The following is a 72,089-nucleotide window of genomic DNA, read 5'->3' as shown; positions in this document are numbered from 1 at the left end:
CCCAAAAATTATGTCCTCACTTGCAAAGGAAAACAAATTATATTGACTTTAGACTTACATCTATTTTCCACCACGAAACATTTCACACACACCGATGTTGTCCTTTCTTGACCTGAAGTTGAAGCAAAAACCACCAGCTCAAGCTCCAACTCCCTCATAGGCAACCTCGACTAATCCACTCGTCCATGTGACATAAAGGATTGTGTTGCTCCAAACTAAGCCAAAACACTTAACACAACTACCATTTATGTGACATACACTTTATATGAGACTACCTATGCTAACCGCTTTGGCACCGGTCATTACGAACACCCTTCAACTGCTTAAAGTATTCCATGTCTTTCCCTCATTGGTTGTTCTCTAGCAACACTAGCTGTCCTTTCCTCTTGCAGACAATTCTGAGTAATGTGTCTCTCCTTCTTGCATCTGAAACACTTGACCTCAACCCAAGGACAACCATTTCTCTTGTGTAAACCTCCACACCTGAAGCACCCTTTCTGCTTTTGACATTGTTGCTACTAAGAGGATTCATCCACCTTCTTTTGATCTTGGGCTTGACACAAGACTCCTATGATACCTTACCCCTACTAGAAGACAATTCTCTCTCTTGAGAAAACACCATCCTACAATAAACATTTCCTGAAGTTTGCATATTAAATTGGGGAGTTTAATGCAGATTTAATTGGGATGCAGACTTACAAAATTTAAAAGTCATATAATTACAAAATGAAATATTAGGGGTCATATAATTACAATATCAAATATTATGGGTGTTGGGAAATTTAGAGATATGAGATATATAGGAACTTATTATTTTATTTTGTTCATATACTCTCTCTTTATATATATACATATATATATATATATATATATATATATATATATATATATAATAAAATGTACCAAAATATAAAATATAAAATATTTACAATATCTTAATATTGATTTCCTAATTCTAAAATAATAATTAACTTTTAGAATTGAAAGATATTTTTAAAAGCAGAAATATTTCTTAAAAACTTGATGTCAATATGACCGAGTTGAAAGATTCCCCTTATTTATCATCAGATCGGTTAAATCAAGCTCAAGTGCGCTCTTCACCCTTCGTCGCATTTTACAAAAGTGGTCAATCGATAATCACACGTGAACCAATTGAAAATAGTCGTCAAATGATTTGACATGTTTTTTTTTTGAATAAAGTCACAAAATCATTTATCCGAGAATTTTCACTTTCCAAATGCGAATTTAGATGGGATGCAGACTTAAATGAGTGCAGACTTAAGCGAATGTTTATTGTACTTAACTAATCCTCAAAGCTCTCCATCATCATAGTCTTTTTCAGCAAGAGTTGAACATCCCCTATACACTTCGAGGCCATTGCCTCTTTAGCTCTAATCACAAGACTTCCACAAACGTTTTACACCTTCACACCTCAAACATTGATGGAGTATAAAACCTCATCATCTACACAAACCTCACTACTTACGCATGCATTAACATCGAGCCTTACAATATTCCCAAAACTCCACTTCTCTTGCAACTTTGTGTTATTTGGAAAAACACCTTTCCAAGAACCTTCTCTAGAAGGCTAACCCACTTTGAGACCTTGCTTTTAAACTTTAGCATCTTCCTTAGCTCAAGGAACCCATCGATAGCAACACACAACAACGTCTTATTTTTGAATAAAAGATTGCCTCACAAACCTTTTCCAAGTCCCATAAAGGTAAGAAACGAGTTGACCTTGAATCTACATTCCTCTACCATTAGTGAACCCTAGACACAAACCACAAAGTTGAATAACTTGTGTAGAACTCGTATTGAAACAAAAACTCTAACTACAACTCTTCTTTTAAAAACACAATGTTTCTATACATACACTTTGAACATCTATTGTCTATATAAAAGGCTTTCTACCAACTATCTACTGTCCAACACTATTTTCGCTAAACTTTCATAATTAAGAAAGGAAAAACATTTTTGATATAGTCATGGGTGTGCACACTCATCACCTCATCAAGATTCTTTCTTTTCTTAATATTTTTAGTTTTATAACCATATCTACAAGTGAAACTTTAAACACTTACACACAAAACATGACATACACACTACCCTTAGGTCATTCTAAGAACGAAATGCTCTGATACAAAAAACATAACATCTCAAATTAACATATTTACCCTCAGCACATACACATAACATCTTAAACTCAATTTAAAGACTTAATTAGTCATTTGGTTCCAATTTTGGTCGAAAAATTTCAAATAGGTTCCCTTTTTTGTTTTTGTTTCAATGAAGTCCCAATTTTTGAAAAATTTATTCAATTAGATAATTTTCGTTAGTATCGTGCAAACGATGTTAAAGACATGTCACATGTCAGTTTATAGTTTTTTTGTTTTTTATTTAATTGTTTATTCTTTTTTAGTCTTTTTTAGTCTTTACGTGTCATTGTGAGTGTCACATATCAATGTAAGTGCTAAACGACATTGTTTATATTCAATTCAGTCGTATATATGCTTTTTTCTATTTAATTCATTTTTTTTAAATTAGAGTAATGTTATTCCCTCTCTAAATTATGACCAAATTTATTATTTATATTAATCTTATATTGATATTTATATTAAAATTGACTTTTTTATTAAATGTTTCTAGAATTATTTTTAGACTAACTATAACGATATTATTGGATTCCATTAAATAAATTATTTTCAATCTTATAAAACAATATGGATGAATAATATAATAGTTCTAAATACTTACTTTTTTTTAAATGAAGCTTAAAATATATTTTATAAATATAATAATATTTATTTCATAAATAAAAAAGTATTTTTTGACTTCAAATAAATAAAATATAGAATAAATATTTGTGACTTAAAAATATTAAAATTTAAAATGAATATAATTTAAAAAAATCATTTTTATTATATAATTAGAAAAAAATAAAAATATACAATAATTTAAATTAATAAAATCTATAAATTAGATTATTATTTTAATATGTAATTATTTTAATCATTTTAATTTAATATTTTAAAAAGTCAAATTTAATAAAAATATTTGTATAACATTTATTCAAATAATAAATTTGGTCCCAATTTGGAGAGGGACAACATTGTTTCAACTAAAAAAATGGGACAAAATTGAATAAAAAACATGTATAAGACTTATTGAATACAAGATCATGACAGTTGACACTATTATTGACAAGTGACATTACCAATGATATTAAATCAAGTGATATTGCTAAAGCATTTGGGATTCGCTAACTTGAGAGCACTTGGTGGTCCAAAAGTGGAGTTTGATGCCTAAGGGTGAGAAAAAAAATTGTTTTACCCAATCTGGTTCAATTTTAAACTGAATCGGTCCACTATAAAACTACTTTATAAATTGAGTTTTCTACTTTATATCCATTTTTTATATATTTTTTAGATCATATTTTTATTTTATTTTTATAGATTTTAAAATATGGGAAATCTAAATTTTAACGTTGGATCAGACTTTTATCTAAACTTATCTGAACCGTATCCTCTATTCCAAGATTTCAATTCTCTGAACCCTAAATTTCTTTTCTCTTCTTTTGTTGTGGTTGATTGATTCAAGGTATCTGAATCTCTTCTCTCTTCTGCATTCCAACAATGTTTCTCGTTTCTCTTTTGTTCATTTTATCTAGTTTTAAGTTTGATGCATTCATTTGTTTGATTTTGTTTTAGAGAACGAACGAAACTGCTGCGTTTTGATTGACACTGCTGCGTTTTGATCGAGATCGACACCAACACTGACGACAACATTTCTAACCCCACATCTGTTTTCTTTTTCCTTCTCTCCTTTATTTTTTGAACGTGTATTTACTTCTGGTGAATCTGTAGTTTTCCAATGAAGTTGTTTGATAAATTGTTTATATGTTTCGTATGTTTTACTTTCTTGTACAAATTCTTCTACCACTTGTTTTCTCTTCCTTTCTTTCTGCACTTTCACGGCTCAAGTTTGGTAGGACGAACTTGATCTAAATAAAGCTCACTGAAAATAGGCAGAGCAATACTCTTTGCTTTATAATAAAAAAAATGAACATTTTTTAAATTGTTAAGCTGTGAGTTTGCAAGTATAATGTACTTTCACCCCGTTGAAGAATAGTAATGAGGCTATGCTAATTATGGTGTTGTTAGGTAATCTCTATGAGAACAGTATAGACAAGTTTGTAGGGGATTTTGAAGAATGTTATAGGAAATGTTAGGTTATCCTTCTTTGGTCAAAAAGTTATAGCTCGGAATTCATAAACGGTATCCATCATAGTTTTGAGTTTTCTTTTTTTTTTTAATTCACTAAAAGATTACAAGTCTATAAATTGGGTAAAGGTTAAATATGGGAATTCCTAAATAAATTGAGGTATATAAGTTAATTTCAATTCATTTGATAAACTTAAATTATTTACCCTTATAATTATTTTATTTTATATAATTGTTTGTTGATATGTTCAATATTAGGATTAATCACATGAGAACTTTCACCATAAGCCTCAATTAAGAGATTATGAAATAATTGTTTTTTTTTATTATCACTTTTTATAAAATATCTAGTATAATAACAAGAAAAAAAAGTATAAGTAGGAAGATCATAAACTGTTTCCACTAGCTTAATTAAACTATTACCTTAAGATTTGCTTGATATCGTCATTATGCAACTTCTATATTGTATATGTATTACAACACTTTATATTGTATATGTATTACAACACTTTAAATAGTCAGTAAATATGTATATAGATAGTATAACTCCTCGTTAAACACCTGAAATTTTCAAGGCAAGTGTTTTCATATAAACACCTGAGATGCCTAGTACATATGATCATTCTCAAAACTCATGAAAACAACAAAATGAGACATAAGGGATAGAAGAGGCTCATCTTGAAGCACAATTATCATAATTTCTGATAAATTTTGAAACCTGTCCTTTATTTTCCTTTTCAGATAGCCATTTTATAAGCAAAGATTTTAATATACACTCCTAAATGTGTTACAATTACAACTTTAGACCCTTCTAATGATACGTTATGTTTCCTATTTTCTATTTCCTTCTCAATTATTCTCTCCCTATGTGTTAAAATTACAACTTTTATATCAGTTGTTATAGTTAGTATTGCCATGTGTGTGAAGCTAATTGTCCATTGAGCAATGTTGTTACACACTAGATGAACTGAACAATGTAGAATGGTGGTGAGAATGGCACGTCTTATTCTTCTTGAAAAGAGAAGAAAAAATTCATATGAAACAATTTTCTTTTTTCCATGTAGAAGAGGCTCAGTTGGGTTTGGTAGAACACCAAGTTGGCACACTTGGCGAGCACATCAGAGTTATTTATCACAACAAAAGGTGGAGGCACTTATTTGTACACAGGATTGGTTGAAAGACACACATTCACCATCATTGTTAGACTATGATTTTGAAGATCTTCAATCTGTTGACCAAGGTATGTTGATGTTTAAATTATGTAATAATATTATAATTAAACATGTATTAACTAATGATAAAATTTTTTTTCATTTCTTAAAGAGTTGGTTTCTCAACAAGATGATGACCACAATATAATTTCTTTAAGTTAAAGATCACGCCCCATGCCTCTTGCAATTAGTAAGTAATGAATGAACTTCCCTTTTCATGTGAATAACTTCTCTTTCTTTATATTCTATTGTTTAGTGATTTTCTTAAAACCTTAAGTTGTATTCTGACATGACACTTTGATGGGAACAACATTTATAAGTCACAAAAAATGTGTTAGTTTTATTAGAATTGGTGGGTAGAGATAAAATGATTGAGTGATGCATTAACTTTTGTTGTTATTGCCTTGACATTCAGGAAAATACAAAAGAGGCTGAATTGATTATAGTAGCAGAAAGACCTAGTGAGGGAGGGTTGCAAATTTATGAATTTGAATACAAGGTGGATAATACTCGTTGAGGGATAACGAGGATATTTTCTACAACATTTGTGGTCTCAAAGAAGCTCTATTTTCTGAATATTTCTCACTCTGATATACCAAAGAATCCTCTTGACATAAAGAATAATTTTAGAGCAATTTTCTGTTTCTGATTTTTTTTCTTTCTTGAGTTTTGATTTGATTCCCAAATTATTATTAATGAATTATGTTCAAGTCCTTACATACTACTTTGACATGATATTTAGTTCAAGGGAAAAAACAGAAGAATGTTTATGTATTACAGTATATTTAGATGAATTGTCATTTTTTTATGTTAAGAATTTAAATTATATATTAACTTAATCCTTAATACTATTAAATTTATAATATTATTATATTTTATTATTTTATATATTATTTTAATTTTTTTAAAAAAATATTTATGTATTGGATGAAATAATTATTTCATTTTAAAAATATAAATATAAATTTAAAATTAAATTTATAAAAAGTTAAGTTTCATTAAAAATTGATTTAGAATGGATCCAGCTTTTCAGTTGATCCAAATATTTGGATCTGGATATCTAATTTGATCCTAATATTTGGATTTGGATTTTAAAATATAAAATTGTTATTTTACAAAAAAATGGATCTTGATTCAAAATCTGATCCACATATATGGATTCATAGTAAATCTGGATCGGATATCTAAAGATCCGGTCTATGCCCACCCTTTGTGATGCCCTTAACCTCTAGAGATATCTAACTTGTGTTTTTCAATTGCTTCTTGACAATCATGTGTTACGGTCCAATCCCATATTAGTAAACCACTCTGATTCAATTGAATTAGGTCACCCAATCTACCCATCAAGGACAATTTAGCTCCTCTTTAGTGAAAATTTCATTGTTTAATTTAGAAATAGATCTTAAGTAGATCAGATTGGATAATTCTAACACAATCAAACCAACTGCACAAGCATAAACCACAATCAAAAAAATCAATCCATCCAAATTGACATCAAGCACATTAATAATGTAAGACCATAACAAGACAACTCAATTTCATCATTTTAGAACAAAACAGTCATTATAAATAAACCAACTTCTTTTACCTTGTTAAACGCTCCTAAACTCCAAAAGGTGCTCTCTTCATGCTCAACTCTCATAAACTTCACAAAGTTTATCTCACATAAGTTGCTCTACCTGAACATAGAAAACTTTGATCAATGATCAAAACATACTCTAACAATGCTAGTCGAATAAAGATTCATCTTGAACCCTTAAACACCACATGCAAGCCTAGAACACTCCACATGTAACAGATTTCTAAAAAGACCAAAAAGAAAGGCAAAAGATGAATTTATTGTGTTCAAAATTATGATCAAATAGGATTGTAGTCGGTAGTCCTATGGCATATTTCGATTCAAACAAATGAAGGATGAAGTCAGAAATCTAGAGAGAATGTATAAGAGATGTTTAGAGAGAAATTTAAATAGAATGTGATTTTTATAAAATGAATTCTGTTAATAGAAAACTTATTTATAGTTTAACTTTTTATTATTTTAGTGTCATCTTTTAAAATGATTACTCTTAGAACATTTTTTAAGTTCTCACACACACACACACATTTTTCTTCATTAAGCTTGTGTTTGTTTTGGGGCATGTACTGTATATGAAGAAGGAAGAGCGCGGGTTGTGGTTGTTTGTTTATGGGTATGTGCATTGATTTGCAACGATAGAAATGCAGGAGAATGATATCCTTTTGTTTTGAAGAGATTTGCGATGAATGTCAGATTTTAAATATGCTTTTACGTTTTCACCCTTCATTTATTTTTTTCTATATGAAAGTTCAAATTGTGTTGAAACATGTTGGTGGAAAGATATCTGAAAAAAATTTGGTTTCATGCTTGTATGCATAATATATTCAAATCATTATAATCCATATTGGAGGCACAATGAAGACACATAATCCCAATGAGTTAAAATCGGCTATGGACAAAAAAAATCAATTTTGTTGTATTATATATGAAGAATTTTTTTAAATTATAAATAACAACCTTAATTTCATTTTACTATAATTTTTATTATTTATATTTAAAGTTATATCACTTTTATTTTCAAGAGTAAAATGGTAATCATTTAATTTTATTTATTAAAACATTTTTTTAATTTATCATATTCATCACATCATACAAAAAAATTTCATCTTAAATTCATTCAAATTATATTATTTTTTCTTTAATCTAAACAACACTACAATCTCCTCAAATCTCTTAAAATTTATTTACTCACTCTCCTTCAAATCTTCTCCGCAATCCATTCAAGTATACCATAAGAGTTGAAATATATTACTTATGATTATTCAATTATCGTTGTTGTCTGATTTTTCTAGACGAACATACGGTAGTAAATACAAATCATATTATAAGACATTTATGTAATGTTTAGTTTCTAATTTATTACGAAACTATTTTAAGTGACTGTAATTCCAAACTCCAAATTTATACTTAGTAAAAGGATCTGAACTATAAATGTGAATCAATTTGGCACTTCATCCAATTATAATTAAACTTCATTATTTTATATTTCATTTGAAATTAAAATTAATTATTTACATTTCTTTGGAATATAACTATCAAAGGTATTCCCGTGTTTGATATTTGTAAGCAAATGTAATGGAAATGATATTGTTAAACATATAAATTATTATTTCTTTTTAAATTTATTACTTAAGTTATTTTAAGTTTCTCTAAATAATTTGTTTTGATGCAGGAAATCAAATTCACAATTAGCTATTTTGTGCAGATGTTATGAAATTATTAATTTTTTTTTGTTTGAAACAAATTTAGGATGAGGTGCATTTTATTTAGAGAATATCTCAATAAAATTAATAATTCCTACTCGAAAGGTGGAAAATTTTGTTGTTTTTAATTTTTTGTTTAAATATACATTTAGTCCTTATTTTTGTTATTTTTATTTATTTGGTCCCTATTTTTGTTTTGTATTCAATTAAGTCCTCATTTTCGTCAAATTATGATCATTTGGTTTTTTTCACTAACGGTGTTTAAATAGTTAACGTTTTTGAATAGTACATTCCACGTGTTAGTCCTTGGTTTTTTTTAATTTTTTTTAATTTTTTTAATTTTAAAATAATTGTCCAGGTGTTAAGTCACAATTTTGTCACGTGTCAATGCTAGTACTACGTGTCAGTTTGTGGCACATGTCAATAAAAATATAGTTATTAAATTATTTTTTAATATTTATATTCTAAAATACTTTTAAAATTGATATATAAACATATTTTAAATATTCAAAATATTTTAGAAAAGTAAACTAATATTTGTAAAATTAACATTTAGATATAAAATATTTTAGATTTTAATATCTAAAATACAATAAAATATTAAATATTTCAAATTTAAATGTGAATTTTACAAATGTTAATATATATTTTTAAAATTTTAATAATTATGTTTTAATAATATTTAAATAATTATATTCTATTCAACACTTGAATCTAAGAATTATATTCAATTTATAATTAAATATTATAATTTATAATTGAATTTTAAAAAAAACTAATAATAATGTCAATTTTAAAAATTAAATGGTTCTATTTTAACAAAATTTGGGACTAAATTAAAGAAAAATAATGAATATAAGGACTGAATTAAACAAAAATATCGGGACTAAATTGAACAAAAAGAAAAATACAACCACAAACTGACACGTGGTGTAAGACCCATTTATTTTCTGTCTTTTTGTAAGGGCTGCCCCAATCTTGTTGGGCCTCAGGACTGGCCCAAAGGAGAAAGATCAGACCTAATATGCCCTAAACCTAAACTTTGTGCTCACTTTCGAAAAACAGAACCCTCCAACCCTTTGAGCGGCTGTCGTTTTCCTCTGCTAGGGTTTTGAATCCCGGTCGTTCCCAAGTGCAAACAAGCTCTCTTCCGTCCATGTAAGTTGATCTCAGCCATGCTATTCTTCCTTCAACGTACTCTTTGTAAGTTCAGCTAGGGTTCGTACTGATAAACCCGTTTAACTTTGTCCGCTTCACTTTTACAGTGTTGTGATCTCTTTCTAGAGCTGTGGTGTTCAGTTGTTCGGTGTCGTGATCTTATTCTAGCCCATTCAAGGTAAGGGAAGCTAGGGATCTTTGTTAAAGTATGTTTCTTGCACATTTTGCCACTGTTTTTATGCTTTGTACGAGTGTGGTGCCATTGTGAAATATTAGATGGATGTATGCTGCTGTTTGGAGTGTGTTTGGATAGTTGTGCAGGGCGAACAGTGGCGAGACCCGACGTTCTCGCCCAAGCGACCAGGCCTCGCCCAGGCGAGACTTGCAGAAACAGGCCCAAACTTGCGCTCGAGCTCTCGCTCAGGCGGAGAGCTTTCGTTTGAGCGAGACACCATCTCGCTCAGGCGAGAGAGGCTCGCCTAAGCGAGGACGCGTGGGAGTTTGAGGTATGTTGTTGTAGGTGTAGCTCGGGAGAGGAAGCTCTTTTTTGGCGAGGGATATGCTCGCCCAGGCGAGTAGCGGCTCGCTTAAGCGAGAATCCGCGAGTCTCGCAGGGTTTCCCTGATGACAATCTCGCCTAAGCAAGACCTTGTGGCTTGAGCGAGATTGGCACATAACTTCTCTATATAACTGTACCTTTCATGTTTTTGGGCCCTTAGTTGTATTTTTGGCTTGGTATGCTTTACCTTGAGTATGAACTGTAAGAATTGAGTGACCTTGTATGAATAAGATGGAATTATGATTCATGATTTTTAACATGAGGGTGAACATGATGTTTGTATGGGGTGATTCATGGAATTAAAATGATGGGTTTGGTATGGATTTGACATGAGACATGCATGAAGGTGGATTAAAGAATGTGGCATGGTGCTGGTAGGAAATACACTTCTACATTTGTGATTTGTGAAGGATGAGTGAAAGGGATTCAATATGAAATACAAGTGAGGATGGATTGTAAAGGTTGACATGACATGATATATATATATATATATATATATATATATATATATATATATATATATATATATATATATATATATATATATATATATATATATATATATATATATATATATATATATATATATATATATATATATATATATACATGTGCATGTTAAATAGTATTGGTTTAATTATGATTGGTCTGTGTCAGTGTGTAATTTCTTGGAGCCTCTAAGTGAGACTTTCATGGTCGCGCTTCAGTGGTCGGAACGTAATTCCATGGCCCATGTTAGTGGGTGTCCATGGTGGTGCCCCATCTATATGGTCTAGTAAGGATTCAAGGTAAGGTTGCATCCTGACACTCTAAGGAATCAGTTAGTCTCACTTAGAGCGGACTGACTCTTGTGATAAGAGTAGCAGGAGGCCTGAAACTCATTAAGGGCTAACCTTGTGCATGAGGGAATTGATTCATTGTAACACTTGTAACACATAGCTCGGGGGTGAGAAGCTCGAGGGTGAGCAGAGGTATCCACCACAAGTGCAAGCATCCACTAAATTCGACCAGATTATATGTATTCGGATGAGTCGAGTCTTAGTGTATTGATTGAAAGATCATAACATGATTAGATGATATGTGTAATCGATTGTGAAGGTATATTTGATTGCATGATAAAAATATTTTTTGGCTCTAGCTTACCCTTCTGTTTTGTTGTGTATTCTGCTGTGTGGTTCTCTCTTTTGTGATGATCATCAACTTGTTGATGTGAGCATATGCGGGGAGGTAATGGTTCCGCTGCTTAGTCGACTGGACTTAGGTTTCTCTTTTTATGTCGTTTTGCTAGGACTATGGTCCATGTATTATTTGATTTGTATTGTGTTTCTGGTTATTTTAGACCTCATACTTTGTCTTGTATGGCATCGTGGTGTGCTCTAAGACTTCCTTTTCATAACTTTTGGATATCTTTAAGGAGTGAGTTCCTACTCCACATCTCTGCTCTTATTATTATATTGTGTGACGTGTCATTAAAATAAATTTATTTATTTAAATGAGACGTTACACGTGACACTAACATTGACACATAAAACAATTGTGATTTGACACGTGAATTTTTTTTTAAAATTAAAAAAAATTAAAAAAAATTAAAAAACCAAAAACTGACACATGTCATGTACTGTTCAAAAATGTTAACTATTTAAACACCACTAGTGAAAAGGACCAATTTAACCACAATTTAAAAAAAATAAAGACCTAATTGAATACAAAATGAAAATAAGAACCAAATTTAATAAAAATAACAAAAATAAAAACCAAATGTATATTTAAGCCTTAATTTTTTAAAGTACAACGCTTCAAAAAATGTTCTCTTAATGTTTAATTTAATATTAGGGTCAGGGTTCGTTGAATTGTCCTCTTACAAAGTATAATTTACTTGGGATTCTTGCTCTTACAAAAGGTTGTGAAATTTCCTAATATTAAAATTTTTAAATGTTACACAACTTTAATGGTACATTTTTAATCCATTTTATATTTTCTCGTGAACATGTAAATGTAAATGTAAATATATATATATATATATATATATATATATTTCTTTTATGTTTATATTTATATTTTATTTTACTAACTAGAAATCAATCAAATTTTCTTCAACTAAAATTTACACAGCAAATATATTTTTTCTTTTTATCAAAGTCAAATTTATATAATAAATATACTTTACTTTTATCAAAGTCTCAATTGTTGCACGGCACAGAAACTACTATATCTATGAAGATTCATCAATGGAGGTTCTCTTCTAGTTCCATTTAAGAAAGATGAATGCAGGGTACAATTTTTAGGAATGAACACATATTTGAATCATCAAAGTGATCAATTTGAACTCATCCAGGATTGATTTAGATAACCTATTAGACAATATCGAATCCAAACAAAATGTGATTGAGTTGCCAGAATGTTTTGAAAAAATCATGACGTTTTGACGTTTCAATTTAAACGTCGGAAATTCTATACTAACTAGAAATATAACAAATTTTCAATATATAAATGAGTTCAAACGATTATTGTAAGTCGAGTTCTTGAGTTTAAGTTAGGTTTAACATTCCGTTCTTTAAGACTAAATATCTTCTAAATCTTAACATCATAGTTTGTTTAGAAACCATCTCCAACTAAAGTGACCCTACCTAACCCTAAACAATAACATTGAATTTTGCTGACATAATGCTCTAAAACCAAGGAATAAAACAGAAAGTACAATCATTCACCAAAACACCGTAACTTTAGAATGTTTATATGGGGAGAGGTCACAAGCAAACAACGGCTAAAGGAGAAAAAAACCCAACAATTAGTATAGAAAAAAGGGGAGAAGGAAACACACAACATAAGTCACAGAAGAGAGACAAGCATTCAGTACCAAACATAGCATCCTAGGAAATAAAACATGGCATATCAAATTGGTTTCCAAGGGTTCCCTGTTCAGTATATGTTCAAATTTTATTCCATAAATGAGGTATGGGATTAGTCACTAATCGGATCCATATCTGTGAACTTGGATTCACAATTTTCAAACAAGTTTGAAATTTAAAATTTGTGGATAAAATATATCCCAATAAAAACTATTAGTTTAATTCTTTGGTAGATATCAATTATAATAAAACATATGAATATTTTGTATCAACTGTATAGAACTTAATGAAGTCTTAATTGCCTATAAAAGTCTTCATTTGGTTTACTCATTTTTATGATACAACACCATCTATTATCAATCCTCTTGTCTTGGTATTTAGATCCTGTACTCTCGTGGGGCTCCAAGCTCAGGCTCATGGTGAACAAAAACATAGTTAGGCCCATATAGACATGTAATACAAATTTCTATTTCGGAATGTTCAATCTCGAATACAAATTTTTGTATTCCGAATTGTACATTCCAGAACATCTCCGGATTAAACAATCTGGAGCAAAAAGTAAAAATCCTAAATTTGAGAGTAAATTTGAAATTTTGAAGTTTATGTGGGTGCAGGTTGAAACAATGGACGAGGTGCGGGAAGAAGTTTCCCATATCTCAATAAGGATTAATAATAGTCAAAACCATCAGTAAGGGTTAGACAAGAAAGAGTCAAGGAGTAAAAGATGAAAACATTACTCCTTTGTATAGTATCCTCTTCATTAAGGAGACCTCCATTGCAAAACAGGTACACTTCCTAAGATCAAATGACACAGACCTAGCAGAACAAGGCTTTGAACTTCAAACCTGATAGTGTTTGACTAAAGTACTCCCCAAAACATGCCTAATTATTTTTTTGTTTCTCCTTCTGTTGAGAAAGATTTGATGTGTTATATACAAAGTATATGTTTGGTTTCAGTTTAGCATAACATGTCTGGTTTCAATTTTGTTCAGTTCATGTCTTTTACAAAGTATTACAAGATTGTTTGCAGTACGGAGATTAATTAAGTAATCATTTTTAAATCTACTGGCTTAAGAAGGAAATGATTATCAGCAGAACACTTCTAACCCAATTAGTTTCTTAATCATTAACTTTTTGTCTTTATCGCAAGAGTTCCGAAAAGTATTTGAAGAACATAATACCATCTATATCATAACAATCATGCAATCTACCTAGAATTCTGGATTAGAAGAAAACAATGATAGGTGTGAGCTGAAACAAGCATATGAATATATATGAAACGATAATAAAGAGGAAATTCGTCTAATCTTTGGTTAAATCTCTCACCCCCTCCTGTGAGCTAATACTAATATTCACTCTTCCTGTTCGTTAACCCAACAAACTCATAACACATTTAGCAGAAAGCTAAAACCAAGATTTGTCTTCATTACCATAGTCCTACAGAAATGATCAACACTCATTCAAATTCTAGTTCTTTCAAACCAGACTTGGTTGACTATTAAGTATTGATTAGATAATAAACCACCACCACTTAGTGGTAAAATAAGACATGCAAATAAGCAACAATTTTACATCATACTACATACATTCAAGTAAACAGAAAACCATACCTGACTAATCCCACAACAGTAGCAACCAAAGAAAGACATTATCTATAAACCACAAATCAAAGATCAACATACTGTTTATGAAAATGGAGGATTAAGATTTAAAGAGTAGCAAATACTCGAAATTAAAAAATCTTCGCAATTTATCAAGAAAAACTAAAAACATTGTCAAAAGTAAAGAGAAAATACAAAAACAAAGAACCAGCTGTTTTATCTGAACCCCAACATCTTCCCCTCTCTCTCTTCCCTCCCAATAGAGTTTACCTTTCAAAAGTCAAGATAGGGCACCCAATTCAAGATTTGCTTTAAAGGCAAACTCTGTACACTGCTTCTGGGCCTCTTCCCCATTAAAGGGGTCCGTGAACTAATTTGCTCAGAAAGCATCACACAGATCGAAATTTTGATTATAAATGTATTGTCTTCTAGTAAGTAGTAAGCAGTCCCACCGCAAGAAATTTATCCTGGTGCTACATTACAACATCATATACAGCCAATATAACACGGTAGTTAATTCTTTTAAGCCATAGATTCAATCTGAAGCACTATGTGAAAGAAGAGAGCTAAGAAACACAAACAACCCTTTTGCTCTCAATTCAATTGAAAAATCCTGTACGTATGTACCAACAACAATACAACCGGTGAATGTGAACTGAACTGAGCTGAGCTGAGCTACTCTTAAACCAGGATTTGATCAAATTCCTTATTTAAAGCAACAAATGAAACAGATCAACCACTACACACACAAACAAACAAACAAACAGACACCGAAAATCAGCACACAAGATATCATTGATTAGTCATCCACTGTTTTACACTATTCCGTTACATCATAACAAAGAAAGAAACCAAACTTACAAATAATCCGCACATGCGCGTGTAGGGGTTGGTTACAGTCATACATCCAAATTCTCCATCTGAATGCTGCTCTTGAGAGGCACGTATTCGCCAAGGTACCCTCCGAGGTGATCGTGCAGCGCGCTCTTATCAATCCCCTGGTGATGGAAACTCTTGCAGACGTAGTAAAACACGCTCTGCACCAACAACCCAACCAAATTGACAATGACCAACAGCCCCACGAGGAAGCCTCCAACGACGATCCTAGTGAAGACGCCGTAGACGTCCCCACCGTGGACGACGACGACGCTGAAGATCCCAGAGATGATGCTGCAGACGACGAGGTAGGCGGCGACGAGAACGGCGGCGTACTTGGTCCGACCCTTGAGAAGGTGGTAGCTTTTCTTCATGGCGGCGAGGCCGTAGACGGGCTCGAGGACGGAGACGACGGAGGCGAGGTGCCAGAGGGCGGTGATGTAGACATGGGCGACGAGGAAGAGGGAAAGGATGATGAGGAGGGAGAAGAGGAGGAGGAGGGAGTTGTCGGTGTCGATGGCGACGATGATGAGGACGAGGGAGAGGATGATGAGGGAGTTGTAGAGGATCATGAGGAGGGTGACCCAGAGGAAGGTGATGAAGAGGCGTTTGAAGACGCGTGGGATGGCGGCGATGGTGGAGGAGAAAGAGACGGCCTTGGCGGTGTAGAGGGATGCGACGGTGAAGACGACGGCGGCGGTGGAGAGGAGGGAGAATGCGAATAGGAAGAGGAGGTAGGAGAACTGGATGATGAGGAGGAGGGTCCACTGGTGAGAGGCCTGAGAAGGGTCGTTGAAGGGGTTCTGGAGCTGCACGATGAGAGGGTGCGTGAAGAGCGAGTGGGCGAGGATCGCGAAGGATAGGGGGAAGATGAGGGTGAGCGTGATGAGGTAGAAGGTCTTCGGAGAACGCTTTGGGATTGAGGTCGATTCTCGCAGGATGTCGGGGATGTTCAGAAATTGAAGCTCTTCCGGTGCCAGATCCATCTTCTTCTCCTCAGTATCACCAACAACAACAACAACTGCGTCTTCTTTCTTTCGTTCTTTCTCTCTTTCTTTCCTTCTCTCTTTCTTTCTATGGAGAAAAGAGACGGTGGGTGTTGTCTCGTGTGGGGGCTATCTTTTATTGTTTTCAGTAGACACGTTTTATGTTTCAGCCACCAAAATCCAGATTTCGCTTCCCAAATTACAAATAACAACACCAGTTTCTTCGCCACTCACTGCTACTATTCTTTTTTCAATTATTACTTTTTCTTAACATTTTCTTAATTTCTTATAAACTTTATATTATGCTAAAGTATTTTATTTCTTCACCAAAGTAAACCAATAACATATAGAGCCTGTATCATAATTTATTCTAAAATTTAGTTTATTATATATAAAGTACTTCACATAATTAGAAAAAAATATTTTACGTAAAATTTATAAATTAATGTTACATTTTTTTATAATAATTTAAAAATAAAAGTATATTTAAATTTTTTTGTCATTATTGTCCTTCCCGCTAATAGTTTTGGTTGTAAATAAGTCAAATTGAATTTAATGGAACTTGGAAGGCGTGTTTTTTTTTTTAACATAAAAAATGTCATTGGAAAGCGTGTTCAAAAGGATACTAATACTATATATACATTATTCTCTTTTTCGTAAACATTTTATTATATCTGGTTGGAAGTAGAGGAGGCAGTTCAAAATTTAAAAAACTAGTGTATAATTAAAAATAGAAAAACTAATTGAAATATTTGGCAAAAATATATATTAAAGTAATTAAAAATTAAAATAATAATATATACATATATGAATTTTCTTTTTATTTATAATTAAATGTTTGTAATCCTTAAATTTGTATATAAATTGAAATTTTTTTCTGTTTCAAATTTTAATATAATTTCAAATTCTAATATAGTTTCTGAACTGACTGATTTAACTTTTTTTTTACATATGAGAACTGAAATTCCCTTTAACATGTAAATTTTGTTTAATAATGATAATAAATTAAAAAGACTAATTTTATTCATTTTAAAATTTGAGAAAAAAGTTTAAATTCAAAATAGTTCAATTTAATGTTTTGAGGTGTTTATAATGGTTGTTTCTTAAATTATCTTTTAACTCTGAAATTATAAACACACGAAAATTATATAATTTTAGTTTTTCTACCTTTTACCATTTAAAGTTGATGAAAGGACAACAAAATTAAAAATAATAAATAAATAAATAATTTTAACATTTAATATGGGTCTATAATAATAAAAAGAACACCAATATCAATCATAACAACAAAAATATGCCTTTGTACGCGGCCTCATGATACTCACATATTTTATTTATGGCTACTTTTTGTTTAGAAATTTAATTGACATATTTTAATGAAATTTCTTATTGACTTACATTTTTTCACAATTTGAAATAAAAGAAATTTACTTGAAGTTCAAATTTTTGTACCCACTATTTATTAAAACATCTATTTTAGTTTAAATATTTGTTAGATAATGTCTTATGAATAAATTTATAGATTTAAAGAAAAGTTTACTTATATAGAGAATACATATTTTATTATTGAAAAATCATGAAGACTGAATATAAAATTATTTGTTTTTTATTTGTTTAAAATATTTTTTCTCTTTGCAATATAAAACACTTTATTTTTAGCTAGATTTGTGAGGTTACTTGTAAGATTTGAGTTGCGTAGATAAATTTATAGTAATTTAACTTTGTAGTGATATGTTTGACATATGAATTAAGTTTGTAGAGTACATAAGTATTTTTTTTTTAACTTTTTATGTTTTTAGGTGTAATTTTTTATATGGGTTTATTTTGATTTTTTTATGTTTTAGTATATCTTTTCTTAGTTTTGTTCTTTCTTTTTATGGTATGTTTTATGTGATGACACGTGATTATTGAATTCTTGCTGTTAGTTTAACAACGATATCAAAATTCACAGAGATGTTTAGTTTAAGTATCTTACAAAATAAATATATAAAATTAATTCATTTTTCATTATCTAAAACCTTTCATCTCAAATACAAGACCTTTTACTCTTATCAAAATTTATAATGCCACACCTCACATCTTTTCTTTAATCAAAGTGTACAAAATAAAAAAGGCTCTAGAGTGTACAAAACAAAAGTTTCTAAAGTATAAAGTAATTTGACTTGATCAAAATTTGTTTTCATGTAAGTTTCTATTCTTCCATATATCTCAAGTTCCTTTATTGATTCAATTGTATATGCAAGTTTTGTTATCACATGTGAGATTTGAGCCAAACAGATAAATACTTAATAATACATGTCTATAAAATACTTAATAGTACTTCCGAGGAACAAGTTAGGACTTCTTTAACTTTTTAATCTTTTAGAGAAATTATTAAAAGTGGATTGAGTGCTTTAGAAAATATTAAAAGTTGTGAGAATTAAATGTCGAAGAGTTTAAACCCTATAATAAACACTTGTTAATTTGATTGTGTTGTTATTGAATTGGAATATGAATTATAGGGTTTTAATGATGATATAAGAAGTATATTATTGGCAAAGATTGTTTAATTATGATATTGAATTGTATATAGGTGTATGAAACCAGTGATGTTTGTAGGACTATTCTTAGATTGTATCAGTTTGTATTAGTGTGATGTATAAATTGGTTATTAGATGTTATGTTTTAATAAGTTATTTGCTTTGAATATAATTTAATTAAAATAAATATGTGTTGAGCAGTAAAGGGAGGAAAAATTTGTTTTAGGTTGTAAAAATATTTTATTTAGTTACATTATAACAAAAAAAAACTTTGTTTGTAAGGGTTTTTCATCTCATTCAAGTGACAATGTGTCGCTCAATTGTGAATCTCCGTCGCTTAAGCCATAGATGGTAGCTCAAGTAAGAGAAATGTTATAACAATTATTTATGTTAGATCAAAATGTAAGAGACCATTTATTTTGGCTTTGTTTTTGTGATTAAACAACAAAGTATTAAAACATATTTTTATTAGCATAAGGTCTCATCAAACACAAATGTCTTGTCTAGTTTAATAGATGCAAGTGTTTTAGATGCAGTTCTATTTGTTATTTGTTTCACATGTGACAGAAAAAATGAAAGCATATTGCTTAGTGATCTTCCTATGATAAAGTTTTATTAGACAAACGATGAGTATGTCTCATTTGACAAAAAATAAGTATTTAGCATTATGTAGTACATATTGAAGGCTCTAAATGCTTATTCTCTATGTGCATGAAATATTTGTCTCTTTGTTTCTCTCCAAGGGTCTCACAACCAAATGTATACACCAAGATCTCTTGAAGAGTGTGCCTAAAGTTATTCCACAAAAATAACTTTTATGAAAAGATGGAATGTCTGTGTTGTAGAGTCAATCATATTAGGTTTCATACTTTCACTGAAAAGGAAAGAAGTTACTTGCTTAGGCTTGATGAGTCATGTGGTGCATGAGAGAAGTTGTGTAAATAATTCACACACATTTAATGTTGTAGGACATTTAATGTGTGTACGCATTCGAATGTGGGAAAACAATATATAAAGAAGATGAAAGGTTTCTAAACCTCACAACAACTTCAAATGAATTTGCAACAACTCTTTTCTTCTCATATATATATATATATATATATATATATATATATATAAAGAAATTATCTTTGAAGAATAATGGTTGATGGCGCTTAAAAAAGTTTGTTCTATATGATAGACAACCTTTAGAAAAATATTCTAAAACTTAGATCGTAAAACTCTCCTTTTTTGTTAGTGTAAGACAATAATATGCAATGAGCAATATATCAAGGGAAAGAAAGATTTATGCTTATATAATTTTATAATAGTTTGTTTCATAGCACAGACTAGTCCATTTCTTAAACAATTGATTGAGTTTTGCTATGTTGACATCGCAACAAGTTACAACACAAGTATTTTTTGAAACTCAGTCACTCATGACTAATACCTCGGGAGTTTTATTTGGAGCATAATCACTCTTGGATAAATAACCTTGAGTATTATTTGCAACTTAGTCACTCCTGGATAGAAAATAGTATTCTTTGGACAACAACGCCCCTTGGCTAAACAATCAAGGTTTGTGAAAAGGTATGATCTAAACGATCATAGGTTTGCTCACTAGAAAGGGGATCAATATCTTTCAGTGTATTAGGTATGAACACTCCTTTAGGTTTCTAATGAACACAACAATGTTCTTATAAAGTTTTTATAAGCACAAGGTTTTGATCTTAGATTTCAGTAGCATTTCAACACTTCAAGTTTGTTATATTTATTTTCTTCTTTGTAAAGGGTAGCTCATATAAAGCTTAAAAGAAATAGTTGTTGCAAATTCATTTATGGTCGTTTTGAGCTTCAAACTTGAATGACCATCTTTATGCGTTTCATCAAGCTAGAACACAGATAATGATGGACCTACGTGTACACGAGGGTGTGCAAGTGCATCTCCTGATTTTGTTAAAATTATTACTTAGTATCTATAAAAAAATATTTAATATTATATATTTGTACCCCCGGTGGCCGCTACTCCATGATAGACCTGTATGTAGTTGAGAGGGTACAAATACACCACTTGACTTTCCCCCACTAAGTTAGGGTCTTAAATTCGCCACTGGACATAGAGGTGCATTAAAGAGAGTCCATACAACATTAAATGCTAATATGCAACATTCTGATAGTTAAAAAAATTTATGAACCATAATTTAAATAAATATTCATTCAAACCAAAGTAAGGGTGGAGATTGTAGGACATATCAGGATAGTTATTAGTGCAAAATAGCTTTAGCCCATATCTCAAGTGATCATGATGTTATCATATGCTTTAGCAAATCCTCTTGGTACATTAAACTCAAACATTCCTTACAACACAATATATAAGCTTGAAGAATATTCTGTAAGTACAATGCTAAACCTAAGAATGTGTCGCTTCACCTATCATATGAAACAAATACTACAAGATGTTGTATCGTTTGTTAGACAAATCACATGTATCTTACATACCTTGTTATTTATATAAAACACATTGTCTCACATATGAAGCATATTCAGGTTTTATACTTTGTTGTAAAATACACTTAATCAAAATTTGTGATTGTTGGACTTTACTCTTACATGGTTTAATCTTAAAGTATTTAGTAACGACCACAGGCCTCACAGAAGTGCAAATAACACAAAAAAAAAAACTTAAAATAAAAATAAGAATAAAGATAGAGATGTAAATGTATAAAAATTGTTGGAGATTAATTTTATCAACCTTTCTCATGCATTTCACTATTCTCTAATAAAATAATTTTTGATTTAAGCATGATTGTTTGATGAGAAAATATCTAGATTACTTAAGAACGATTTTAGTTCTTTGAAGAAATTTATTAAGTGACCAAAATTAAGGTTAGAGACTGAAAATTGATTTATAGTTCCTATTGTCTTTCCTATTAGTAGATTGTATCATCATTTCTTTTTCTTCTTTTTTACCTAGATTCTAATTTATAAAAGGGTTTATTAACCATGGGTATAAAATTGTAATTTGGTTAACTCGACTAAATTAACATTAAGAGCAAAGTATAAATAATGAACTAAATAACCAATCTTGTTGAAAAAGTGAAGATAATGAGTTAAACAAATGCATCAATCACTAGCAACAAGGTGCTTATCCACTTATGACTTCACACTATATAAAAACTAAAAGAAAACTTAAAAGCTAAAAATGAATTGTGTTTGTCTAGTAAGGTGTCAGATTATGTGTTCAAGATTGTGTTTTCTACATTGTCTAGTCTTGAATTTAAAATAGTTTGGAGTTTGATTTTTTCTTCATGATTTGCTCACTAAGTGTCTCCTAGGTCAACCAACAATGACGACAATAATGTCAGACTTATAATTCTTATGAATGTTGATTATAAATGTTTATGTTATGTGTTTCTTATTTAAGCACCCTAAAGACCGTGTGATCCATGAACTCTTTAAGGAAATAAGAAAAAGTAAAGAAAAAATTTAAAATCATAAAAATAATTAAAATTTAAACAAAAATAACTAAAAGATCAAGAATCATGATAACTATTAAATGTAAATCAAAATTAGAGTTAAAATATACCAATATTTGACATTTATCAACGACTTTATTATTTTGATTGTAACAAATAACACAAACCTTATAATAATAAATGTTTTGTTTTAAGTATAATAAACAAATCATTCAATAATGACATAGTTATCAAAATATCTAACTTTAAATATTTAACCTCAACTTAACTTCAAACAAAACTGCATATATTTTTTTTTACAGAAGACACAATGCTCAAGAAACACCTTTTGTTACCATATTCACTATTTGGACTAACTACGTCGTAATAGAATTGACTCATGAGTCTTAAAGGAAATTCTAAGACAACAAACCAACCTTTGTGAGAATGCATGCTAAATTTGATGTAGTTAGCATAAGAAAAATATGTCTAGAAGAAAATGTAATTTATACATAAAAAGTTGAGTGCTACATAGTATGTTGTAAGCTAAATGTTACCGACCTTGTTAAGAAGTGAATTTTAAGCTTAACTCAACCTAAAAAGTAAACTTATAAGGTGATGTTTGGATTCATTTATATATATTATAAATTGTCCTTATCTCTAGTCGAGGTAAGACTTCCAACACAATCCTCTCATGCCAAGACATATACATCTCGAGCGTAGAACTAAACATTTATAAAAAGTTGAGTGCTACATAGTATCTTGTAAGCTAAATGCTACCGACCTTGTTAAGAAGTGGATTTTAAGCTTAACTCAACCTAAAAAATATATTTATAAGGTGAGATTTGCATTCATTTATATTATATAAATTGTCCTTATCTCTAACCAACGTGAGGCTTCCAACACAACCCTCTCATGCCAAAACATATATATCTTGAGCAGTAGAACTAAACATTAATGATAATGGGTTGAACGATAAACTTAATAAACAACAAATTTGTTCGGATAAGGTATAACTATGACAATTATTGTATAGGGATCCCACTAGTAAAAGAGATATTCATTTCTTAAAATATTCTATATATGTAGGCATGAATTGGGGAAGAATACACTCTAACCTATGACTCTAATATCATGTTAAGAAGTAAATTTTAAACCTAACTTAATCTTACAAAACTGATTTATGAAAACAAAAATTGCACCTAACTCTAACAATCTTATTCATGATGTCTATAAATAGAAGTCTCATCATTCATAAACAACTAATAGTCTTCCTATAATCATACAATGTGTTATGCAAGTTGAATTGCTTCCTTACATTATTACATCTTTAGACCATTTGTTAAACAAATTTTAAAGATTGTGTTTTCTTCGTACTTCCTTCATTTTCTTTAAATTTCTTTTAAGAAATAATTGTTTATTTTTCATATTCTATCTAAAAGAGTTATTACTGTAATCTTAAATAACATATTTATATGTTGTAGTTAAGTGTGATAACTATAATTTTTTGTGTGAAAATTATAATTCTATTATTATAAAATGATATTTGTATTTTTTTTATAAGATAGATAGATAATTATGAATCACTTTATATATTAAAGTAAAAGTGGTAATGAAACAATACATATATAATCTTCTAATTACCGGTGGCGGATGTTTTGAGGGGCAGGGAGGGCCATGCTCCCCCTAATTTTTTAAAATTGTTTTATATATTATATGTAATTTAAAAAATTTTAATGTTTTTAAAAAGTTTAAATTATATGTAGTTTATATTAAAAAAATTATGATTATTAAATTAGGTATTTTTTTAATTTTTTATAAAGTATAACATTTAATAATAATAAATGATAAAACATAAAATCAAATATAATAAAAATTAAAAATATTTATTAAGATACATCTTTTTTATTATCTTTTTGAGCTTTTTTACATATTAGATTTATTTCTTATTCTCACATGTTTTCTTTTTGTTTTTGAAAAAAAAAGTTGGATACAAACTTATTATTTTTTTTCTTTTCATTTCATTTGTTCTCTTTCACTATTGAAGAAAAAAAAGGAAATTCTCATGTCTTACTTGATCCTGAAATATTTGTTTAATAGTTAGGATTATCTTTTATCTCATGAATCTTATGTTTATTTTTTATGAATATAGAAGTAAAAGTAATGTATGATGCGTTTTTTCATAACCGATTTTGAATTGTGACTTTATTATCATAGTTTTTTTTAGGAACTCTCATTTTTTCATTAGATTGTAATAACTTTTTTTTGATTTTAATCATTTTTAGGAACTCTCAATCTTTTATTAGGTTGTGATAAATATTAATAAAGAATAAGATAATAGATTCATTGTTTTAAAGTGATAAAAGGAAAGCTACATGTTGTGAAGATGAAAACAAGACTAATTCAATTTTTTACATATTTTGAAACATAATACTAATGATCATATTGTTCAATTAGAAGATCCTTTTCTTAAAGTTCAACAAGTTACATGAGAAATATCCTATTAATTATTTAGAAAGGTTTTCATATTTATATTAAAAGAAATAGCTGAAAATTTTAGTTTTTATTTAATTATTGATGAGTTCAAGAATCTGAAAAAACAATACTTTAAATATGTGTAATTTATTTTGTAATTACAGTTATATTAAATTATGTATTAATTTTTATTGTATAGTAACAATAATTAAAAATATAAATTTTAAATACATTTTTTTCTTCCCAATATTATTGGGTAAAAATTTCATAAAAGAAAATGAAATGTTACGGTGGACCCACCGTAAAACAAGTTTGTATGCCTGTTATTACGTGCAAAAATATTTTCAAATATTTTGTTTTATCTATAGACATATTTCCTGAAACATATTTTATATTTCCTTTTAAAATATCTTTCAAATGTATTTTAAATTCTATTCTTCTCCTCGTAAACCTAACACATTGTTTCCAGATTTAAGCTCAACTAACAAAATAAACAATTTAACTTAAAATTACTTAAGTTAGACTCTATTATAGTTTTCGAAGTTTTTAATAACTGCTATAATAATTTTATTATCAAACTTTCTCTATCACTACCTTAAGCAATTTAATTTACAACTTTTACGTAAAATTTTAAATTTAAAATTGAAAATTGAAAATCTTAATAAATCGTACATAATTTTCTTATTTTTACACGTTAGAGTAAAACTATATGCACTATAAAAAAATTGTCTATAGCTTTTTAAATGAGTATTTCAGCGAGTTTTTCATTTCATCTATAGCTCTTTTTTTTTTTATTTCCCATTTCAAAAATAACATATTATATATATATATATATATATATATATATATATATATATGCTTAAATATATTTTTGGTCCTCATTTTCATAGTGTTTGTTGCGAATGGTCCTCATTTTCACAGAATGTTTAAAATGGTCATCATTTTTACCGAATGTTTAGAATGGTCCTCATTTTCGCAATTCGTGTTTTATTTGGTCCTTTTCTGTAACGCCGTTTAAATCATTAACGGAGCATTGTACATGTTGCACGATTTGTATTAGGATGTATTACTCTTGTATTGTACAAGTGACTTAATTAGATATTTGGGGATAAATAAGTGAGCTAGGATTTTGGTAGGGAATGTTTGGGCAGTTGGTGAGTTTTGGCAATCTTGTTCCTCCATTCCCAATTGGTATTGCTGCAATCTTCTTCTTCCTGCAATCCCATTATATAGGTATGTTACGGTCCCAATCTTCTTCCTTTACCTCTGGTTGTAATCGTTGGAGGCAATCGTGTTGTATCACTTCGTGCACTATTGGTGGTTCAACGAGAAACAAATTAACCCCGATTTGTAGTTGCAGAGAGATGACTGCTTTGAGGATGACAAGAACTCCAAAGAATATTGGTAGAAAATTTTGGGTACAATCTATTTTTATTTTTGTGTTAATAATAAATTGGTTTTAATTTTTGGTTTATTGATTTACAGGGTGGGGGTTCCAATAATGTGGGCTGCAACTTTTTCAAATGTCTAGAATGGACCACATCCTGTCCTTTCATTATTGTTTTCTTCATCCCCAGTTGTTTCACTCTCGTTATCTGGCCCGTTATCTGGCCCACTAAGTAATTCTTCTAAATGCCATTCATAATCAGATAACTCGATTAAATGACGTGCTTTATTTTCAAATTTACCTCTGCCAGAATCATCACTTTCAGGCATAGTTTCCACTTCAATTTCACCTTCCACTTCAACATCACTATTCAGACCACTGGCATCCCCAATCTCTACTTCAGTAGCCTCTTCATGGGCCTCTACTTCACCACCGTGGTGGAGAATAACATTGAACCTATCATCACTCATTGCCTTAAAGTAAATTAAACAGATCAAAAAGATGTATTATTAAGCTTACTTTAACGCAATGTGGGACCATTGCTATAATCAATTACAAATAAAATAATGGGAACCATTACACCAACATCGACAACCGACAAACAAACCAACTAAAATAATACCCCACTGAACCCCACCTACAGACACAAACTACACAAAATCATGGAAGTAATTTAGAAACCATGCAGAACATCACAACAATCGAAAGACAAACAAACCCAAAAATAGAATTACGAAAACTCTAACCCAAGAGCAAACACAACCCAGAAAACCTGAACCCACTTACCTCGTTGATGATGATTAACTAGAAAATTGAAATGAAGAGTGCAACTGCAATCCAATGATGAAATGGCAAGTATTAGCTGCTTCCTCTGCAAATCTGAACAGATAAAGAAATTTCCCTAATTGCAAAGTTTCTCCTAAATTGAAAAATTAACATTAATTAGCCACCTGTACAGTACACGTAACACACCGTAATACAAATTGTGCTACCTGTACAATGTTCCGTTAATGATTTAAACGGCATTACAGAAAAGGACTAAATAAAACACGAATTGCGAAAATGAGGACCATTCTAAACATTCGGTAAAAATGAGGACCATTTTAAACATCATGTGAAAATGAGGACCATCCACAACAAACACTACGAAAATGAGGAGCAAAAAGGTATTTAAGCCATATATATATATATATATTATTAAAATAATGCATTTATAATGTTTCAAATGCCCATATTAATTAATGCATATATTAAGTATTAATGTTAATTTAATATTTGTCAGGTAAAATTACCTTGCATGAGATGTATAGAATTTAACGTTACTATTTCATCATCAATGAACTCCATGCTTTCAATTTTTTTTTGGGCTTGATTGTAATTTTGATTCCAATACTAGAAAATTTGATTATTTCTTTCCCCTTAAATTTAGTCCATCAATTTTTAATTATTCATAATTTTGATTACTCAATTTTTTTTACACAATTTTAATCTTTCGTAACTTTGTAATTTTTCAATATTTTGTGTTTCTTTGAACATCAAGGTAAAAAGAAATTAAACTCATTCTTATTCATACGATTGAAAATGACAACAGTTGTAGGAATTATTGTCAAATGTAATTCGAGAATGATTCAAAATATTTGAAAACAAAAAACTGAACAACATTACACACAATTAAAAATTAAAGAATTTAAGTTACGTCATTTTTTAAAGAACAAATACTATGAAAAATTAAAAAAAGTAAAATAATAAAATTGAAAAAAAAAATACTAAAACTGTCAATTTTATAAAATATAGACGCTAAAACTGCAATTAAATATATTTCTCACATTAGAGTTTGGACCGAGACAAAATTTTCATTATTATCACCAACATCACCCATTATTAACCTTTCGACTTTTGAAAGCCAGACACTTCTTTCTGAAAAGGATTTTTATCATATTCTTATTGGACTTTTATTTTATGGAAAGTAATACTAAAATAACATAAATAAATTTTTGGATCCCCATTTAAGCTTCAATGTTTTTTTTTTTCTTTAGAATATTTCCAAACATTTCCAAATTAAAGATGAAGTTTAAACTTTTGGTTTTCACAAGATTTGTTTTTTTAAATTTTAAATCAAATAGTTGTAACTAAAAAAATTGTCTATTTTTAGTGGTTTGTAGAGATGTTTTTTCTTTACCAAATCAATCAGTGGGCCGAAGAATTTGACACGGCCCAAGTAAAATAAATTTTATTATTACAATATATATAATATTAATATATCCTAACCGGTTCAGTAGAAATTGAGTAAGAGGCAAGCGCGGGCACAACAACAGTGCTACTTCTTTCATTACATCTTAAAATCTTAGGGTTCTTATTCTCAGCACAATCTTCATTTTTCCCTTCCCTCCTTTATTTCTTACTTTCCACTGTGAGTCTCTCTTCTACTCTTTATTCAATTTTCTCTTCTCCATTCTGCTTTAATCTCAGCGTGTTTTTGTTTTTCTGGTTTTCCTTGGCATTTCATTTTCAGCTTTCAATTGCAAAAGACTGTGATTGTGATTGTATTTGTTGGGACTGCATAGAGAAGGGTTAGGGTTGAAAGAAAGAGAGTGTGGATGGGGAAAGAGGAGGAAGAGATGAGGGGTGAGATTGAGGAGCGGCTGATAAACGAGGAGTACAAGATATGGAAGAAGAATAGTCCTTTTCTGTATGATCTGGTGATTACGCATGCCCTTGAGTGGCCTTCCCTCACCGTGGAGTGGCTTCCCGACCGCCATGAACCACCCGGCAAAGACTATTCGCTGCAGAAGGTTATATTGGGCACCCACACCTCTGAGAATGAGCCCAATTACCTAATGTTGGCCCAGGTCCAACTTCCCCTTGACGATGCTGAGAACGATGCCCGCCACTACGACGACGACCGCCCTGACATCGGTGGCTTTGGCTGTGCCAATGGCAAGGTTCAGATCATCCAGCAGATCAACCATGAGGGTGAGGTTAACAGGGCTCGCTACATGCCCCAGAACCCCTTCATCATTGCCACCAAGACTGTTAGTGCTGAAGTTTATGTCTTTGACTACAGCAAGCACCCCTCCAAGCCCCCTCTTGATGGGGCATGCAACCCTGATTTGAGGCTCAGGGGTCACAACACTGAGGGTTATGGCTTGTCCTGGAGTAAGTTCAAGCAGGGGCACTTGCTTAGTGGTTCTGATGATGCTCAGATTTGTTTGTGGGATATTAATGCCACTCCCAAGAATAAGACCCTCGAGGCAATGCAGATATTTAAGGTTGGAACTGCATCTCTTGCTGCGTTTTGGTTGGGTGTTGTTAGGTTATGTTAGGTTAATCAGTGATTTGATAAACTGTGGATATGTTTATGTTGTTGTCACCAGGTACATGAAGGTGTTGTGGAAGATGTGGCTTGGCATTTGAGGCATGAGTACTTATTCGGTTCTGTGGGTGATGATCAATACTTGCTTATATGGGACCTTCGAACGCCGGCTGTCAGCAAGCCTGTCCAATCTGTGGTTGCCCATCAAAGTGAGGTGTGTTGTACTGAAAAAATAGATAATTCTGTCAAAATGAGCATAACCTGTGGGGGAGTAACTTGTCTGTTTTATGATTTGCTTGTGTTTAATACCAAGAAACTTTGGTGAAGGAATTGGATTTTCCAGTATTTATCTGGTGGTATTTTGTAAAAGTATCACCATTCACTTCTTTTGTTTGAAATGTACAAATTCATGAGAAGAATTTGGCCTGACTCATTAATCACAGACATTAAATCTAGATGGTATTGCCGATGGAACATTGATGGGAATATTGAAATGAAAGACTTAACATGCTAAACACAGATTTTTAACTGGAAGATAAGATTATATAACTGGCATATTACTCCTCGCTCAAGTTTGATGTTGATGCTATTTCTATTCTATGGCTTCTCTTTGCTTGCATCGAGGCTTTTTTAGCTCTTCTTTTTGTTCTGTCTGCTCTTGTAATGCTCTCTGATATGCGGTAGTTTCTTGCATCCTTTTACCTCTGCTATGTTCCCTATGCTATTGTGGGTTTTCAATGTTTCAAAAATGCTAATGTTCTTCTACTCTATATCACTCGCAAGTTACTTATGTTTTATCGTGGGTGTCTTGTCAGGTTAACTGCTTGGCCTTCAATCCCTTTAACGAATGGGTTGTTGCTACTGGTTCTACGGATAAAACTGTGAAGTTGTTTGATCTGCGGAAGATCAGCGCTCCTCTGCACATCTTCGATTCTCACAAGTAATTCTCGCCTGATGTTTTTATAATTGCTCTATTCGTACTTATATTTGGCATTTAGTGATCTGGATTGTTGTTTGTGGATCCAACAGGGAGGAGGTTTTCCAGGTTGGATGGAATCCAAAGAATGAAACTATCTTGGCTTCTTGTTGTCTGGGTAGGAGGCTCATGGTGTGGGATCTTAGCAGGTATTGCTCAATAATAACATTATCATCTCTGGACTTCTAAATGAATTTATTACTATTTGCTGTATCGATATGTCTCTTGAGAAAACATATCACTGACACTTCTCATACAGTTTAAGTGTTTCGTATACTCTTTTCTGTGGTGTTTTTCATCCACTTTGACCAACTTGTCAGCGTACTCCTCCCCAACTCTGAAGACTAAAATTTCGAAAACTTTCGGATCTGAGGTTTTGATAGGAATATTGAAATCATTTCGTTTGTATTACTGTTTAAGCCCTTGGGATGGTGGAATCCTTGTCATGCAGTCTAACAGATTCACGTTACATTCGGGGAAAAATGCTTCCTAAGAATTCAGGATGCTTACGTGTTTGTCAGTATTGAAAATTCATTTGTTAATCCTTTTATCCATACGGATGATTTGGGGGTCTGCATGTCGCTTGGATGATAGCGCCTCTTTTTCAAACAAATATAACAAGAACTTAGTTTTAGTACGGTTTTATTAGTATACAAGGATTCGACCATTCGTACCTTTGTAAGTGGTAATGGTTCTTGTAGCTCAAATGTTTGAGCTGCTGAATGTTGAATGATTACTGAAGTATTGTTTTTCTGGTGAAAATGATTTATTAAAAATATCAAAAGTTGATATCATATCATTATAAATCACAAAGATTTAAAATACTTGGTTAACAAGGTTCAACTAATTTGATGTGCAGGATTGACGAAGAGCAGTCACCAGAAGACGCGGAAGATGGTCCACCAGAATTGCTCTTTATTCATGGTGGTCATACAAGTAAAATATCTGATTTTTCCTGGAATCCATGTGAAGATTGGGTTGTTGCTAGTGTCGCTGAAGACAACATACTTCAAATATGGCAGATGGCAGAGAACATATACCACGACGAAGATGATCTGCCAGAAGAGTCAACGAAAGCTGCAGCTTCGTAATGTAATTGATGAACATGACATTTAGCATTTAGTGTAGTGTTGAATACAGGCTGAGTGTTGTGCTGTTACTTCGTTCTTCACCTTAGTTGTAGCTGTGTTTTTTGTAAGGTGTGAACTATATATGATTTCCTTCACCAGTAGCATGGTGAACAACCAAGACCTAGGTGTAATTTTCGATGGTAAAGGTTTCCCATTTATGTTTACGAAATATCATGTCTCATCATAATCCATCTCAGCTTAGTTAACATCTATCTGTGCATTGTCCCAAAAAATCTCAAGTCTGAATATGTTTTTTTTGACTCTAATGTAAATTAAGTTTTTTGGAAAGTCAGATTAAAATGATTAGAAATTACAATTGCTGGTATTAAAGTTAGTTTTCCTCGCCTGTTTTAACTGCATTTTGCAAATACTCTGTTACAATCCCTGTAGCAAATAGTTTCCATTTTGAAACATTTGGATCTATCAAATATATATATATATATATATATATATATATATACACTGTGATGCCAAATATCTCTATCAACAATTACTACATTTATATTTACTAATTCCTGCACCTCAAGTCATCAAGTCATTATATATTGTATGTATCAGATATCAAAATTCAATTAAGAAATTTATGGACTTTTAAAATTCAGTTAAGAAACTTACCTCACCGCATTCTGAAATCTGGTCATAGAACTTACCAAATTTTAAAATCTGATTTAAAAATTTATTTAAAAAATCGTTAAATAGCTTTTAAAATTTGATTAAAATATATTAAATAATATTAAAATTTTAAAATTATATTAGTTAAAATATATAATAAAATTTGGTTTAAAATTTTATTAAATTAAAATTTCAAAAAATAAAATATATTTTATTTTATGTTAATCTAATAAATATTTGAATGATAATTATATTAATTAAAGTATTTATTAAACTTTAATTAAAAAAAGTTAACCCCCATTTTAAAATCGGATTAATATATACTAAAATATACTAATTAAAATATTTAATAACTTTTACTTAAATCTTTGTTAAATTAAAATTAAAACAAATAAAATATATTTTAATTTATATTAATTTAAATCAATATTAGAAAAATAATTATATTAATTAAAATATTTATGAAATTTTAATTCAAAAGAAACATTTTAAAAAATCATGTTAACATGTTAAATCCGGTAAATAAATAATAAATTACATTTTTTCAAATGTTTAATATATTTTTTCTAATTTTTATTAAAATAAAATTAAAAAAATATATTTATTTTATGTTTAATTTAAATAAATACTTCAAAATAATTATAATGATTAAAATATTTATTAAATTTGAATTTAAAAATATATTTAAAAAGATTAAGTTAACTGATTTTTGAGATTTGATCAATATATATTAAATTATAATAAAATTTTAAATTATATTAATTAAAATATTTAATAAATATATTTTCAAATTTTAATAAATTTATAATTTAAAAAATAAAAAATATTTTATTTGATACTTATTTAAATAAAAAATTAAATATAATTATATTAATTAAAATATTTATTAAATTATAATTTAAAAAATATTTACAAAACTATGTTAATCGAACTTTTTGAAATTCCAATTAATATATATTAAATTATAATAAAATTTTAACTTATATTAATTAAAATATTTATTAAATTTTATTTTAAAATAGTTATTATGTTAACCTGAATTTGAAATCTAATTAACATATATTAACTTATATTAAAATTTTAAATTATATTAATTAAAATATTTAATAAATTTCCTTTAACTACCATATATTATGTTTAAGTATTTTCAAATTAAAATTCAAAGAAATAAAAATATTTATTTTATATTAATTTAAATAAATATTAAAAAGGTAGTTATATTAATTAGAATATTCATCATATTATAATTTAGGGTTAAGTATGTTTTTAGTCCCTGAAATTTGACTCAAAATTGGAATTGGAATTCGTCCCTGGTCGAAACTTTGATAAATTTTGGTCCCTAAACTTTAAAAACGAATGAATATAGTCCTTTTAACCCAATTTTGTTAACTTTTTTTTAGGTTTCGAACGCATTTCAGAGTGAATATTAAGCCGAGAATGTGTCAAACGGCATAAACAACTCCAATATTTACTGAGAAATGCGTTTGAAACCTAAAAAAAAGTTAACAAAATTGGGTTAAAAGGACTATATTCATTCATTTTTAAAGTTTAGGGACCAAAATTTATCAAAGTTTCAACCAGGGATGAATTCCAATTTTGGGCCAAAGTTCAAGGACTAAAAACATACTTAAACCTATAATTTAAAACAATAAAAGAATATGCTAAAGAGATTTTAAAATCCGATTCATATATTATGTTATATTAAACTTTTAAGTTATAAATTAAATTATTTAATAAATTTCGTTTAAATATTTTTGTAGTTATAATTCAGTTATATAAACTATATTTTATTTTACGATAATTTAAATAAATATTTAAAAGACAATTATATTAATTGAATTTTTTATTAAATCTAATTTTAAAATACATTTTAAAATTATATTAACCAGAATTTAGAACTTAGTTAATACGTATTATAATTTTAAATTATATTAATTCAAATGTTTAATAAAGTTTGTTCAAATGTTTATTAAATTAAAATTCAAAAAAATGAAATATATTTTATTTTATATTAATTTAAATAAATAATAACATGTGGTCTATCTCTTTATTTTGAAGAGATTAACAAAATCAATGTGCCAAATTATCACTCTATCCTTGTTATTATATCGAAAAAAAATCAACTCCACTACTATTTATGTGATTGTATTACACGAGAGGAAGTTGGAATAATTGCACTTTTTTTTAGTTTTTGTATTGGTCCGCAAAGTTTGCATACTTGCAACTCAAATAGAATTCAATATAAGTTTCCTTCTAGTATGAAAGAAGACAATAATCTTGAATAGAAATTTTGGGAGGCAGAGGATTCATAGTCTAACCTAAATACACATTTTTAACAAGTTAAATCACAGAAGAAGCGTGTCGTCAAAAGAAAAATCCTTACGATGAAATGATGCAGGGAAATTCGATTCATAAATGGGGTTGTTTACAAATTTTACATTGCTAGGTGAAAGTTTTTGTAGGATTTAAATGCCATTCAACATGCACATCCTGGTTAATGGGTGGTGTCCATAAGACTTCTTGTAATTTACAATGAGTAGTACATAGTTTTTTTTTTTACCTTTACGCATGATCCTTCAACTATGTTTGAGGATCAAACGTATTAAAATTTTAAAATATATCAAAAAAATAAATTTCAATTTCTCATATAATTTTAATAACTAAAAATATACTTAATCGTAAATTTAAATATGATTTGTTATATAATTATACAACTATTTGTTACATCGTATGTTTTTCATTTGAATCTTATATTTTAATTACAAGTATACAATTATATTTTTTATAATATATTTGTTAAATAATTAATTAAAGTTATATTGATAGTAAATATTACAAAATTTAAATTAATTTTTTACTTAAAAAAGTTAAATCTTAAAAAGTATTTTTTTAATAATCATACTCAAATTAAAAATATATTATAATATTAAGTAGTCTAATAATTTATTTATTATTTTAGAATATGAAATATAATTAAAACCTGCCCTGTATTTTTTTTATATGTTGGTGTCTTCGTGTATGTGTTTCGTAGTCGTAGGTTCAAACTCTACTGTAATACTAGTTTAAATTTGTTTATGTACATGATTCCGAAAAAACATGCTCACAACATTGCCTTCTGACAAGGAGCTTAAAAGAATTGTTTTTAATATGAATAAATAAACGTAGTGCTCTTTGTATGAAGTCATTGCAGCTCCTAATCAGTTTTTCTTGCAGAACTGAGTCCTCTCTAATCGGTTATCAATTCTAATGAGATTTCATTGATTCCTCAAATTCCCAACTATGATAAAATTACTGATTTTAGAATCATTACTAAAATTGTATATTATTTATGAAAACTTATCAACTTAAATAATTTAAATTTATTTACAAAAGTTGGTCGTAGATAAAATTAAAGTTCATAGGTAAAAAAAAATATTATATATGAAATTTTTCATAAGTAAACATGACAGATTGGCAAAAAAATTTACATATGATGCTTTACCTATAAAATTTGGTGTAGAAAATAAATGGCACTAAAAAATATATAAAAATTAATTTTTTTAAAAGCGTTACCTACGAAGAATATGTTTTGTATGAAATAATTTTTAATTTTGTTTATTAAAAATATCATTTTTGTTTAAGTTACAGATTGGAAAGCTAGGCAGTTCTTTTCTAAAAGTTAGCCTTCTGCAACCATTTGAAAGCTCACGTCCAAAGCTTGTCCAAAGCTTACCTGAGGTTACCACGTTCTCTACAACTCCGAAGCTGACTATAACTTCGAAAGCTCATTCGGAAGGTTTGTCGGTGTTGAGGTTCGTCGCACAAAGCTAACGCAACAACAAGATTGAGGTTCATGTGAGAAAGGAAAGGCATCTCTGGCAACAATATTATTATTATTATTATTATCATGTGGGTTGTTTGGCAGGTGCACCATCCTTAGAAATCAAGAATACAAGGGGAGCTTACATAGTTTGACACTGAGGCCACAATCATGGACAAAGGTTTGAGTATGCATACATGTAACTAAATTAAAAATTGTTGAAAATACAACAATTGTAAGAAAAACTGAAATTATGGTCACTGTCTCTTATCTTGTTCTTCTACTGTACTTATACAATTTCAAATCAATTCATTATTTTGAAAATTTTATTGTGGTCCAAGATCAAGAATAACAAGTGTTATAAAAATACTAACTAACAAAAAGAAAATCACACACACAACTACTCAATTATGCTATATCAAATTGGCATAATCCCACACTTAAATCACAATTTTCTACATATATGCACATCATGAAAGTGAAAATAATGAGAGAGCAAAGATGCAAAATCTGTAAAAGACACCTAAAACATCAACTCAAACCATCCATACAAGTCCTAATTAACTAAAAATGATAAAATGAAGACTCAAAACCTGACTCCTAAAAGAACTTCTAAAACCCACTAGTTAAAACTCACAAAACTTGACTAGAATAGCTAAAGACTTGAAACTGCACTAAACTAGCTTAAAAATATATAGAAAAACTATCCTAATAAGTCTGAAACCATTAGATTTAGCAAAGAAACAAGCCACGTTACAAAATTACCTAAAAACCAAAATTTGACTACCTAAGAACTAAGACTAGCAACTAAACTAGGCTTAAAGTGGTAAAATTGAAAATTGCATTACTCTAAGAGGTGATATGTGGGTTCATTTAAGTGGATATGAGACCGACAAAAGGTGATGATTTGTAGAAAGGGGTGATTTTTCAATCCCGCGTACATGGAACTGATTTGAGGGGATACATTATGTAAATATCATTTTACCCTCAAATTAAGTCATGCTTTCTTCATATGTAACATTTTTTTTCTTCTGTGCGTGGTTGATACAATGAATGCCAAGTGCTATGAAAAGAGACCATGGTGGTGAAAAATGAGGGGGATCATCCATGTAAGTCATGGTTGATGGTTGAAGATACGAAGAAGAAAATAATGAAGTTATGCAACTCGTGGTTGATGGAGATGCAAAAGGATCCGATTCCAATGAGGTGGAACCGATCCATGAGAGAGTAAGTGAAGAGGGATATGATCCCATGATCTTGGAACCGATCCATGAGAGAGCAAGTGAAGAGGGATCTGATCACATGACCTTGAAATCGATCCACTAAGAGTATGAGAGAGAAGGATCCGATCCCATGACCTTGGAATTGATCCACTCAGAGTATGGGAGAGAGGGATCCGATCACACTTGTGCTGGAATCGATCCACACACTGAACTTTTGAGAGTGGATCCAACGCGCTTGTGTTGGAACCAATCCACACACTTATTATATTTTTTTTTCAATTTCAGAATTTAAAATTAATTTTATAAAATAAATGTTACTCATATAAATGTAATTTTATATTACTTTTTATATATGAAGGACATTTGGTAATCTTAATTTTATATCTATTATAATATTTTCTTAATCTATCACATTAATCAAATAACTGATAAGCTTGATAAATATTTGGTATTTAAGCTTATTAACCTCTCTTATTTGTCTTTATTTCATGTGTTTTGTGTTTATTTCTTAGGTAGTTTATTAGTATTTTTTGTTTTGTTTAGTTAGAAGTATTTTTCTTTTCTTAGGTCATTGTATAGGTAATTGTATAGGAAAATGGAAGACTACAAAGTTGTCTGTCAGAATCATCTCGCCAAGCCAGAGCCCCCCACTCGCCCAGCGAGACACAGTAGTTGTGTGGCAGTTAAGTGATCTCTCGCCCAACAAGAAATAAGGCTCGCCCAACGAGCAGACAATTCTGGTTGGTTAAGTGTCGAGAATCAAAGGAAATGAGTAAGTTTTTTTGTTGTGGAAAATGCAAAAAAACTCGAAAGCTTCAGTCAAGGGCACCTTGTGGACGAAATTACAACGAATTCTTCCATCTACTCGTGCGAATTCATCAAATCCGTATGTTCTAGATGATTAGGAGTAGCTAATCTCTATTTTTATTAGGATTGGATGTAATGAATTCATACACTATGTAACTTTTCCTATGCAATATAATCTCCTTCGTATTCAATTGTTCTATCTTGATTATCAATGTGTTTGATAGGAATATCATGTTATTTGTTGTTACTAAATCATTGGAAAATGAATTTGGAACTAGACATGGATAAAACATCCCAAGAGTTATGTTCTAGGGATATACATTATCTCTTGGTCATTCTAGAAATGTGATCTTAATGCAAATTGTATGTTAAAATGACTAAGGAATTAGAGTTTTAACATATTATTTAGAACTTGCTTCTAAGGGATTAGAGTAACTATGCTTTTAACATGAATGTGAGTACGTAGAGATGTATATATTGTGTAGCATTACATTACATTGATTCATAAAATCCAATCCTAATGATGCCTTTAACCGAATCACATCTTTATTTTTATAATTTTGCATGCTTTATTTTACATTGAATTAAAAATGTTTTTCACCATTGCAAAAATCAGTAAATAATCACAAGTAGATTAACAAACACAAATCCCTTGGGAAAACGACACTTGGACTACCATTTTATTACTTGAAACGAATTGGTACACTTGCCAATAAGTTAACAATGGAGCTCCTATTTTCAATGGAGCTCCAAAAGCTATATACTTTCAGCTAGGGTTAGACAAAATGTATTGAATTGCACTGAACCATTAAAAACTGCACTGTACTAAAATCAATTTACTTGAACTGCACTGAACTGAAAACCAGTTCAAACAAACTGAACTGAACTATTTTTATTTCTAACAAACTGAACTGAACTGAAGTGCACTGAACTACAATGTACTATAATATGAACTAAACTGAACTATTATAAACATAACTATTTTACGAACTGCATTATTCTTGAACTGAACTACACTATTTTTGAACTTAACTACAATATTTTTGAATCATTTTTGAACCGAATTGCTTTGATTTTAAATATTTATAAGTATATTATTAATTTTATAAATAAAAATTGATTTTATTATACTTATTTTGTAAATAAATTTAAATTCTCATTAATTAATCGTTGTAATTCTTTTATAAGAAGCCTTTTAAAAATATAGTACTATATTACTTATTTATTATTATTATTACTGCATTCATTTATTTTTAGTTAGAGTATACTCGTATTTATATTTTTTTATAATTACTTTATATGTCATTGGCAACTTAATTAATTATTCATAACATCAACTATTATTAGTAAATTAAATATATTAGTAAATTAAATATATGCTAAATCATGTATTAACCAAAATCATGTAAAAGAAATATTATTATTTCCAAATACCAATTTTTTTAAAGAAATGTATATTTTTTTCGAAATATTAAAATTAAAATTTAATTATATTAAACTAAGAAAACGAAAAATTTATTTAAAATTCTGGTATACCAAACTAGTAAAATCAATGTTGTGGTTCCAATCCACCTGCAAATGGTTGTGCTCCATCATCGATATCCACTTTATCTTATTCCAGCTAGGCAAATTCCATACCACCCCATTTTTTGTCGTTCAATATCCTGAGAAACCTCTATTGGGAAAATAAACTTAATCATGAATAGTACAAAAATAGTTAACCATTTCAAGTACAATTTTTCAAAACTTTAACTAATCAATAGTATAGTTCAGTTTTATTATTAATAGTTCAGTTATTTTTAGTTTGATATAGTTTAGTTAACTATAGTTTAGTATAATTAAGTTATTTTTTTCTGACCTAAGATAAGATCTAACTTTAAAATTGGAGAGGTAAATTGTGTAGTATGATGACAAGCATTCAGCTTGTGAATTTTGTCAGTAAAAGTCTCATGTTATATTATTTTCATGTATATCAATAACGTTCAAATTTTTTTAAAGAAGTTGAATGATTAAAAATTTTATTTGGACAGGATATTTACAGGATAGGCTTAGTAACTGCAAATTGGAATAAATTATGAAATAATAAAGTGGAAGGTGGGTTAGGAGTTACGAACCTTGTTGAGGAAAACAAAACTGTTTTGTTGAGATTAAATTGAGATTTTGAGTTTGGTTTGTCCTTTTGGGAAGAGTGATGAGGAATATATCCTTTTGGTTCATCTTCTATTGTTTGAAATAACTTAAAGAATTTATGGTTCTTTTTAAGTGCTTAAATATTACGAGTATCCATGGAAAGCTCCCAAAGTGATTTGGTTCTTTGGAAGGATCATGGAGTTGGTATTGTGAAGTGCAATGTGGATGATGTTGTGGGTAAAATCCTGAACTTTATGCTTGCGGTGAAATATTCAGAGGTAGTTGGAGTAAATATCTTCGTAATTTCATTTCATACATTTACGATGTCTTAACTTTAAATGCTAAGGTTATGAGAGTGATGTTAGCCATTGAACTTGCATAGCTGAATGATTGTTGGAGACTAATTCTATGTTGGTTGTTGAAGTTTTTCAGAAGTATTCTGTTCACTAAACTTTGAGAGAGATGGAATTGTTGTTTAACAATATAAAATATTTTAAATTTTAATGTTTAACATATATATATATATATATATATATATATATATATATATATATATATATAAAGAAATATGTGTGAAGATAAGTTGACACAGAATAATTTTAGGAAAGATTTTATTATTATTTACCATAAGTTTTGATTAGTTTCCTCTACCATATTATTGTTTTTGTTTTCATCTTTTTGTAATAATATTATTCTCTTCATGGATAAATAAATAATAAATTTTGGAGTACATTTCATATAAACATGTCTAGAAGAATATAATTTTATTTAAAAAAAATATATAAATTGTAATACATTTGTGTTTTAAAAAATAATATTACTTTATTCTTTTTAAATATAATAAATATTGTATAAATTTACCACATGACCATGTGTGTTCCTAATGTCTGTGGTAGTTTTTTTATTTTTTTTCGTGATCTTTGATCCTCTTGAAACCTTCTTCAAAACAAAGTAGTTTTCGATCTATGATTACCCAATGAAACGCGCTTTTATATATATATATATATATATATATATATATATATATATATATATATATATATATATATATTTATTGTAGAATCATCAACATGTCTTTCTGTGTCTAATTTATCTTCAAATATAAAAATGCACAACAAATTTCATTTGGAATATTAAAATCTATAAATATAAAAAATTTCAAAAGTCTAAGAGACTAGTTATTTATTTCTGGCGAAACTCGGATGTTCAAATAGTACAAAAGAAAAATGATTTAGCGGGAGATGTAGTGACTAAATCAGCGCTACCTTTTGACACACAAACGTGCAAGATGTAATAGAGATAAGCAAAATTAAGGGGTTTCACATAGTTAAAAGAGATAACGGGGAACTATTTATATATTAAGTTACTTCAATTTCACGTGAAAAAAAAAATAGATGTTATATTTTAATTATAATTATTATTACTATTTACTACAAGTGTTTGAGCTAGAGAAGTTCTAGCTTACGTTGTAGGAATGAATAGATGAGTCAGTTTGCACTAGTTATCGAGGATTGGATGGGCATGTAGAGAAACTACTTCACTTGAAACTTTTTATATCTAAAACTAGTTAGTTCTTGTCCATTTGTCCGTAACAAGATGTAACAAATCATGGAAATATCTATAAGTATCTTCATATGAGATCGACATGTATATATAAATAAACAAAATACAAATAAACAAAATACAAGTAGAATAGAAAGATGGGCAGAAGAAAGGCCTTGATGAAAGGTAAAAAGTATGCGTTATTTTTCCTCTAAGCGCCGCAACACAGACTGAGCAAAGTTTTGTTGCCTACAAATCATTGAGAATGACCGAGGTTAACATGATTTAAATTTCTCAAGAATTAGGAAATGTGTGAACTGATTTAACAAGTTATGACATGATGGTACAAACAGGTTCAAGCAGACAGCGTTAATTACAAAACTAAGAAAGTTTAAATATTTAATAATATATTTAACATATTCTGTATGAAAAAGTAATAGATGAAGTGCTGCCAACGCTACAAGTTTCATATGCGAGTCATTTATTGAAAGAATCCGTGTTTCATTATTACACAAATGTGACTCAGTTTTCACTTTTCAAATATTAGATAAATTATGCTCCCATCTGTTGGGAATAGTCCAAGTGTGAGTCAAAAAGTCCCACATTGGATAGAAAAGACAAAGTTAAACACTATATAAGAATAAAGACCCATAACAACATTGCCTTAAGGTTTTGGTGTAAAAGTGGTGTCTAAGGTCTTATATGTGTAAGACTAATGTCATATAACCATATAGAACCACAATCTCTCAATGACCATGACTATAACCATGACCACAACCATAACCTATATGAAATATATATAACCTATCACCATCTCCGGCACCCTCCGCCTTTTTTCCTAGAGAATAATGTGTTACACTTTAGTCTATTTTAACGTAATCAAACTTCTTGAGAACATTTTCTCTCTCCCTCTTTGATTCTCACATCATTACTAGCTAATTATAAAGCTCTGCCAATTGATTGCTGGAATTGAAATAAAGATAACAGACATGCATAGTTCTAATTATGAAATCTTGGAGACAAAGACCATATGAGAACATGATTGAGAGATTGAGAAATTTAACTTACTTTCTTTCTCTGTGTTTTGGACTAGGGCGAGAATACTTCAGATATCCATCCCAAGGAACCATTTTAAGCCCAGCACGATGTGAGATAATATCTCTCACCCTGTACCGTTGGAATGATATATACTGTTTCAATTCCCTGCAGCAAAACATAGAGGTTCATACAATATGGAACAAAGATCTTTTACCTCTCTGCAAATTCAATGGATGTCTCTCCAGGCTTCAAGTTTTGTGGCTCCAAGTACCAAACATCACAAACTACAGCCCAAGATGTCATTAATTGCAAGAGATGAGTGGTGAATGATTGTCTGAAAGTGTAGGAGATTCAGAAACTCTTAGCCAGCAATACAAGAAAATATCAATGAATAGAAAGAAAAAATAATTATCATGTAGAAAGCAACTTCTTACTTTCGACTATTCCAAAAAGCATCTACGAAAATTTTATTGTACTTGATTGCAACTGGGCAAACTGTGCAGCCAAGTTCAAAAGCACCCTAAACATCATTAAAATTGGAAGAGGCTTCAACTATATTTAGAACTTTCAGATTACAGAAATTAGAATACAAGTGGATGGAGACAAAATTAAAGAGGAAAAGGAAAGCCTATTGTATAAGTAAAAGTGTAAAACTCACATTACTAAAAAAAACTTATATTTCCTGCCAATTTTGTTTTGAATTTTTTCTTTTGTAGAAAATACTTATGAATTTTGTTATGAAAAAAATTTTGCAGGAAACTGCTGTCAATTTTTTTGCAAAATATTTTGTATAAAACACTTTTCGCAATAAATTTTGTAAGAAATACTTGCAAATTTTATAATTTTGTAGGAAATAATTACCCACGAAGGAATTACCTGTTAATTAAAATTCTTAAAAAAATAGTAGGAAAAAGTCTTTCCTTACAAATTTTTTTAACAAATTTACAAGAAAATTTCCATGTAATATAAGAATTTTTAGTAGTGTCAGGCATTTCCCGTTCAATGCAATTGCAAATGATCCTATACCTTCTTAAACATGACTGTATAGTGATTATTTACACAAGTTCCTTCAGGAAATATAAGAAGAGGGTTATTGTTAGCTCCCTGGACATGCTCCCTCAATCTGAGATATGAAAAATCACGTTAGAATAAGATTTTAGAGATATTCTCCCAACATTTTCAATTATACTTACTTCCTTGCCACAATTTCTCGATCCTTCGCCTCTGTACGATTGAACCAGATACACCCTACACTCTCTAAAATAGTGCTCTGCAATAATCCTGTGGATGAAATCCAGAAATGCATCAGGCATTAACTTGTTAAGAGCCCATCGAACTTTGAAGAAAAGTAGATCTGGATGAGTATATAGTTTAGTAACAAATGTACAGTATACTAGAACAGAAAGATGCAGTAGCACCTAGCATGATTAATTTGGTTGAGCCTGAGAAGATCAAAGGAAATCCTAGCGTTTGTGTAAATTCTAAAAAGAAAATGATGTTTAAAATGAAAAAATCTTCCCTGTCAACTAGTAATTTTCTAAACAATTTCCACCTACAACTCTAAGATCGGACCACATTAAGTAATAAGGATGCTGGGTGGAGTATTTAAGCGTTTGAGTCTTCTTTCTATGTACTTAGTGTTTTGAGGGTGGATTCCTCAAGTGTTTGGGTACTTATCAATTGGTTGTTGATCTTTTGGAAAGGGCTGATTGGTTCTTCCTCCTTAACCAATAGAGAGGAGGCTTAGACTCTCCCTGATAGTGGGGTAGTCTACTCGAGGCTCGGAAGTAATATTTTACCAAGCCCAAATTGTTTACGGACTATGTTTGACTGGTCTATAAAAGTTGTACTACCTCTATTTGATAGGAATAATGCTTTTAGAATATTGACTAGGTGCCATACTAGGAATGATCTTTCAGCATAGACAAAGCTCCCATTAGATAGTTTCTCCTTTTTGTTGCCTACTTATGATATCAATTTTAGTGCTCCTGTTGAGAGCTTCATGCCTCCTAAACCAAACAAAAATGTTGAAGAAACCCTACAATCCATTCTAGACAAACTAGCAGGCTTGCAAACCCAATTTGATGCAGCTCGGTATCACTAGGAGGGACGTTACACTGCCTTCCAAAATGCCACTGACACTCGCCAGTTCAACCTGGAAACCAAACATGATACTCTTCATCATGCTGCCAACTATTATCCACTGTTACAACTAAACCCCCCTTTCTCCAAAAACAGATATGACTTTGATCATCACACTCCAATCTTCCTTGGGCCTCAACTCCAACTTACCTCCACCAACTACCACCATGTTTCACACCGTCTTTACTACAACCATCACAAACCACCACCCTTTCCCATCGTCACCATCCCAAACCATTCACCAACCAAAAATTCAACTCGTTTTTTTTGTCTGCACCCCTTTGATTGGCTCTTCCAAGCTGGTCAATTTTTCCAATTTTATTAAATACCTTGGGAGTTTTGTTTAAACATGACAGCTTTCTACATGAAAGGCAAAGCCTTAAGTTGGTTAAAGCGGATGTATCAAAATCACCAACTCTAGTTATTCATTGGAATGTTGTCATTCGAATTCTAAGATATCTCAAAAAGGCTTTAGGACAAGGGCTACTTTATGAAGATAAGGGGAACACTCAAATTTTTGGCAATTATGATGCTGATTGAGATGGTTCTCCTATGGATAGACGTTCTACTACAGGATATTGTGTTTTGTTTGGAGGAAATATTATCTCTTGAAAAAGTAAGAAGCAAAATATTGTTGCTCGATTATCTACTAAAGTTGTGTATTGAGCAATGACATCTCTTGTCTGAGTTTATATGGGTAAAACAGTTACTTGAAGAGATTTAGAGAAATAAAACAGTGAATTATTATCTCACCGTTACAGCTTTACCACTATATATATAGAGTATAAAGAGGCAGAATACAAAAAGTCAAGGCACAACCCTAACCTAACCCTAAAGATGGGTTTCCATACATGAATAATAATAAAATACAAAAAAACATTACATTTCACATAGTTCTTACAAAAATTAAACTTTTGTAACATTTAGTTGACGAAGATGCATTGTGATAATCAGCTCTCCACATTGCTTCCAATCCAGTGTTCCATGAGAGAACTAAGCATATTAAAATAAATTGCCATTTTCTCCGAGAAAAGTTGTTGTCTAAAGAAATTTGCACCGAGTTTATCGGATCAAATGATCAACTTGTAGATGAATTAGCAAAATCCTTGAGAGGTCCCCAGATTGAATTTATTTGTACCAAGTTTGGTACATACAATTTGTATGCCCCAACTTGAGAGGGAATGTTAGAATAAACAATCATTAATAGGATTTATTGTTAGGTGTTATGTGCTTTGTGCTAGACCTAGTTCCTAGAAATGTCTTCTAGAATTCTCTTTTATTCATTATGTATCCCAAGCTATTATAAATATGAAACTCTTTGAAAGAGAATACATACTCTATCAAATTCACTCTAATTCTTCTGTATTTTTCTCAAGTGTATCCATTATATTAGCCGCTATCAACTCTGAGTAGATTTTGTAAGGATCTGGAAGCTCTGTCTGTACCCAACTCCCGATGAGCACTACATACCATCATTCAATGAATGACCAGATTAAGGTGGTAAAATGATGTTCCGGGGTTAATTTGCATTGCTTGATGGGTACAAAGCCTAGACAGTGGGCATTGCATTTAGCTCGGGCTGAATTTTGGTTCAATAATAGTTACTAAGATGTCTCATATCCGATCCTTGTATGGGCAAGACCATCTTCCTTTATCGTTGAAAGCAAACCACAATTCCTTGCAAAGTTAAAGAACCCAATTAGCAGCTAGACACTTTGAAGATTAACCTCACCTTTCCTGAATTCCATCTTGGGGATAATGTGTCACTTAGCACTGGGGGTACTATTGATAGAGTATGGCCCCCAATAACTAAGGTCTATGAGAAGAGAATTGAGAAAGTGTTAGGAAGGTTTGTGATGTTCCTAACTAGAACGCAGTTATTAAGAGCTAGTTACCAAGGTATGTAGACAATAAGATTGGAGAATAAGGGCTAGGAATAATGTGGGCATCAGTTTGGCAGGGGCCACGTTCCTCAGAATACATGCACCTTCTGTTTTCTATAACTATTTCATTTAATGAATAACAAATCTCTTGTCTCTCTGTTATATCAGTCTTTCTCCTTTTGTTTTGCTGTCTTCTGGTACCAGCTCTATTAGTTTTATCAGATACATCCTTCATCTCATGGGCCATTTAGGCCCAAGGTTTTTTATTCTTGCACATCACGAAAATTATTCACATTCTCTGAATTGAAAACAAACTTTCATTATGATAAGAGTTTAAAAATATAAGGAGATAGCTCATAAGAAGTTCAGAATCATGTTAGCACGATTATTCTTACTCTAAAAAAACTGATTCACCCAGATACGGTGTGCCACAAGCAAATATAGAAATAGAAAGCTGTTTTGATGATAATGACAAGGTTCAGTTTGTATTTAAAAGCAACATAATAGCACTATACACTAACCAACCCATCCAGGATGCTTCTGCATAATAACAGCAAATGCAGTCATCTGTTCTAAGATAATGAAATCAATCATGGAAGTATGATTGGCCACAAAAACCTGTTCAATAAAGGGAAATCCAGATTATTAATAAGTAACATTCATATTATTATGGATATGCTAATAAAAACAATGGAAGAACCAATATGCATCAGACAAACCTGTTTTGGTCGTATACTGGGCCTTGGCCCATGGTACTTAACAACCCCAGTCCAGGATGCAACAAAGAAACTGCACATCATCTCCACCAAACACCTCTGAAAGAAACGAGAATTGAGCAATTTAGAGTTCATTGATTTGATAAACAGCAAGTCATTGAAGTTGCTATCCACCAAAAGGAATGAAAATAGAAAGAGTAGGATAGAAGTTGTATTCATCTTATGCCATGATCTCAGCTGCATACAATCTGTCAACAAAATTATAGTAAACATGTATTTAAAAAATAAAGAAAAAATAAATAAGTTATGTCCTCCTTGAAATTGTCTCAAAATTTGTTGCATTGACCTACTAGGCTGACAATTAATTAGATTTAAAAATCAGATTCAAACGAAAAATCCTTTAACTAAGATATTAAAATTAACAAATATTAAGAGATAAAGCATATGAGAAAATGATTGATTTTCATGATCGATGAGGCAACTTTAACTGAAGCCCGACAATAGGTGTTTAAAATTAAAACCAAACGAAGTAAAGGGTTGCTAAAACACTACAATAAAAGTGGCCTACGAGTTGTAGCTCAATTGACACGAAGTCTCAAACCTCCATCCTAATAATAATAATAAAAAAAAAATACAAACAATATGTAGAACACAATGGTACCAAATATTTGGACATTATAGAAATTGGAAATATTATTCACATTTACAAATTATTGTCTATTCAGTACCAGCCAGACAACTGACAGATAGGAGTTCATTGTATTTTAAGATAAGCTAAATCAAAAAGTTGAGGCCTCCTTTTTACTTTTCATGGACCGAGTTCAAACTTCAAAGATGTCTTAAAGTTTCTATGTGGCGCAGGTTATAACAGGCATTAAATGCAGTCTTCCTAGTGTGCAAAACAGAAACAGAAGTCTGTGTACAAAAAATTTCAACTGGACAAAATAGCAAGAATAATCTGAATTGATACCTCAATCTTTCTCCTCAAATCATCTTTTCCTTTCAGGAGGCAGTGCACTGGAATGAAGGACGAAAGAAATATAATCCATCCTAATGTCAACACTAGAATTCTGCAGAGTCAACCAGGACACATCACATGGCCAGAAAAAGATTAGACTTATAGTGAACTGAGGCATTAACATGAGAAGCATGAAAGGGAAACTAATGGGCCAAACACAAGCCCGTGTTTAAAGTCAAAAAATTTGAAAATTCATTTCATTTATGACTTTTATTTTCTGAAAGGAGTTTCTTTGATTTTGAAATGTTTGTGATTTAGTTGTGAACATGCAAAAATCTGCTCAAATTTGGTGGGATTTAATTTTAATTTTTGTTAAACTGACAACATTGCCCTCATTATACTGAGAAAGAAATAACTTCATGAGACATGGGAATCAGTTTTTAATGATTTCGGAAGTACTATTGCATCATCATGCATAACATGTAAGTATCGAAAGTAAAGCAATAACCTAACCTAATAGGGAAAATAATCAAATATCGAATCACAACTCCACAGCACCACAAAGGAAACAAATAAACATTCCAGTTCCAAGGTTCTGGAGGATTTGATTTGAAGCACCTTGTGAATGAATCCTATAACATAAAATTCAGTCAGTAACCAAAATGTGAGAGATATTTCAAGAAAAAGATGACATGTCTTGATGGCTTCAGGCTTGGGAATAGAGTCTGAGAATTACACAAAGATATAAATAAAAAAGACAAAACACTATAGTTCCTCTCTGCTGGATTTCACCTGGAAATGGGAATTTTGAGTTCAGTGTGAAATTGCAGATCATACTAGCTGGTCCGTAGGATCTGTGGTTTTGGGTGTTCCAAATTTGTCTAATGCAATAGGATCTCTGGAGCGGTTTTGTGACCCAGGATGAAAAACAAGCCCTGTCTTATTACCTCACTCGTGGACTTCTCTCTGGCTATTAGCACCCATTCTTTGCACTCTCTAACCTATCCAGCTCCCTCACTTTTCTCTGGTCTCGGCCTTCCGTTTATGCACTCAGAGTTTTGGCTCCATTGACTTTATTGTGCTTCATATTCTATATGTTGGTAGTGGGCAGTTCTCTCTTTCATTTTTATTTATGTTTTTGTTCTTTCAGTTATGCTATCAAAAAAAAAAATATTGTTATGATATATTATGGGCTATATCTTAAGAATTTTCAATTTTAGTTAAATATCGTGATTGAGATGTCATTTTTGATATCTAAGTTATTTTCTATGCATATGTATGTGTTTAAAGTATAGTTTTATGTTGTAGATAGGATCTTACTATCCATGTTATGATCCTGCAATTTCCGGCCATCCATTACCTTCTTGATTCTTGGCAGGACCTCAATTTTGACAACATTGGGAGACGGTCTATTACAGCAGGTCAGAATTTAGGTTTAGAAAATGTTGAACTCATCATGTTTGACGTTAAATTCTCTCCATAACTATTCCATCATCAGCAATTTTCCAAAAGATAATAATTGACATACCAAAACCACAAAGCAGAAGAACAGCATATGAATGATAAGGTCAAAAGCTCACATCTACAATGGCACCTGCTGCCTCAGACAGACTAGGTGAAATGTCGAGCAAATCACACCTGAAAACAGAAGTTGTATATCTTGATATTTCATTGCCACGAGATTTCGGAAAACCCGAGGAAGAAAAACTTAAAAGGACAGCTTTAAATCAGGAGAACTTAATTTCAGTGCCCCTCATCTTTGATCATCTAAACAACAGTAAAAGCAAGATATGAAAACGAAAAAGAAAATAGCGGAGGCATATACAGGCTGAGTTTCCCATGCCGTTCGTGTTGAACACTGGATCCAGAGGGTAGGTAATCCTCAATGTTTGGCCGATCAAGGTCCAATTCAGAACTCGACGATTTGAGTTTCCCAGTTCTATTCATCGTTGTTACGCTTCCACTTCCACAACAACCAAAATCGCGTGACTAACTAGACCTTTTGATCCTGAAACACGCATGGTGAAAAATTAAGTGCTTCAATAAAATCTTCAAAGAGTTAGTGAACAAATTTCACCGTTCGTTGCAGCAATTGATTGATTAATAATTTCTATAGTCTAATTCCACCAAACAGCTTCAATGCAATGAGATAAAAGAAAAAAAAATAGAAAACCCTAATGTAAGAGATGTCCTTGGGAGGAAATCCCGAGAAAGAGAAAGAGAGAAAAAAGAAGTGATGAAAGAGAAAGAGCTCACGAAATAGAAAACGGATGGGAAATTGCAGAAATCAACTCTAACGAGAAAATGGAACGGAAAGTGTGTCTTGAGCATGGCTGGGTGTAATTTCCCGAAATAAGGAAGGGTAATTTTGTCATAACAACCTACGATTTCGTTCGAAGTCGTTGGGAAACATGCCTAACGCGCGCGTAATTATTTTTCAAGTTTTTAATTTGTTTTGTATATTTCTTTCCATATAAAATTTTTCAATTTAACTCCTCTTTCCTTTATCTTCGCACCCACTTACCAACTTCTCTTCCGGTGTCTTACAAAAATAGTCAAAGTTTGCTGATCCGTAAGACCACCAGGATTTGGTTAAGTTAGATTGCTACTTTCAGACAATTAATTCACTTTTTTTTAATTAAAAATAAAAATAACATAAAAATTAAAAATTTACTTCTTTATACTATATTATTGAAATGATGTCAATATACAATAACATCAAAATTTAAATTATTATTGTTTACAAATTAAATTTAATTATTAATTATAATAGAATAATTTAATATGTAAAGATAACATTTATTTTAATTTATTTAATTAGATATATTAATTATCAATTAAATTATTTGTTTGTTTTTTGGAATAAGTTAACCTATGATAGATTAGCTCAAGATTCGTACGAGAAATTTCAATAATTTTAAAAAATTAAAATATATAGTATTTAAATTATTTATAATTGGATTTTTTAGTTTATTTTGATTGAGTGATTAAAATATCTTAGATTTCAGTTTTCATGTTTGGATAAAGTAATTTAATTTATATTTTAAGACAAATTCAACTTTATCCTTGAGTTTAAGTTAAGTTAGTTCGACCGTCAATCCAGAACGACTTGTCTCAACTTTCTATCTAGATCAACTCTAGTACATTCGATCTAGGCTCACTAGGCTTGACCTTTAGCCTAGGTTGACTCATTTCGACCTTCAACTAGGTTCAGTGCTCAACCTTTAGCTTGAGCCAACTCAGTCCAAGCTAACTCGGCTCAACCATCAACATAATCATGTGAATCACCAAACATTGCAACTACACTGTTCGTGGAGACAAACAAATGTGGTGGTAGCTCCACAATGTAGTGGCAAGGGGATGGCGGTTAAAATGTTGGGAGGATGAGATGATTGGTTCTTTGGATGAAGATGTGTGATTGGGTGAGAAAAGGCTAGGTGAAGAAAAAAGGGAAGTGAAGAGGTGAGGTGTGAGTGTTTGGTCGAGAAAAAGTGGGTAGGAAGAAACCCTAAACACCCTTTGTTCATGTGTTTGCAAATAAAAAAATAAACTACTTTCTATACCGATTATAACTACAATCGGTATACAAAATCTTCTACAATATTACAAAAGTGTTACCATATCACTTTATATATAAGTTGTAGGTTTAATCAATATAAAAAAGTGTTTTGTTCTACTCCAACCTGTATAGAATCTGTTACATTATCTATAGTTATATCACCACACTACTTTTTATACATGGTTAATTACAACTAATATAAAAAATCGTTATAAAAAATATTTTTTTTACTATTGCAAAGAATATAAAAAAAATTATAAAATTTTGTGATTCTTTTATTACGAATATATATTTTTAACCTTTGAAATGAACTATTAATTATAATATTAATTATAATGTTTTAACTTTTTCTATACAAATATTATAAAACCCTCTTTTTTATTCTGTCATAATTTTAAAGAGTTGCCCCTAATCTAATGGGCCTAAGAGCTGACCCATAGGGTGTCCAAGGCCCCTAAGGCAGCCAAACCCCTTCTCACTGCTGCATTCTTGCAAAAACAGTTCCCTCACACTCTCTCTTTCTCAACAGAACGTTCTGCTAGGGTTTGAGATCTATCCAAGTTCAACTGAGTTCAACCTCTTTCTTCTGCTCACCTCTTAAACCTGATCCTGGAGCTGTAGTGCTCATTGGCTTAAGTGTCGAAACTTTTCGCTAGCTTATTTCCAGGTAAGGGAAGCTAGGGTTTCACGTTATTTCTATTTTATGCGATTAATGTTTTGTGAAATATGAGAAAAGATTGGAGAAAACGTTAGTTTTTGGTATATTTCTGAGTTAGGGGTTCAAATATTCATGAAATTGTGATATTTGACGTTATTTCTCGTATTCTGGATGCGTCGAACAATCGCTGGGCGAGTTGACGTGGTCGCTAGGCGACTGTGTATTTTTCTAATATTCGCAGTTTTAGTAAAATTGACTTTCCCAACTCATTAACCGTTGGATTGAGCTCAAATTTTGAAATTTGGTTCATAACATGCTATTTTATGGTTTGAACGGTTGGATCGTCGATTAGATTCTGTAGCTTGAGAAATATGATTGGTATCTTGTCAGTACGTAAATCCACGAGTCTCTAGGTGAGACTTCCTGGTCGTGCTTTAGTGGTCGGGACGTAATTTCATGACCCTTGTTAGTGGGGATTCATGGTGGTACCCCATCTATATAATTTGGTAAGGATTCAAGGTAAGGTTGCATCCTGACACTCTAAGGAGTCAATTAGTCTCACTTAGAGCAGACTGACTCCTGTGGTGAGAGTAGCAGGAGGCCTGAAACTCATTAAGGGCTAACCTTGTGTGTGGGATTAAAACATTGTAACACTTGTAACACTTAGCTCGGGGCTGAGCAGCTCGGGGGTGAGGAGGGTAATCCACCACAAGTGCAAGCATCCGCTGAATCCGACCAGATTATATGTAATCCGGATGAGTCGAGTCTGAGTCTAGTGTATTGCTTGAGAAGTCATAACATGATTGGTTGATGAATATTGTTTGGATTGTGTAATAGCATGTGATTACTTGATAAACTGTTTCTACTCTAGCTTACCCTTTGTTTGTTTGATTGCTTTGTATGTTGTTCTTCTACTTTTGCGATGATCATCAATTTATTGATGTGAACAAATGTGAGAGGTACTCAAGGTCAACAAGGAAGAGATGATTCCGCTGCTTAGCCATCTGGGCTGGATTCTACATCTTTGGACTTTCTTTTTTGGGGCTATGACCCATGTACTAGTCCGTCTTTTAATTTCTATTTTGATTACTGATGAACATTGTATCTAGTTTAGTTGTGGCATAGTTGTGTGCCTTGTTTATTGTATGGAGTAGTGTTTAAACTCCTGGACTGTGTTTCTGTATTATCCTGCGTGACACTTCCTTTAATCATGATTATAAATTAAGTGGGGTGTTATAAATATAATTGTTCAAAATCTTATACCAATTTCTATGATGACCTGAGGGTGTGGGTTTGTCATGCCTCGTGGGCGTAAGTAGTCATGTCTAGTTGAGTTTGTCAGTGAAACCAAAAGTTTTAAGAACATAAAACACCTTGATAAAGTAATGAGGGTGCACACTCATGACTAGATTAAAGGTTGTTTTCCTTTCTTAATTCTAATAGTTTGGGGAAAGAAGGGTGACAGACAAAAGGTTGGTTGTGTGTAAGTGATAAAGTGTTGCTTTGTATGAAGTAGTTTGCCTTGTTGCGCCTTTGTGCGTTGTGTCTAATGTCTACGGAGATAAGGGAATGCAGATTGAATGTCAACTTGGTATGCTCACCTTTACAAGTGTTGGATGGGGTCTTTGAGACAACGTCTTGCCTCAGAGATAGGAAGTTAATGTATGATGTATATAATTGAGCAGGGAAAGCTAAGTTTTAGGTTAATAAACCGGAGGAGATTCTAGAGTCCACAAAATAACGTTTGGTCCGAGGGAACCTTAAGGATAGACTCTCAGAAACAAATACTACAAGTTTTCTAAAAGAAGCTGAATTCAAAGATTTAGAGCACTGAAAGGTATCAGTGCATGCAAGTGCCACATCGTTTGAGGAAAGTCAACCTGATTCTACATCCCGATAATGTTGGAGTTCAGAGTCATGCAAATGCATACAGTGTTAGGAGAAGTGTCATTGAATATAGTCATATGGTCACACCCAATGCTTCTTGGAGTAGTGGAAGAGGAACAATTGGCAAATTTTAGATTGCAAAAAGTGGAGAGATTGCTTGGCAACCAGAAAGCTAAGAAAGGAGGAGACTGTGAAGTGCAAAAAGATGGCAAACCTCTAGTGAGAGGCTGAGATGGATAAGGGTTCACTGATCAGTCAGGAAAGATGACGTTCCTAAGTGGGGGAAAGAACAATTTATGGTTAGGGAAGAAGTGGCATAAGGGATTCATACTAGGATTAATAATCAGCATGTGAGGATGGGTCTTTTCAAACTAATAGTGGGATGTTTCAAGGAAAAGTAGTTCCCATGAGTAGGACATTTGACCTTGGGTATAAAGTGGAAGATTTCACGTACTAGAAGGAGGGGCACACCTTTAAAGGTTATTCTTGTATGAAAGGGCAACCCAATTGATGTCGGAGCACAATGAGGGAGGGAGTGGAAAGAAAAGTTTTGAGTGGTTGACATGGTGTCTACAATGGTTGATGCTAAAGTCGTTAGCACGAATAATCTCCTCTAGAGATGCACCTTACAAAGTGATGCTTGGACTAAGATTCAGATTATAGACGTGTTCTGAAACAAGTACTAGAGTTTTGACCTTGGTGTGGTGGAGTTCACTTCTGCATTGGTGTCTGAGGAAGAACCTGTGACAATAGTTCCTAATGGAATGGTTACTACTGTGAATTTGAAGTAAATACGGAAGTGGAGGAGATGTTGGAGAAGTAGTGGCTTATACTAAGTATAACCACAAGGATGATTGCAAGTTTGGTGAAGCTTAGAGGAGAGGTAGTGGTAGGATAGACTGTTCAAGGGTAAACGTTGGATAATGGAAGATTGGCTTTTCGGACCTATGGTTGTAAAGAGTGGAAACATGATGAAGGTAAAGAATTTAAAATAGGGTAGCGGCATGATCAAGGCTTAGCGACAAGTTTCCAAGTATGAACAGAGTCTTTAGAATGTGCAAGGAGGGTATTGACAAAGGTTGTAGTGAGTAAGACATATGGTTTAAAAAGGATGGATACGATGTTGAGAAAATGGGATGTTAAGACTATAAAAAGGTGAATCTAGAAGGTTTTGCAAGTTCCATAGAGGTTTTGGAGGAAGGTTTCTCAACGATGATTGTCTCTTTGTCACGATAGATATGAAAGGAGCATAATTTTGAGTGAACGAAGGAGTGACTTGTGTGTTGATCAAAGTAGCACAACGGGATGGTCGGAAGTGATATCTGTGAAGGGTAAGAGGTGCGTGAAAAGAACTATCTTACCCATGACCTAGTGATTACTACGACAACCAGTTCTTCATAGACAACAAAATTGTCGTTCTTATGAGTATTAAGTAAGGATGTTCGATGATCATTTAGAGTTGGAAATATGGAATTACTCAGAGAAAGTTGGGCAAGAGAAATAGGAGATAGTTTAAGTTATGATTTCAAGTTAGGGTGCCAACCTGAAAGTAAGGAAGTAAGGGTAGGTGCTTAGCCAAAGAAGGGAACTCAAGATCTAGGTTTGACGAGGTGAGAGTAAGGAGTTGGTGGAGAAGTGAGTGTCTGAGTTGGGAGGGGAAGATGTGAAGAGATTTCATTGGTCTAGTCATCTGACTAGAACTAGTAAGTCTCTCAACAAGGTTGGGGAAAAAGCAATTAAAAAAAAATCTTAGTTTGAGAAGTATCTTAGAGTTGATAGGCATAAATCACACTAGAAATTTCAAGTCGAGGAAAAACATGGTTTTAAGGCTTTTGTGGGAGGATGATTACAAGTTAGTAGATCAGAAATGAAGGTGAGATGCCGAAATGAAATTGGTGGTTGTAATAAGGGAAAGTTTAATTTAGAAATGGAATGACTTGGTTGTGGACCTTGTTACCATTGGTTGAAGTCAGTGAAGGAGGTAAGATGTTATGAGTGTCGTTATGCATAAAAGTGGTCAAGAGTGTTGATGGTGAGGCAATAGGCTAGAACTCAATCGTGATCAAGTCAGTGGAGTGATGCATAAAGGAGTGAACAAAGTGACGGGAACTGATAACGAACATGCTTTAGTTTGAGACTTACAGTGATCTGAGAGATAATGGAGAGCATATGGTGGATGAGTCAGTATATCAGATACAAGTTAGTTGGGCAGGTATAAAGGAGCATTCCAGTGTTAAGGTTGCAAGTTGAAAGTTAGTTCAAGTGTAGTGACTAAACCAATCTACACTGTTGAACACATATCGCATAACACAAAGGCAAAGTTTCTAGTGGCTATAGGTGTTGGGGTCATCAAACCTGTCATGTCTAGGCGGTGGTTGTCGGAGGACATGAGGAAAACGTAGTTTTCTTCCTATCCCATCGGTGAATTTTCGAGGACGAAAATTTTTGTTGTTGGGGAGAATGTAAAACCCTCTTTTTTTTTTATTCAGCCATAATTTTAAAGGGCTGCCCCTAATCTAATGAGCCTAAGGACTGGCCCATAGGGTATCCAAGACCCCTAAGGCAGCCAAACCCCCTCTCACTGCTACATTCTTGCAAACACAGTTCCCTCACACTCTTTCTTTCTCAACAGAACGCTTTGCTAGGGTTTGGGATCTATCCAAGTTCAACTGAGTTCAACCTCTTTCTTTCGCTCACCTCTTAAACTTGCTCCTGGAGTTGTAGTGCTCATTCGCTTAAGTGTCGGAACTTTCCGCTAGCTTATTTCCAAGTAAGGGAAGCTAGGGTTTCACGTTATTTCTATTTCATGTGATTAATGTTTTGTGAAATATGAGAAAAGATTGGGGAAAACGTTAGTTTTTGATATATTTCTGAGTTAGGGGTTCAAATATTCATGAAATTGTGATATTTGACGTTATTTCTCGTATTCTATATTCGTCGAACAGTCGTTGGGCGAGTTGACTTGGTCGTTGGGCGACTGTGTATTTTTCTGATATGCACAGTTTTAGTGAAATTGACTTTTCTAACTCATTAACCGTTGGATTGAGCTCAAATTTTGAAATTGGTTCATAACATGCTATTTTATGGTTTGATCGGTTGGATCATCGATTAGATGTCTGGAGCTTGAGAAATGTGTCACGCATTATTGCAATGATTTTGGTTTTGTGATAATAAATTTTCTTAGAAATTTTGGTGTAAGAATTATGGTTGTGGGTTGTGCTTGGTTGTATGGAATTGCAGGTACTTAAATGTTGGCACTCATTTATTTGGGATGAATACTATTTGTGATATGTGTATGTCTTGATATGCATTTATAAAGTATAAGATGAATGAATTTGCATGAGCGATGTGATTCATGGATTGTGAATGATGAACTTGGATAAATCTTGGCATGCGATTTCAATGAAATGGTTGGTTATATATGTGGTCATGAATTCGGTATGAACAATAATGTTACATTGATGGCAAGGTATTGGTATGAGGTGAAATTCTATATCCCCGAATTGGGAAGAATGGGATGGTATGAAATCAACATGGAATATGAATGAGGATGGGTTACAAAGGATGGCGTGAGGTGTTAAATGCATGATCAATATTATTTGTTTGTTTGGAATGTGATTGGTATGTTGTCAGTACGTAAATCCACGAGTCTCTAGGTGAAACTTCCTTTAGTGGTCGGGACGTAATTCCATGACCCCTGTTAGTGGGGATTCATGGTGGTGCCCCATCTATATAATTTGGAAAAGATTCAAGGTAAGGTTGCATCCTGACACTCTAAGGAGTCAATTAGTCTCACTTAGAGCAGACTGACTCCTGTGATGAGAGTAGCAGGAGGCCTGAAACTCATTAAGGGCTAACCTTCTGTGTGTGGGATTGAAACATTGTAACACTTGTAACAATTAGCTTGGGGCTGAGCAGCTCGGGGGTGAGGAGGGTAATCCACCACCAGTGCAAGCATCCGCTGAATCCGACCAGATTATATGTAATCTGGATGAGTCGAGTCTGAGTCTAGTGTATTGCTTGAGAAGTCATAACATGATTGGTTGATGAATACTGTTTGGATTGTGTAATAGCATGTGATTACTTGATAAATTGTTTCTACTCTAGCTTACCCTTTGTTTGTTTGATTGCTTTGTATGATGTTCTTCTACTTTTGCGATGATCATCAATTTATTGATGAGAGCAGATGTGAGAGGTACTCGAGGTCAACAAGGAAGAGATGATTCCGCTGCTTAGCCATCTGGGCTGGATTCTATTCTTTGGACTTTCTTTTTTGGGGCTATGGCCCATGTATTATTCTGTCTTTTAATTTCCTATTTTGATTACTAATGAACATTGTATCTGGTTTAGTTGTGGCATAGTTGTGTGCCTTGGTTATTGTATGGAGTAGTGTTTAAACTCCTGGACTGTGTTTCTGTATTATCCTGTGTGACACTTCCTTTAATCATGATTATAAATTAAGTGGGGTGTTACAAATATAATTGTTCAAAATCTTATACCAATTTTTATTTGCATATTATTAATGATAGTTTTTTTATATATTAAATAATATGTGTTTAACTTTTACATACTAAAAAAATATGAAAAATATTGAACAACAAAAATATTTATATTATAATTTAAAATAAAAAAATATAAATGTAATTTTTTTTAACAATATTTTGTATGTAACACCCCATATGGATATTACTAGATAAAGCATAAATCATGAAATTTCTTTTGGAAATCCAAACATTATATAAAGTTCCCAAGCGCGGGAAAATTTGAAACTTTTCTCGCGATAATCCAATCATAATACTTCACCTTTATTACAAGTTCATAATAGAAAAAAAAAACATCATAATGTCTATTACAAAATGCATGAAAATGAAATATAAGGAAAAATCTCCCATCGTAAGCCCCCGCTCCATCGCTATGCATCAGCATTCTCACCTGAAGTCACATTTGCTCCCACGTAACAAGTTACGTGATCATCGCTAAACACAATCACACAAACAAGAAGGGTGAGCTGAAAAAGAAAAATAATACAAACAATAAGATAATAAGAATTGACCCCCACCCAATCTAACTTAGTCAATTTTAGTTTATTGACCTTTTTATAACAATATACCCCCAATCTCATAACCTATATGAGAAAGATCCATTCAAAACCTTGGTCCTTAGGGATTATCATGCTCCCAGGAACCTACCCACTCGTGGTCCAACTCTACGGACCTCCCCGCCCGTAGTCTAACTCTACAAACCTGCCCGCTCATAGTCCAACATGCGTGAACACCTACTATGAACCTCCCCGCTCATAGTAGCCTTAAGTGTGAGTACGGAACATACGAACCTACCCGCTCGTATCCCCACACAAGAGTACAATAGATACGGACCTCCCCGCCCGCATCAATCACGCATCTCACAACTCCGTTACGAACCTCCCTGCTCGTAACTAATCCAACATATCCCTGACCAAGTTATCAAAAAAAAGGAAAACGTCAATGCAAGTTCATCTGCAAAGGACCCCTGCCTCTGCGCTTTCGCCTGGCGCTTCCCAAGCGCCGCCAGGCGAACAAGCTTCAGACCGCCTGGCGGTGTCCTCTTACCGTCGGGCGCCACCCTCACAGAAATTCTTTAATTCGTGGCTCATCGCCTGGCGGAGCTTCTCCTACTGCCAGGTGCCACACCAGTAAAATCACTCTTCTACCGGTTTAGGCACTTCCAAGGATTTCCAAACACATTCAATCATTCAGTCTTACATCCAGATCACAAATTTCAGGTATTCCCAATACTACAATCATTAAATCATCGAACATCAACCAAAGCAAGTACTTATAAATTTACGTTTGGAGTTAAGCACACAAGGATCAATCCCCTACTTATGCATATGATACTACAACTAGTATCCCAATAATATCATTACCTCACCTCTCTACATGACATTACTTTCATTTCAGGCGGTGCGTCAGGAACCTAAAAAATCTCCACTTTTCCTCGCACCCGCAGAGAGAGCTCTAAAATCCCTAATTCCCGAATCCACATTCCATCACCGATTCAACCATATGAATTCACACATTTAACACGCAATGATCATTTTATACAATCTAATTGATGCTTATTATTAACATATTGCCGAGTCATGTACATCATATTTATCAATTGAACTTAACCCATAGTAAACTTGCATTTATACCCAACCCCATACGCATCCCATCTGCACTCACAAACTCATTATCATCCAATCAGACCAAGGAACCTATTATTATTATCGTATAATTTTAGCAGACCACACAATTTCACAGAAGCATCAAAATGCAACAAATTATGCAGTTCCAGTGCACACCGCATGGCGGTTCCTCACTACCGCCCGACGGTTCAACACATAACCCAGAAAACACCAAGAAAAGTTGCGTCGCCTGGCGGAGCATTCTTAGCCGCCAGGCGATTTCTGTCAGATTACCCAGAATTTTACGAAAATTTAACGCGAAGTGAAAGGGAACTCATCATTCAAGCCATGGGATCATTTCAAAATGATAAAAACACAATTAAACATATATGGACAGCTCCCTTTACTTGATTTCCTTGCTCCAAATGTAATTAAAATGACCATTACTCTTGGTTACTGCACCTAACTGACGCCTCAGAATTAAATAAGTCTACTAATGACATGCTCAAGACTTGAACCCAAATCCCCTCAACATAATGAAGTGCTCTAAACCACTTAGGTTAACATTGTTTCTTGTCTAAGGTTTATCAAAGAAATCCCTTAAGGTAGTCTCAACCCCTCATTTCTTATACTTTATTAATTATTAATTATATGAATTTCCTGAGTCTTACATTGTAGGACAAAATTATTATATGACAATTTTTTTATATGAAAATGTCAACAATTTGTATTATCAATAAATATATATTATTTTTTAAATAATATTATTTAAGAAATAAAAGCAAACATATATTTTTCTAAATTTTATTTTATTAAACAATTAAGCAATTAGATATCATAAAAGCATATAATTAAAAATCAAAAATAAATAATATAGAAAATAAAATTAAATATTCATATAATTTTATTTTTTACATTTTTTCCTTTATAATTTTTTACTTTAAAATTTTTACACTTGTAAAAAATAAAATAATTTGAAATTTTAGGTGTAGTATTTTAATATGTATATATAAGTTATAATTAAACTTATTTACTAATTTAGTATCAAATTGGAAAGAACAAAATTAGATCATTTGAAAGAATTGAGGTAATAAATTGAACCAAAAATTTTAATAGAGGACTAAATTAAAAACAAGTTTTATTACTGCCACGTGTCATAATAGTAAAATGTCACATGGCACGACAGTAACCTAACACGTGGCAGATTATTAACTTTTAGAAAAAAAAAAATTATAAATTAAAAAACTCCCGAGCTTGACACGTGTTATGTATGGACACGGTGTTAACTTCAACTTAATGGAGAGAACCAAATTGAATCCTTTTAAATAATTGGATACTAAATTGAACCAACAAAAAATATGGAGACCAAATTGGACTAAACAAAAAAAATTAGGAGACCAGATAAGTAATTATACCTTTTTTACAAAATATTTGATTTTTTTTCTCTTAAAAATATTTTCTTTCATATATTTCTTGAAAAATAGTATTTATCTTGTTAATTTTTTGTATTTCATTTTGTTGACCTAATATTCACTTAAAACACTTACATGTTTTCATTCTATATTCTTTATTTTTTATTCCGCGATTTTATATCAATAATATACTACATACATATAACAATTATAGAATTAGTATAAAACAATAATAATAGATAGACGTATGATATTATTTCATTGTGATAGATATCGCAACAATATCAAAATGGTTAGAATCATTACTTTTAGTACATGAGATGCTGTTGTGATGGAATGGAATTAACAACGAATAGAAAAAACATAAATGGAAAAATCTGTGTAAGAAAATGGTATGAAATCATTTTGACCTTCGCCCGAAAACCCTTCGCCCATTAACGTAAGAGACTCAGTCGCCTACGTTAATCAATAGACCCCACTTCACAATATCACCCTCTTCTTTTTTTCCTCACAGTTTCTTTATAATTTTAAATTTGTATCACCAGAAGTGCTTTTTTTTTTCATCCAATTGCAACTAAATACTTTTATGATGGGATTTGCTAATACACTACAAAAAATTATGTAAACTGTGCAGTTATTTAAAATCTCCACCTTTTACAATCTAATCCAACCTTTTTTAAATTATTACATTTCACATGTAAATTTCGACAATTTTAACTGTCATTTGTTGAAGTTAGAGAACCGTCATATTTTACATGTAAAATATAATGTAATGTAAAATATGATGGTTTTATTTCTCAAATTTTAATAAATTGAAACCATGAAATTTTTTTTGGGCTCGAATTTTCTCGAAGTTACTTTCCCAATACTTAATCTTTTCCACCTTCATTTCGACTTCTCGTTCCCAATGTTTCATCCCTCATATTTTAAATTCTTGGGTTCACTTTTCGTCCCTCACATTTCAAGCTTGACTTCAATCAATCTCGTTGTTGATCTGTCGCATTTGAAGCTTCGTCTAGTGATCGATAAGTTTAAGAAAAAAAATTGATTTAAGGATTTTATCTTGAAGCGTTTTGATTTTTCTAAGGTGCTAAGTTACCATTTGGTTGGATAAAACTTAACATAATTTCTTTGAGTGTTTTGATTCGTAATAGGTTACCATCTTGGAGTGATTCATAGTAGGTTACAATTCGCATTGACAGTCATTTGCACTGAACTCATCTCAGTGGACAAAGGTACAAACCTACTGATTATGTGTTCCAACCTTTCTTCATTTCTCTTGTTAAGTGTTTCTTCTACTTTTGGTTAGAAAATATGTTAGAGATTAGGGGAAATATATAAGAAATTGAAGCCCCAAGTGTTGACAAAAGACGAAGATGGACATCTTACTTCATTAAAGAGTTTTTTATGATGACTTATGGAGAAGTGAGAAAATTTAATAATGATTCATGGAGAAATGTTGAAGACTTAAAGAATACTTGAAATCAAGAGTTATTTTAAAGTGTTAGAATTTGGGTTGTTGAATCCATGTAATTTGTGTATGTCATTTAAGATAGTAAATGTAAGGTCATAAGTCAAAAGATAAATCCCAAGCAGCAACACACTAAGAAACTCAAGATAGAGGCAGTTGTGACTTGACTTTTCAGCTTCTTGACCTAATTTCGAAAACGACTTTTATAAATCAAGTGATAGCCTTTTATTTGTAAATATAAAAGTTAGAGAAGTCAGAGTTCTTGATAACTCTCTATGAGAATGCTTTGAAAAACCTAGTGTGGGTAGAGAGATAACTTTCACCAAATGAGTTCTTGTATGATTGAGTATTGTTGCTAGGAAGAGTTGTTAATCTTTTGTGTGATTCAGAGAAAGTGTTCATCTCTTGTGTGACACAAGAGAGGTGTCTTCATCATTTGTGTGACTGAAAGGAGGTGTTCATCCCTTGTGGATTTCAAATGAGGTATCTCTCATCTCTTGCCTTCAAGAAATGTGTTTTTTTTCCTAAAAGTGGGCAGAATAAGAGGGTTAGGACTGGTTTAGGGATTTTGAACACCCTATAGGCCAGTCTTAAGTCCAATAGATTAGGATAGACCCTTGTACATTAGGACAAAAAATAAGTGGACCTTATACATTTTAACACTGTAAAATGGCTAAAAGTATTTGAAACATTAGGACAGAAAATAAGTGGACCTTACACATTTTAATACTTAATTACTTTTCTCAAGATTTCTATAAATTAAAAACATCTTGAAGAAGAAAAGTTGATGACACATGAGAATCTTTAAGTAAAAAACACTTGCATAAACTCTTATGCTCTAATTTGTCCAATTTCTCTTAACAGAACAATGTAATGCGCTTTAGAAATTTAAAAAGTGTTATGTACTCGTCTGAAAATGAAAATTTGAAACTAACTTCAAATATATGTATCATAATTAAGTGAACAAAATATATAAAAAAAATGTAATAACCGTAATATTTATATACTCATATCATTTGAAAAATTTAATATTTTTGTACAAATAATTATATGTTGTTAATTTGAATTTTTTTTATTAATATTAAGATGAATTCGAATAATACTTACGAATGATATGATCCCGTTCTTAGAAGCTTTTAAGAATTAAAATAATTACTAATAATAAAATTATGAAACCAATTTCTAAGTATCATTTCTAATATATAAGATTATCAAATCAATTTGTAGTGCCATTGATCTTCAAGTAATATTTTTATCTTAAAAAACCTTTTAGTTGATTCTACATTAATATATATATATATATATATATATATATATATATATATTAATAAAATGATGTAGGAAATTAAATATTTGGATGAAAATAGGTATTTTAATAAACTAAAAAATTTCAACACTTGATTAATTCGTCAAGCAAAGTATTTAAAAAAAATTAATTTAAAGAAAAAAAAATCTAAAAACAATTCCTTAAATAGTTGAAATTTATGTTTTATTTTCTATTAAATGCTAAATAAAATATTTAATTGTATTATTAAATTAAAAGTATATAATCTTAATTTATATTTTATATTCTTAATACTAAATTAACAATAAGAATTAAAAATATTAAAAATTTGAAAATAACAAAAGGAGACAAACTAAAAAAATTAATATTGACTTAGAATATATTGAAGGCTTATTCATTCTATTTTATACGCAGACTAAAACATTAGTTAGTCGTTAAAGAAATGACATCAAAGTCGAGATAACTTACGACACAAGAAAGAAATTGAGTGTAATTTTTACAATAATTCCGATATATCTGTTAGGAGTGACCGCGTCGTTAATCTTACACACCCACTCCGCTTTAGTTGAATTATTACTATTTTCTAGTATTTTATAGGGTTAAGTACGTTTTTAGTTCTTGAATTTTTATTCAAAATTGGAATTCGTCTTTAGTCGAAATTTTGATAAATTTTGGTATTTAAACTTTAAAAATGAATGAATATAGTCTTTTTAACCCAATTTTGTTAACTTTTTTTTAGGTTTCGAATACATTTCTCAGTAGATATTGAGCCGAGAATGTGTCAAACGGCGTAAACAACTCCAATATTTACTGGGAAATCTGTTCGAAACCTAAAAAATTTAACAAAATTGGGTTAAAAGGACTATATTCATTCATTTTTAAAGTTTAGGGACCAAAATTTATCAAAGTTTCGACCAGGGACGAATTCCAATTTTGGACCAAAGTTCAGACACTAAAAACATACTTAACCCTATCTTCTATATATAACTAATGTTTCCTTCTTATATATAATTAAAATGCATAATCGATAAATATTTTAAAAAATTATGCTATAATTTTTTAATAAAGACAAAATTTAGGTTAGAAATTGAAATAAATAATGATTGAAAGGATTAAATAAAAAAAATCAACTAAAAAAATATAATGTGGAATGATGAAGAGAGTATTCGTTTGACCAATTGTTAGGATACTACGTGAACTGGATATTGAAAAAATAAAAGAAATAAAATGAACCTCGTATATAAAATAGGGGACCAAAAGTCTAATTAAGTCAAAAATAAAATAGAAAATGTGAGATAAATTATACATTTCAATTTATAATATAATATAACTAAGAAAATGTGTTATTAGGAATTTCATTTTGCTTTGTACGTTTCAAAATGCCTTACAGTTTTGACCAGGTTGAGTTTTTTTGTAAATGGTCATGTACCTAAAAGCAATCTATTACATAGGTTGGTTGAGTGTATTTAGAAAGAAAAGAAACGAAACGAAAATGATGAATTAATTATGTTGTGTAATTTAAATAAGTGGAAATTAAGGAGAATGGAAACTAAATTTGTAGGACAATTAAAAAAAATAATTCCCCTTTTAAGCTTTAAATATGTGAAATCAGAAACATTATTTCAAATTTAAACACAAAATAAAATAACTTATGTGAGTAAAATGTAATATAATAACAACTTCATATTATTAATATTTAGTTAATTCTTTTAGCTCTTTTTTTCTCTAATGTGAAACAGAGAGAGAAAAAGTCATCTGCTTTGTCATTTACTTCTGCACATCAGAAACTGCAACGTGTTTACGAAGGCGCTTACAAGAAAAAATGGCAAGGTTGGAAGAGTTCATGGCGCCAATTCGTGCAGGTTCAGCTTCTGCCACAAACTACATATATCTCACACAAATTACTGTGCATAATTTACGTATATATTACTTTACATATCCGATCAACAATTTTTACGATCACCCAAATTTTAAGTATTGTCAATTTTGGAATGTAAAGTTCTCTTACGTTTTTATTTTTAAAAAATATTTCAAAAAATAAAAAAAAGAAGAAGTATTTAAACTGTGATGGACCTTGACTCTAAACGATATATTAACGGTGCATCAAAACAGTCAAAAACCTATAAATACATGTAGTATTTCTGACAACAATTACCATTTCCATTTCTTACGTAATTTCCATGCATTAAATGAATGCTGTACACGAAGGCACGGTTCCTTATAAAGAAACCTGCAATGCTATGTTTTATCGACATTAACCAGAGTTTGCGGATTCATACATAAAACCAACACCGATTTGAATTTTAGCCATTGTACGAGGAGCTTCCAACAGCGAATTCAGAATGTTCTTGCTCCCACAACAAGGCCACCATCTGAGAGTAGCAAGTCCAGAACTTCAAGCAGTGGGCGCATAACCATTCAGAATGTTCTTATTCATACAACAAGACCACCTCCTAAGACTACTACCTCCAAACACACTGCACCCAAATGATTTCAAACCCCTTTAATTATACATAAACCAATGTTTCGAATTACAACTTTTATTGAAGGTGAGAGGAGAATACACCAACTCAGCTAGTGTATTTTGTTTGTTGATTTATTCCATCACAATACAAATGTTATTGTTTTCAAAGGAAAGCATTACAATAGTGTCTGTTATATTATTTGTTTGATTGAAATGATTTTTTTAATAAAATCCTGATAAATCTATGGGATCATACCTCTATATACACCATTGTTAAATTGTAATATATAAAAGGATAAGAACATCCTAAATACTTCCTTTATAATATTTATTTTTCATTATAATAAAAAAAAGATATGTTTGATCGAATTCTCGATTCTCATTAGTAGAATAAAAAATAGAATTGGAAATATAAAAAATTAGAGAACTTGTATAGGTTTCTATAATTTAATTTACATAAATATGTTGGTTTTAACCAAGAACAAAGACAAACGAACAAGTTTTAATTAATACAAATAAATAGTAGTTTTCATCTAAGACTACATAACATTGTTTGTATTATGCGTAAACATACCTTGAGTAGTTAGATAGTCTGCTTAATTTTTCATATTTATGTATAAACCTTTCATCTACCTTTAGCACGTTGTGTACGTACAAGTGTTATAACCTATTAAAGTAATCATCTTTGCCGAAGAAATTGAATAAGGACTTAAAATATAATGTAGTCTTTTTTGGAAATGTTAATAATAGCAAAAATGAAATTATTACCAAAATTGGCATATTAGACAATAGAGATGATGACGGCCATTATTACATTGAGGGGAAGAAGAATAGAAAAGAACATTTTAGAATCCTACGAGAAAATATGTATCAATCAGCATAGGTCATAAACCAACACTTACAAGTAAAAGTCAATGTTAAATAATTGTTACAGTTACATTTGCATTGCACAAGCATCTAATATAAATTATGAATGTTAATTTGTTAACGTCGACCTTTAAGGTCGATTTTAACTAGTTGATCCTAACTCATCAATGATTTTTAATTTGACTTTTTAAAGCAATTTAACGTCTATAAAATTAATACTAATGCATTTTTATTTTAAAATTTATTTAATTTAGTGTCAGTTTGACCAAATAGTAAATTAAAAAATAAATTCTCGTACAATACTTCCATATTAAATTAATATAAACAAGAAAATACAAAAAAATATAAAATAAAAGGAAGTAGATGATGAGAAGAATGTGGATGAAAAAGAAAAGAAGAATAATGGATGAAGAAGACAAGGTAAAACAAATATAGATGAATGTGTTTGGATGAAAAAGATGAGTGCAAATAAAGGAGATGAATGTGGCTGAATGAGATAAATGTGGATGAAAGATGTGAGTATGAGGAGATTCATAATGTGAATAAAGAAAATGAGTGTGATGATATTATATAGTAAGTGAAAGAAGAAATCTAAATATTAAAAATAAATAAGGTGAGTGTGAGTTGAGCCCACGCTACCCTTAGTTCTTTTACACTAAGTGTCGTCGTTGAGCATCAGCTTGGCCGAGAAGACTAGCACTGAGTGCCACCGTTGGGCACCACCATTGGACACCAATTCTGCTGTTTTTGGTTTTTGATCCTTTCATTTGTTGCTATGCTTGTGCATGATTGATGCTTGTATAGTGAGACTTGACTTAATATGTTTTTGTATAATATGTGATTGATTCTGAGATAACATGTGAAAATAAGAGAATTTCATGGAGAAATTCCTTTGGTTGTAATATAGTGTATGTATTGATCTATGGATTCAAGTAAGGATATATTCTGACACTCTAATGACCATTCAGACTCATATAGAGTAAAATGGTTCATGTGGTGAGAATAGCCGGAGATCGTAGTCTAAAGCAGAATAATGATCTTAGATGATTATGGATTAACTTTGTGCATGGTAGGCTGAAATCCATTGACAATGAATCCGTAGAGTAGTAGAGACTATCACAAGTGAAAGTTTCCAATGATTCCAATTTCAATACATGTATCCAAATAATGCTAGTTTTACTGTGATTCTGTGTTATCATCTTTATTTAGTATTGGATTGAGCTTTTAAATCACAATGACTAGTGCAGGGAAATAATTTTTTACAATGCAAATAGCACCATCAACGGAGTTTACTGCATGTACAAAGAAAGCTTGAAAGGGAATTTTTCAAATGGGTAAGGGAATTGAATTGAGAATGGTGAGGGGATAATCTTATGTAGGGATAACCGATAAATGTTTTAATGAGATAATTCATCTTTTTAAAGAATTTAAAATATTTTATCGCAAATTGGATTTTTTAGATGATATAATTTAAAAGAAATTGAAGAGCTAAAATTTTATTAAAATAATGAAATGGTTTAAAAAAAAATAATCATTTGGTAACTTCCATGCATTATTTGAATTGTGTAAGTAAAGAGTGAGACGATGAGTCAACTCAACTTATCACAACTTCAATCCGGATAGATCGAGTTTTTAATGGGCTAGGTCCATTTTTTATTTATACTGAAATTTGTAATTTTTTTTAATTCAATCAGGTTCAAATCGATGATGGACCAGGTTGATTCACAGATTTTAACTCATTTTGACAACTCTAACAATACTGTCTTGGAGCCACAATTCCATTGTACATAGTGTATTTTGTTGTTTGTTTAACGGGTAAAGGAGATGATGGATGAAAGATATGAGTTTGAGGAAATTTATGAATATAAATGAAAAAAAATGAATATAATAAGATTTCTATAAAAAGTGAGAGAAGAAATTTGTGATTGAAAAAATTTGTCATCTTTAAATTTGGACAATTAAATTAAAAGTAGGTTTAATTAATCGTAAGGTACCCAGTTTGGTACTAGTGTGTCAAATTGGTATCCGCTTTTAAAAAAGTGTCAATTGCATCCCAACTTTTGAAAATTGCTTCAATTAGGTCCCTTCTAGACAGAGTTGACTAACGCCGTTAGTCAACGTGCCACGTGTCAATCTGTGGTTATTTTGATTTTTTTTTAAAAAATTTAATTTTTTTTAATTTTTAAATTTTTAAAAAAAAAATTAAAAATGCCACGTGTCAAGTCCTTGTGTGTGACACGTGGCATTGTCAGTGCCACGTGGCATTGTCAGTGCCACGTGGCATTGTCAGTGCCACGTGGCATTGTAATGCCACGTGTTAGTGTCACTATTAGATGTCATTGTGTTGATTTCGATTTGGTTCCCACATATGTCTTTTTGTTTCAATTTAGTAGCTAAGTATGTGTATCTGATTCAATTTTGTCCCAATTTTTTTTAATAATTAAAATATTTTTGTAATCCATTTTTTATAAGATTAAAAATAATTAAGTATAAATATTTTTACAAAATTAAGTACTAATATTTATAATGTTTCTCTCAATTTCAGACCAAATTTATTATTTGTATGAATGTTATGTTATTTATAAGTACTAAAATGACTTTTACCACTAAATTTTAATATAAATATCAAATACTTAATTTTTTTAAAACTTTTATACTTAATTACTTTTAATTTTATTAAAAAATATTTTAATTATTAAAAATTATTAGGTCAAAATTGAATCAAATACACATATGTAGGTACTAAATTGAAACGAAAAAACATAAATGGGGACTAAATCGAAATCATCACAATGGCATCTGATAGTGATACTGACACGTGGCATTACAATGCCACGTGGCACTGACACTGACACGTGGCATTAATGCCACATGGCACTGACAATGCCATGTGGCACATAGGGACTTGACACGTGGCATTTTTGATTTTTAAAAAAAAAATTAAAAAATTAAAAAAAAAAATTAAAATTTTTAAAAAAATAAATGAAAAAAATCACAGATTGACACGTGGCACGTTGACTAACGGCATTAGTCAACTCTGTTTGAAAGGGACCTAATTGAAGCAATTTTCAAAAGTTGGGATGCAATTGACACTTTTTTAAAAACGGGTACCAATTTGACACACTAGTACCAAACTGGGTACCTTACGATTAATTAAACCTTAAAAGTAATGTATACAATGTATATTCATTCTCACCAATACACATGAATTCGAAATACATAACTTAGTGTCATGATAACTTAAATAAATCTAAATTTTAAAAGTAAATAATAAGGTTAACATAGTTTATATTTAATGTTTATTTTAGTTAATGTCAACTAAGATGATCGTATTCCACTAACACAAAATGGGCTTATTACGCCATGTAATTTACGTCCAATCATTGAATGTCAAACGTAAAAATGTGCGATGACATTTTTGTAAATAATTTGTCAAAATTTACTTTTAACCCCTTTGGTTAGACGCAAATTTACGTCTAGTACATAGAGGTCAGATATTAATTTATGTCTGA

At 31.1% G+C, this 72,089-nt stretch overlaps 3 protein-coding genes across 7 annotated transcripts; 1 reads left to right on the top strand and 2 right to left on the bottom strand.

Annotated features, from left to right (window-relative positions):
* Positions 1-15,190: 15,190 nt before the first annotated feature.
* Positions 15,191-16,931, bottom strand: LOC114178928. 2 transcript variants are annotated; one of them, XM_028065078.1, is made up of 2 exons: positions 15,742-16,931; positions 15,191-15,353 (listed from the first exon to the last, which is right to left on the bottom strand). In XM_028065078.1, exon 1 carries the CDS (start codon positions 16,740-16,742, stop codon positions 15,780-15,782), a length of 963 nt encoding a protein of 320 aa, XP_027920879.1. In that variant the 5' UTR covers positions 16,743-16,931; the 3' UTR covers positions 15,191-15,353; positions 15,742-15,779. The 2 variants fall into 2 exon arrangements, with proteins under 2 accessions (XP_027920879.1, XP_027920878.1); XM_028065077.1 differs by having other exon boundaries at positions 15,255-15,619.
* An 11,916-nt stretch (positions 16,932-28,847) lies between these two features.
* Positions 28,848-32,145, top strand: LOC114178950 (WD-40 repeat-containing protein MSI1). Its single transcript, XM_028065107.1, has 6 exons — positions 28,848-28,967; positions 29,070-29,826; positions 29,932-30,084; positions 30,686-30,810; positions 30,900-30,995; positions 31,706-32,145. Exons 2-6 carry the CDS (start codon positions 29,155-29,157, stop codon positions 31,935-31,937), a joined length of 1,278 nt encoding a protein of 425 aa, XP_027920908.1. The 5' UTR covers positions 28,848-28,967; positions 29,070-29,154; the 3' UTR covers positions 31,938-32,145.
* Positions 32,146-42,071: 9,926 nt separating this feature from the next.
* Positions 42,072-51,172, bottom strand: LOC114176117 (glycerol-3-phosphate acyltransferase 9-like). Of its 4 annotated transcripts, none has more exons than XM_028061050.1 (13): positions 51,083-51,172; positions 50,652-50,834; positions 50,407-50,464; positions 49,340-49,458; positions 48,839-48,938; positions 47,872-47,967; positions 47,674-47,770; positions 44,321-44,408; positions 44,154-44,250; positions 43,562-43,647; positions 43,342-43,461; positions 43,158-43,256; positions 42,072-42,338 (listed from the first exon to the last, which is right to left on the bottom strand). In XM_028061050.1, exons 2-13 carry the CDS (start codon positions 50,771-50,773, stop codon positions 42,290-42,292), a joined length of 1,131 nt encoding a protein of 376 aa, XP_027916851.1. In that variant the 5' UTR covers positions 50,774-50,834; positions 51,083-51,172; the 3' UTR covers positions 42,072-42,289. The 4 variants fall into 4 exon arrangements, with proteins under 4 accessions (XP_027916851.1, XP_027916852.1, XP_027916854.1 ...); XM_028061051.1 differs by lacking the exon at positions 51,083-51,172 and adding an exon at positions 50,904-51,076; XM_028061053.1 differs by lacking the exons at positions 50,652-50,834; positions 51,083-51,172 and having other exon boundaries at positions 50,355-50,434.
* Between the last annotated feature and the right edge of the window lie 20,917 nt (positions 51,173-72,089).

The sequence above is a fragment of the Vigna unguiculata genome, chromosome 3 (genome assembly GCF_004118075.2).
Source record: "Vigna unguiculata cultivar IT97K-499-35 chromosome 3, ASM411807v1, whole genome shotgun sequence".
NCBI lineage: Eukaryota > Viridiplantae > Streptophyta > Magnoliopsida > Fabales > Fabaceae > Vigna > Vigna unguiculata.
The sequence above is the reverse complement of the archived record's forward strand: the minus strand, read 5'-3'. Positions and strand labels throughout refer to the sequence as shown.

What these genes read in the sequence shown, in the direction of transcription:
- LOC114178950 (XM_028065107.1), top strand. Translation starts at nt 29,155, where the DNA reads ATGGGGAAAGAGGAGGAAGAGATGAGGGGTGAGATTGAGGAGCGGCTG. An exon ending in AGGCAATGCAGATATTTAAG is followed by an intron (nt 29,827 to 29,931) that starts GTTGGAACTGCA and finishes TGTTGTCACCAG; the next exon opens with GTACATGAAGGTGTTGTGGA. An exon ending in ATGGTGTGGGATCTTAGCAG is followed by an intron (nt 30,996 to 31,705) that starts GTATTGCTCAAT and finishes TTTGATGTGCAG; the next exon opens with GATTGACGAAGAGCAGTCAC.
- LOC114176117 (XM_028061050.1), bottom strand. Translation starts at nt 50,773, where the DNA reads ATGAATAGAACTGGGAAACTCAAATCGTCGAGTTCTGAATTGGACCTT. An exon ending in CCAGTATACGACCAAAACAG is followed by an intron (nt 47,771 to 47,871) that starts GTTTGTCTGATG and finishes TTTATTGAACAG; the next exon opens with GTTTTTGTGGCCAATCATAC. An exon ending in GCTTTTTGGAATAGTCGAAA is followed by an intron (nt 43,462 to 43,561) that starts GTAAGAAGTTGC and finishes CTACACTTTCAG; the next exon opens with ACAATCATTCACCACTCATC.
- LOC114178928 (XM_028065078.1), bottom strand. Translation starts at nt 16,742, where the DNA reads ATGGATCTGGCACCGGAAGAGCTTCAATTTCTGAACATCCCCGACATC.